Source organism: Bombina bombina, chromosome 12 (assembly GCF_027579735.1).
Source record: "Bombina bombina isolate aBomBom1 chromosome 12, aBomBom1.pri, whole genome shotgun sequence".
NCBI classification, from domain to species: domain Eukaryota; kingdom Metazoa; phylum Chordata; class Amphibia; order Anura; family Bombinatoridae; genus Bombina; species Bombina bombina.
Window position 1 is genome coordinate 89,454,385 of NC_069510.1, and position 72,089 is coordinate 89,526,473.

General features: G+C 40.9%; 1 protein-coding gene across 1 annotated transcript; it reads right to left on the minus strand.

The window, feature by feature from the left end:
- Positions 1 to 27,545: 27,545 nt before the first annotated feature.
- Positions 27,546 to 58,952, minus strand: LOC128643233 (red-sensitive opsin). The gene is made up of 6 exons (XM_053696216.1): positions 58,841 to 58,952; positions 52,788 to 53,084; positions 42,567 to 42,735; positions 32,566 to 32,731; positions 28,557 to 28,796; positions 27,546 to 27,662 (listed from the first exon to the last, which is right to left on the minus strand). The coding sequence occupies exons 1-6, from the start codon at positions 58,950 to 58,952 to the stop codon at positions 27,546 to 27,548; spliced, it is 1,101 nt and encodes a 366-aa protein (XP_053552191.1).
- Positions 58,953 to 72,089: the final 13,137 nt, after the last annotated feature.

A 72,089-nucleotide genomic window follows, 5' to 3' on the forward strand; every position in this document is an offset into this window, starting at 1 on the left:
CTCATTGCCCGATGCACGATTCTACCTGAACCTCGACCAGTGGTCCATCTTCCAGCAGCCCCTCCTCGTCTTCCAGTGGCCAGCCAGTACCCTTTATCCCCGCTGGCTCACCCTTGTCTGGCTGGCCCCAGTCCATCCCGAAGGACGGGAATCCAGTGCTTCAGGTGTGATCAGGGGGGCCATGTATGGTCCAACTGCCCACAGAATCCTCCCCTGGCCAACTGGACTTGAGCACCTGCTGGCATTTCCAGAGCAGCAGCCCATTGTTTGGTGTCAGGAAGCTCTGCTACTCCAGCCGCTTGGACCGAGGAGGAGTTTGGGGGTCATACATGAGGTAGACCTGATACAAGCGGCAGCTGGTGACAACCGGCTCCATCATCGCCAGCTAGTATGGATTGATAACTGTCAGGCCCAAGGGTTACGGGACAGTGGAGCCACCCTTACTCTTGTCCAGCCACACCTGGTCACCAATTAAGACTAGACAGGAAAGTCAGTTGTGGTTAGTGTGGCTGGGGGTAAGGTGCTCTGGATCCCCACAGCACAAGTCCACCTGGACTGGGGTGCCAGTTCCTGTGCTGTGGAGGTGGGTGTCATGGGTCATTTGCCGGCCGATGTGCTGCTAGGAAATTATTTGGGTCATCTTGCATTCTCCTTCCTTATGGATGCCCCCACAGATGCTTGCCCTGTCACTACCCGCCAACAATCCAGGCTCCATGCTAAAGCACTCAACAATGGGACCCAGGTAAGCCACCCCCACCCAACTACTACCCCAACAGATTACCCCATCTTCTGGGCTTCCCCCTCCGACTTTGCCCAATATGCATTAAGTGACCAGACTTTAGCCCCCTACCGGGCATGGGCTGGGAACAGACCAAGGTGGGTTAGGAGGGAACCGCTTTGTGTAGGACAGAGGACTGCTTTACTGGGTTACAGAGGGTGGTAGGAGAAGGCAGATGCTCAAGTGACAGTTGGTGGTACGGCAAAAGAATCAGTACGACCTGCTATGCATAGGGCATGACATCCCCCTGGCAGGACATCTAGGGATTACTAGGACCCGCCACCAACTATGATTATGGCTTCAGCTGAAATGCATAAGCCATTTCTGTTCACAGCACCTCCATCCAGCTTTGAGATGGACTCTCCTTGTGTTTCTTTTTAACTTTGTTTAATAAAGAATCTGCTTTTATACCAGGACGGATCAAAATGTTATTTTTTGCTGCTACCGTCTTTTGTCAGTGATCCGGTCCGGATGGTTCTTGTTTAGCCAGCAAGTACCCCATTGGCCGCAGCACAGACACGTGACTCCCCGTGTTATCAGATGACATCATCGGCTGAGTGCCAATTGCAACTCTGGTTCTTACTTGGAAGTGGACAAAAGAGTTCCAATTAGCTACACGGAGGTTCCCGCCTGAAAGGGAGCGTAGACTCCGGTCCGCCATCAGATGTTCCAGCGTGAGGGAAAGTTCAGCAGTGGTGAGTATGCTTTATACTAACATTTTGCTGCCTGCATTTATTTGACTACTGGCCAAGAGGGGGAAGCTGCTAATCCAGAGGTGGCGTCTTAATACGCCAGTATTTTTTACTCTATAATCTGATATCCTATTGACTTTTCTGTTTTTGGGACCGCCACTAACTTACCCAGACCTTTTTCTGGCCAGGGATTACAGGGGATGTTAGGCAGTACTGCCGCACTTGTGACATCTGTCAGAGAGTAGGGAAGAAAGGTGACCACTCTAAAGCTTCCCTGCTTCCCCTCCCTATCATCGATGAACCATTCAGCAGGATAGCTGTTGACATCATCGGCCCCTTGCCATGTCCTAGCCCCTCGGGGAAGAGATACATACTGACGGTAGTAGACTATTCTACCCGGTACCCAGAGGCAATCCCCCTGGCCAACATCCAGACAGAGACAGAAGTCGATGCCCTGCTCCGGATCTTTGCCAGAGTGGGTTTCCACCGGGAAATTATCTTGGACCAGGGGACACGGTTTACTGCTGAGCTCATCCAGCAGCTATGGAGGCTTTGCGGGATAAAACCCCTGCTGAGCTCCCCATACAACCCCCGACTAACGGGATATGCGAGAGGTTCAATGGGACACTGACGCAGCTGCTTCGGACATTCTCTGTCTCTCACAAAGACTGGGAGAGATACCTTAGGCACCTCCTGTTCACTTACCGGATTTTCTCCCTTTGAACTAGTATATGACTGGAGGGTGAGGGGGCTCTTAGACCTGCTTAGAGCCAACTGGGAAGGGTCATTTGGGGAGGAGGGACCCTCCATTGTAGGATATGTCCTAGAATTCAGGGACCGACTGAAGGACCTCGCCACAACGGTGCAGGAGAACCTTCAGATCGCCCAGGGTAGGCAGAAGCGGTGGTACGACCATACCGATCGCCACCGGACCCTGGAAGTAGGGCAGAAGTTTCTCGCCCTAAAACCCACCAAGACAGATAAGCTACAGGCCGTTTGGCAGGGACCCTATTGAGTAGTATAACAGCTTTGTGATACTACCTACCTTGTAGCCAAATGTTCAGATGGACGAGTCCGCCGGACCTTTCATGTGAACATGCTGAAGGCGTACCAGGAGAGGCCAGAAGAGGTAGCTGCCATATGTGCTCCGGTCATTGAGGACTCGGAGAGTCTCCCCATGCCGGAGCTGCCCAGGCGGAGAAGTGCGCCAGCAGGCATAGGGGACATAAGAGTAGATGAGCAGATAGGGACTGTGCAGCAGGAGCAAGTCAGGCAGGTACTGGAGAGCCGACAGGACATGTTTTATTTCCTAAGATATGGTGAGTCCACAACGTCCTCAATTACTATTGGAAATATCACTCCTGGCCAGCAGGAGGAGGCAAAGAGCACCACAGCAAATCTGTTAAGTATCCCTTCCCACAAACCCCAGTCATTCTCTTTGCCTTGGTGCATGGAGGAGGTGAAGTTTTGGTGTCTGAAGAAAATTGGATTTCTTTACTTCAAGCAAGATTTTAACTAGTTTAGAAAGCCAGAGTAGGTTTACTCTGATCTTTCCCTTTCAAGTCTGGGTCTAGCCGTACTCCACGTTAATCTCTTCAGTAGGGTAGTGGTGGCTTTTAAGCAGTTAGGAACTTGTGAGGTGGGCCTCGCTGTGTTTTCCTAACAGGTTGCTGCCCAAGTATAGAAAGCCAGAGTAGGTTTACTCTGTGCTTTCTTTTTCCCCCAATCCTCTCTGTGAGGATTGGTGTCCTTTCATACCGGGTGAGCTGTCCTCCTGCCAGAAAGCTAGATGTGCAGGTAATTGTTTTTTTGTCTTCTGGGGCTAGGAGGCTGGCACTGAAGGGGTTAAATCTCTATGCACCTAATGTGGGACAAGAAATCCTTCAGGGAAGGATGTTTATGGCAGTGGGCAGGCACCAATATTGTATGTGGTTTCGGAGACTTAGGGGTTAACCTCTTTCATGGCAAGGAAGGAGTTAACTCCATATTGCCGGCTCAGATTTTAATTTTATTCTCTTGAATAAATATTTACAGGAAAAAGGATGCATTTTTCTGTTTATGATGGATATGGTATTCCTGGTTATTTGGAAGTTCATTAGGGGTTAATTCTACCCTACTTCCTTAATCTGCCTTTGGTGTTTTCTACTATAATGCTAACTCAAAGGTCTATAACTGTTAGCTCACTTGAGTGTATTTGATCCCGTTTGCACCCGCTTAGGGTGTAATTTTAATCTCATTCTTCAGCCCCTGTAGGTCTGCATAATTTATTAATGGTGGAGTTTGTTAGAGAGCGCGCTATTTGACTTTACGCCGCTTCTCTTATGGGGCAGGATTTCAGTCTCTACACTTGTAGAAAGCGGAGCGGTGTTATTTCTTTCTAGCCCTGCAAGTTCGTGCAGCAGGACTCCGGATGGAACTACTTTGTTCGGCAGAATGAAGCGCGATGCTAATAGTTATTCGCTCTTCATTCTCTTGCTGATGGTATGTCCCGCCTCCTTCTTGCTTGAACAGCAGAGCAGCACCATGTTTAATTCCAGATAGACCCCGCCTCATTCTCCGGCTGAGAACAGAGCGGCGCCCTTGTTCTGCCGGTCTCTAAGTGCTTAGAGAAGCGGAGACTCAAATGGCAAAGTCTTTTCTCTAAGTATGGTACAGATTATAACGTCTTCCAGGTGGAAACATTTTATTTTATGTCTATGTTCCTTTTTAATCCCTCAAGTTGAGGTTGTATCAACTGGGTATTTACATCTGTACGGGGCATATGTTCATGTATTGGAATAGGGGAAAGGTAAGACTTGTGGACCAAATTGTTTTAGTATAAACATTTATGTCCCTTTTATTCAGTATATATCTTTCAAAAATAAAGATATTCCTTCCTGGTGTGCCAATCCAGGCTAGAAAGGACCAAATTGTTTTGTATAAACTTTTATGTCCTTCTTATTTAGAATACATCTTTCAAAAATAAAGATATTCCTTGTGTTTGAGCCTCATGTTTTTCAGGACCAATATTTAGTCAGTTTAACTACTGTCTGTGCATTTCTATAATATAGATAGGTTGTTGCACTCTGAGCCTCATGTCTCCCAGGATGATGCTGTTTAGGCAATGCCACAGCTTTCTCCTCAAACGTCCCAAGCCTCTATGGCGTCACATAAAGTGCCCTGTGGTTCCTCTCAATCTCCTGGAGGAGTGTATTTGCCTACAGATTTTGCAGCTCAGGTACCCTCTGCGGTATCTGCGGCTTTATCTGTTTTTTCCTTACATACAGGGAAAACTCAAGAGGACATTTTAAATTTCAGATAGTAAGGTTTCTGATCCACATTCTGCTACACAGGTTGCTCTCTCGCCTAAGTCTGGTGAGGAGGATTCGCCGGTAGTTTCTGAGGGTAAAATCTCAGATTTGGACAGTATAATTCCTTCATCTGATGCTGAAGTCACCTCCTTCAGATGTATGCTACAACACCTTGTGTATTGTTAAAGTAGGTTTTGGCTACTTGGACGACATCGATAACCCTGTCTTGTCAACCCTTGGAAGTTTAGTCAACTTATCATTACCATAATGTTCCTTCCTTTGAGGAAGTTTTTCTAGACGTGCTATGGAACTTTTCACAGGAATAGGAGAAGCTAGGGATACCTTTCTCCCTGTCTCCCGTTCTTTATAGGATTTGCCTGTCGCTGACTCCATTAAAATGCACAATGCCTTAAAGGGATATTCTAGCCAACATTGGAAACAACATGAGTGTATTTTGGTATTGAACAGTAGCAATTTTGTAATATACATGCATTAGCAAAAATGCTTCTTATAAAAGCTAAAGCTGTTTCAAAAGTGTATTTAAGTATGCATCGAGCACCAGCATTTTAAACAGAACACTTGCTCGGAGAGCCTAAGGTGCTTGTACCATCTGGTAATGACTCAATTTATTAATTGCTGAGATGATACAAGCCCCACTGATGATCTGAGCAGCTGCAGTATTTAATATGTGGGTGCAGTGACAATATCTAGCTATGCTTCACATGCACATGCTGCGAAAAATGTTAACTCTATAACAGTGATAACTTTTACTAGAAGCATTTTTGAAAATACATGTATATTGCAAATATGTTTCTATTCAAATATGTAATAAATCTATGTGCATTTACATTTTGACTGGAATGTCCCTTTAAGTAGAAGGGAGCATTTCTACTATGGCTCGGAGAACTTCGATCCCTATGGAGGATAGCTGCTCCTTTACGGTTCCATGGATAAGAAGCTGGAGGTTAATTGATCATCTAGAGCGATGCCTTGTCTAGTTAGACTTATTGTGCTAGCCTGTGGGGCATTGTGGCTGAAATCTTGTTCAGCTGAGTAGCCTACCTGTGGTTTAGTGGCACAGCCTAGGCCTTTTAACACTGCAGATGCAGGTTCTATATACAATTTGACCAAGACATGTAACAACCGGGGCCATATTTGGATTATATTTAATGCTTCCAAGTCCAAGCTTGTGGCGCTTCCTTACAAGGGTGAGACCTTGTTTGGACCCGGTCTGGCAGAATTAACCTCTGACTTTACGGGTGGAAAATGGTCTTTTCTACCACTCGTCAAGTGGAATAGACTAGAATATAAGATTTCCTCCCAGGGGCAGAATTCTCCTTTCTACAGTTTCTGCAGTCTAGGTATGTTGAGAGGCTTCTTGAACTGGGTTCAAGACATTCCTCTCTGAGAATGATAGTTCCAGTTCCAGTCAGGGAACGGGATCTAGGTATTTACTCAAGTTTCTCAGAGTACAGTCTTTCAAAGTAGTATCCATTCTCCTTTGGTTCAAGAGGGTCTGTTCATGACGAACATAGACCTGAAGGATGTGTATCTTCTTGTCACCAATTATCCGGGATCTTCTCAAGTTTCTGAGATTTTCATTCTAGAAAGACTCTTTTAGGTCATGAGGTATTGCAAGGATTTCCTCCTGGACAATATTTGGTTTAGGTGTCATCCTTCCTTTGAACAAAACTCTCTTTCAATAGATCTTGTCTATTCTACGTTTCCATGGATGGGAAGTGAATCTGGGAGCAGAGTTCCCTTGTTCCAACTACAAAGGTGATTTTTTTTAGGGTCCTTAATGAACTTCTATCTATGAGAATATTTCTAACAGAGGTCTTCCTCTTACCTCTCTCTACAGTCTACTGTTCGGCCCACAGCTAGCTCTAGTGGTCAGGTAGATAGCTTTGCCATGTTGTAACCAGAGGGTTGGGAGTTTGAATCCAGCTGCTGCTGATTTTCCCTTCTCTTTTCAATGGCTCAATCTATGGAGGTAATTAGTCTGATGGTTCAGTGGGCGTCATCCCTTTTCTCGAGTCCCTTCGAAAGCTCTGCAGTTATCGATGCTCAGTCAATGGAGAGGTGACCATTCTGATCTCTATCAGAGGATAGATCTAGTTCAACTTTAAGAGTCTCTTTTCCGTGGTGGTTTTCTCAGGAGTATCTGCCTCAGGGCACATGTTTCTGGAGACATTCCTTGGTGATTGTGTCCATGGAAGCCAGCCTGCTGGGCTGGGGAGCAGTCTGGAACTCTTTAAGGGCACAAGGACTTTGGACTCTAGAGGATTCTGTTCTCCCCATCAACATCTTGGAGTTGAGAGCAATTTTCAATGCTCTGAGGGCTTGTCCTCAGTTGTCTTTAGCCTGTTTTTCAGGTTACAGTTGGACAATATCTCCTCAGTGGGGAGGAACGCAGGGTTCCTTAGCCATGAAGGAGGTGGCTCAGTTTTGTTCAATGGGCGGTAGCTCATAATGGCTGTTTATCTGTCATCCACATTCTAGGAGTAGACGTCTGGGGAGAGGACTTCCTGAGCAGACAGAATTTTCATCCTGGGGAGTGGGTTCTCCATCCAGAAGTGTTCTCCAGGTTTACCCTCAAATGGGGGGGGGGAGCTGGAGTTGGATCTGATGGCGTCTCAGCAGAATGCAGAGCTTTCAAGGTTCGGTTCAAGGTCAAGAGATCCGCAGGCCACCCTGATAGTTGCTCTGGCAGTTCCTTGGGATTTTAGTCTAGCATTCCTGTTTCCACTGTTTGTTCTTCTTCCACGTGTCATTGCTTGTATCCAATAGGAGAGAGCATCAGTAATTCTAATAGCTCCTGCGTGACTTTGCAGGACCTGGTATACTGACCTAGTGAAGATGTCATCTCTTCCAAGTTGGAGGTTGTCTCTGAGGAAGAACCTTCTAACACAGGGTCCATTCCTTCTTTCGGATCTCGTTTCTCTGAAGTTGATTGCTTGGAGATTGAACGCTTAGTCCTAACTAAGCATGGTTTTTGTGAGTTAGTCATTGTGACCCTGATTCAGGTTCAGAAACCTGTTCTAGAAAGACTTTCCATAGGGTATAGCGTATATACCTTTATTGGTGTGAATCCAAGGGCCACCCTTGGAGTCAGGTCAGGATTCCTAGGATTTTGTCCTTCATCCAGGATGGTCTGGAGAAGGATTTGTTTCACAAACATCTGGCGGATGTGCCAGATGTTCTATCTTTTTGTCAGGCCCTAGTCAGAATCAGGTCTGTGTTTAAGCCTGTTGCTCCTCCTTGGAGTCTTAACCTTGTTCTTAAGGTTTTGCAGCAGGCACTGTTGAACCTTTGCATTCCATAGATATTAAGTTATTATCTTGGAAGGCTTTGTTTCTTTTTGTTATCTTTTCTGCTCTGAGAGTTTTGGAACTCTCGGCTTGTAGTGTGCCTTATCTTATTTTCCATGCTTTTAAGGTGGTCCTTCATTCGAAGTTGGGTTTTCTTCCTTAAATAGTTTCAGATAGGAACTTTCTGTTCCTTCTCTATGTCCTTATCATTCTTCATAAGGAACATTTGTTGCACAATCTAGATGTTGTGCATGCTCTGAAATTCTTTATACAGGCGACTAAGGATTTTCGCCAGTCCTCTGCTCTGTTTGTGTGTTTCTCAGGAAACGTAGGGTCAGAAAGCTTCTGATACTTTTCTTCTTTATGGTTGAGAGGTATAATTCATTTTGCTTATGAGACTGCTGGTTAGCAGCCTCCTGGGAGAATTACAGCTGTTTCCTCTTTTTGGGCCTTCAACAATGCAGCTTCTGTGGAACAGATTGCAAGACTGCAACTTAGTCTTCTCTGCATATTTTTTTACATTTGATTTCTTTTGCCTCGGCTGAGGTTTCTTTTGGGAGTAAGGTTCTTCAAGAGGTGGTGCCTTTGGTTTAGGTCTACCTGTCTTGTCCCTTCCTAGTCATCTGTGTCCTCTAGCTTGGGTATTGGTTCCCAACAGTAATTAATGACATCATGGATTTACCATATCTTAGGAAAGAAAACAAAATGTATGCTTACCTGATAGATTTATTTATTTCCAGATATGGTGAACGTAGACAGTTATTTTGACTAAACGTCAGGCACCTTTACACCTTTTGTATTATTCCTTTTTCCATTTCCCTTCGGGCGAATGACTGGGATTTGTGGGAAGGGAAGTGATACTTAACAGTTTTGCTGTGGTGCTCTTTGCCTCCTCCTACTGGCCAGGAGTGATATTCCCAACAGTAATTGATGATGTTGTGGACTCACCATATCCGGAAATAAATACATTTATCAGGTAAGCATACATTTTTTTTTCCACTGACCCTGGGTACACCATGGTAGCGGTGCACAGTATGGAGTCCCCAGGACAAATGCTCTTGCGGCAGCCGGCGTACCAGGTTTTCGAGTCAGTTAGTTAAGACATGCGCCGTGATTTAGGGATATGCTTGATACGGGAGTCCCTGGGCATCCCCGGTAGTGCTTGTGCCGAAGCGCGATGGCACAATCCGCTTCTGTGTAGACTACCATTGACTTTATGATCAGACCATGACCGATGCCTATCCTATGCCCCGGGTAGATGAGCTATTAGACTGCATCACCAGATGTAACTTTCTGACAACGTTAGATCTCTGCAAGGGGTACTGGCAGATCCCTCTGGACCCGGAATCCAATCCGAAGTCAGCATTCATCATCCCATTTGGCCTGTACCAGTTTAATGAAGAATGCTCCAGCGAAGTTCCAGAGGATGGTAGATCGCCTTCTCGATGGCCTCCAGGATTATGCCTGTACCTACCTGGATGACATTGCGATCTACAGTGATACCTGGGAACAACACTTGGTTCACCTAGGTACCGTCTTGGACCGCATCAGGGCTGCGGGTCTGACTCTGAAGCCAGACAAGTGCACAGTAAGGAGGTCGGAGGTCGAGTACCTTGGACACTGAGTGGGATGCGGGAGCCGGCCAATATTGAGGCATGCGCTTACTAACCGTCACCGACCCCCAAAACCAAGATCCAAGTCTTAGCCTTTCTTGGCACAGCGGGGTACTACCGTAAGTTTGTCCCCAACTATAACACCCTGGCCAAACCCCTGACTGACCTGACCAGAAAACACTTACCCTGGCAAGTCCTGTGGTCCCCCGAGTGCAAGGCTGCCTTCCAGCAACTGAAAACAGCATTAGTTTCTGCCCCTATCCTGGCCACTCCTAACCCATCCAAACGGTTTTGTGTCCATACAGATACCTTCATATTCGGGTTGGGAGCAGTGCTGAGCCAGGTGGATGAGGAGGGTTGTGAGCACCCTGTAGCCTACATCAGCCAAAAACTACTGCCTAGGGAAGTAGGCTACGCGGCAGTGGAGAAGGAGTGTTTGGCACTGGTGTGGGCTCTCAAGAAATTGCAACCATATTTGTATGGGAGGTCCTTCACAGTGCTCAGAGACCACAAACCCCTGGTCTGACTTAATAGGGTTTCTGGGGACAATGGACTCCTTTTGCGGTGAAGCTTAACCTTGCAGCCATTTAACTTCACCATTCAGTAACAGCCGGGAAAGAGTAGCAGCAATGCAGATGGCCTCTCCCGGCAAACTGAATTGGAGTAGCCTCACCGGACAGCCCCAAGCCGAACCATCAGGATCTAGCCAGGTCTACTGGACTATGAGTGGGGGAGCACTGTCACGGATACCAGGCTGTCAAGTCCACCCCCCTCTCCTATTTGGACTATTGTGTTTCCCACCAGTTCCCCTTTTGTGTGTTACAATGATTGAACTTTGCCCTGAAAGAGCTGATCACTACCCCGCTGGCCCCTTCTTGCCTTGCAGAGTCCCAGCCGGAATCTTATGGAACTACTTGCCAGCTGCGATTGCTAGAGATCCCTGCTGAACTTTAACATAGGTTGCTCCAGAAGCCCTGTCTTCTGTGGACTTGCCATACCTTTGATGGGCATGGGTTGGGGTGATTGCTAAGAGGGAGCTCCCTCGGGAACCTGGGGTTAGGCCACCTCTTTACCTCATGCTGGTCCAGAGTACCCTTTACCCGGCTGCCGCTTCGCCCCCCAGCAATGGATCATGTCGCTGGGACATATATATGGGCCCGGAGCTCTCCAATGGTACCCGGCAAGTCCTGTGGTCCCCCGAGTGCAAGGCTGCCTTCCAGCAACTGAAAACAGCATTAGTTTCTGCCCCTATCCTGGCCACTCCTAACCCATCCAAACGGTTTTGTGTCCATACAGATACCTTCATATTCGGGTTGGGAGCAGTGCTGAGCCAGGTGGATGAGGAGGGTTGTGAGCACCCTGTAGCCTACATCAGCCAAAAACTACTGCCTAGGGAAGTAGGCTACGCGGCAGTGGAGAAGGAGTGTTTGGCACTGGTGTGGGCTCTCAAGAAATTGCAACCATATTTGTATGGGAGGTCCTTCACAGTGCTCAGAGACCACAAACCCCTGGTCTGACTTAATAGGGTTTCTGGGGACAATGGACTCCTTTTGCGGTGAAGCTTAACCTTGCAGCCATTTAACTTCACCATTCAGTAACAGCCGGGAAAGAGTAGCAGCAATGCAGATGGCCTCTCCCGGCAAACTGAATTGGAGTAGCCTCACCGGACAGCCCCAAGCCGAACCATCAGGATCTAGCCAGGTCTACTGGACTATGAGTGGGGGAGCACTGTCACGGATACCAGGCTGTCAAGTCCACCCCCCTCTCCTATTTGGACTATTGTGTTTCCCACCAGTTCCCCTTTTGTGTGTTACAATGATTGAACTTTGCCCTGAAAGAGCTGATCACTACCCCGCTGGCCCCTTCTTGCCTTGCAGAGTCCCAGCCGGAATCTTATGGAACTACTTGCCAGCTGCGATTGCTAGAGATCCCTGCTGAACTTTAACATAGGTTGCTCCAGAAGCCCTGTCTTCTGTGGACTTGCCATACCTTTGATGGGCATGGGTTGGGGTGATTGCTAAGAGGGAGCTCCCTCGGGAACCTGGGGTTAGGCCACCTCTTTACCTCATGCTGGTCCAGAGTACCCTTTACCCGGCTGCCGCTTCGCCCCCCAGCAATGGATCATGTCGCTGGGACATATATATGGGCCCGGAGCTCTCCAATGGTACCCGGGAATAGCCACCGCTCCCTTGGGATCACCTCAAAACTGTGACCTAGCTATTGTGGGCTCTCTATGTGACTATGGCTCCTATGGAGATGCCAGCCTGTCTGGAGGATCTGTGATCTATTGATCAAATAAGGCTCTTATCAGATGGCAAATGTGTATATAAGCTGTGTGTTTTGTCCCAATAAAACTTGTTCGTGTTTCACCTTAATACTAGTCTTGTCTGGTTATTAGGGTGGGCTATTTTGGTATAATCACTTTCCCGCTATACAGCTACAGGTTCCAGGGTAAAGAAGGATCATTTGGCAGAGATACCAAGTCAGGGTATTTGGAGTCCATCACAATACATAACTTTGAAATTTGTCAGAAAAAAATCTACTACTCATTTGAAGTTCAGACTATGGGGACGCTTCAACAAGTGCCATATCTGCCCCAATGCCTGTGTTTCGAAACAGGAGTTAAGAAACAGCAGTCTTAAGATCGCTGCTTCTTAACTTGTCCGCCACCTGAGTCAGCGGACAGCAGTCCACCCAATCGCATACGATTCGGTTGATTGAGACCATCTGCTAGCTGACGATTGGCTGCAAATGTGCAGGGGGCGACATTGCACAAGCATTTAACAGGGAATGCTTGTGCAATGATAAATGTCAACAGCGTATGCTGTCAGCATTTATCGATATCTGGCGGACATGATTCTCTACAGCGTATCATGTCCGCCAGACACATGATAAATCAGCCCCTAAGTGCTATTGCATTGTCTTTTTAGTGTGCATTTGTTGAGTATACAAATCTACTGTATTTACTGGTCCTTTATGCATAATAGCTTGTTCTATGGCTAGTCATCACTAGAGTCTGGAGCAGACTCCTTTTAGCCCAGAATTCACCTATGACAGAAAGGATCTTTCACAAAGTATATCAGTCTGGTCCTGCCTAAACAGGACAGTCCAGCTCTGAAATATCAGACAGTCCATTTCAGAATGAGGAACATGGCAGCCCCAGTGTCAGGGTGCCAGGAATCAGACTGAGACGAAAAGTGCAAAAATAATCACACCTTTATTAATAGCAAAAAATAATAAAAAGTCCACAAGTCAAATAACAAGCCAGGAATCAAAACCAGAGCTGGTAGTCAGACGAGCCGAGTCAGGAGCCAAAGCGAGTAGTCAGACGAGACAGAATCAGGAACAAGGAGAACAGCAGAGTCATGAACAAGCCAGGGATCAGGAACCAGGAGGGACGTCAGACAGCCAGGTAATACACAGGAGCTCTCACAAACAGGTCTGAGACAACGCAAGGGCAAAGCATACTGAACAGAGGCCCTTTAAATAGTAAGTGATGACATCACAATTCTGACACTGCATCCTGTCTCACACTGATGATGTACACCAGTCTGGCCATAAAAGGAAGTGCAGGAATTGAGCAGCATCACATAGTATGCACCAGAGTCAGCAAGAGAGGTGAGTAAAATGGCTGCCAGCAGCACATGGCAAACAAAACAGGAAAAAACCCTGACAGTACCCTCCCCTCAATGATCCCTCCCCCGCAGGAGGACAAAAGGCTTATTGGAGAAACAGGCATGGAAGGCACGGAGGAGGGCGGGAGCATGAACATCAGAGGAGGGAACCCATGAACGCTCCTCCGGACCGTAGCCCCTCCAGTGAACCAAATACTGTACGCGGCCCCTGGACATACGAGAGTCAATAATGCTGCTGACCTCATACTCCTCATGGTTGTCAACAAAGATACAAACCAATGGTTTCAAGAGGGAGACATGAAAAACATTGGAGATGCGCATTGCAGGAGGAAGGTCAAGAGCATAGGCCACAGGATTGACCCGTCGGAGTATTCAAAAAGGACCAACATAACGGGGAGCCAGTTTATTGGAAGGCACATGAAGATTCAAGTTGCGGGAGGACAGCCAAACTCTCTCACCAACCTGGTAGGAAGCGCGGGCAGATGCCTATGATCAGTCTGGATCTTTTGGCGCTGCATAGAATGATGAAGGCAATCCTGAATCTGCTCCTACATGGAACGGAGTTGCCGGAGATGCTCCTCCAAAGCCGGAATACCCTGAGACATGAATGAATGGGGCAACAAGGATGGTTGAAACCCATATTTCGCCATGAATGGGGATAACTTGGAGGAAGCATTAATAGCACTATTATGAGCAAACTCTGCCCAAGGTAACAGTTCAGACCAATTATTGTGGTGATCTGAGACATAGCAATGGAGGAACTGTTCCAGAGCTTGATTAGACCGTTCCGCAGCTCCATTGGATTGAGGGTGATATGCCGTGGAAAAGGAAAGCTGGATCCCCATTTGAGCACAAAAGGAACGCCAAAATCTGGAGACAAACTGGCTACCCCGGTCCGACACTATCTCCTTGGGTAACCCATGTAAACGGAAGACCTCCCAGGCAAAAATTGAAGCAAGCTCCTGAGCAGTAGGCAACTTCTTCAAGGGAATACAATGTGACATTTTAGAAAAACTGTCAACCACCGTAAGGATAACAGTATTGCCATTGGAAACAGGGAGCTCAAAAATGAAGTCCATGGAAAGAAAAATGAAGTCCATGGAAAGATGTGTCCAAGGACGCTCACCATTAGCAATAGGTTGAAGAAGACCCACAGGAAGATGTCGAGGAGTCTTATTCTGTACAAAAACTGAGCAGGAGGCAACATACGCAGCGACATCAAAACGAAGACCTGGCCACCAGCATTGTCGAGTGACAGACCAAATCATTTGGTTCTTGCCTGGGTGACCTGCGGCTTTAGGATAGTGGTAAGTGTGCAAAAGTTTAGTTTGAAGATTCTCAGGAACAAAACACTTACCACTAGGTTTCTCAGGAGGTGCATTGGTTTGTGCAGCCAGGATCTCCTCCCCCAAGGGAGAAGTCAAATTAGTACGTATGGTAGCCAAAATATGGTCAGGTGGTATAACTGGAGTAGGTACAGACTCCTCCTTGGACAGAGGGGAAAATTGTCGAGAGAGGGCATCAGCCCTAACATTCTTACTACCAGGCAGGTAGGAGACCATATAATTAGACCGAGACAAAAATAGCGCCCATCTGGCCTGTCGGGGCGACAAACGTTTTGCTTCAGATAGATAAGTTAAATTCTTGTGGTCAGTAAGAATGAGCACTGGCACGCTAGTACCCTCGAGAAGATGCCTCCATTGCTTAAGTGCCAAAATTATGGCCAGTAATTCCCTGTCGCAAATTTCATAATTGCACTCCGCTGGAGACAATTTCTTAGATAAGAAACCACACGGATGCAAGGAACCGTCAGGCGTAGGACGTTGAGACAAGAGGGCACCTACTCCAGTCTCAGGTGCATTGACCTCAAGAACGAAAGGCAGGACAGGGTTAGGATGAGCCAGAATGGAGCGGCAGCAAAGGCAGTCTTAAGACTATCAAAGGCCTTAATGGCAGTAGGTGACCAATGGAGTGGATCATTCTCTTTATGGGTCATGTCTGTGATAGGTTTGACCAAGGAAGAAAAGTTTTTAATAAACATTCTATAGTAATTGGCAAACCCCAAAAAACTTTGAATAGACCGGGCAAGGCCACTGCAGAACTGCAGATAACTTGTCAGGATCCATGGAGAACCCTGCAACGGAGATAACATAATCTAGGAAGGTTACTTGAGTCTGGTGGAACTCACATTTCTCGAGTTTACAAAACAGGCCGTTCTCACGTAGTCTCTGAAGAACCCGTGTAACATCAGAACGATGAGCCTCAAGTGTGGGTGAGTGTATGAGGATGTCATCCAAGTACACCACAACACACTGTTGCAACATATCTCGTAGGACATCATTAATAAATTCCTGGAAAACAGCAGGAGCATTACATAGGCCAAAGGGCATTACAAGATACTCATAATGCCCGCTCCTGGTGTTAAATGCTGTTTTCCATTCGTGGACCTCCTTGATCCTAATGAGATTGTACGCTCCTCTCAAATCAAGTTTAGTAAAGATCGTAGCTCCCTTGAGGCGGTCAAAGAGTTCTGTAATGAGCGGAATAGGGTAGGCATTCTTAATGGTAAGGTGATTAAGACCCCTATAATCGATGCATGGTCTTAACTCACCACCCTTTTTCTTCACAAAGAAGAAGCCAGCCCCTGCAGGAGAGCAGGATTTGCGGATGATCCCCCGCGACAGAGCATCAGCAACATACTCCTCCATAGCACAATTCTCCACAACAGACAGAGGGTAAACCCGGCCCCGAGGAGGAATGGCTCCGGGTTGCAGGTCTATGGCACAATCGTAAGACCGGTGAAGAGGCAACGTACCGGCACGCACCTTGTCAAAAACGTCTAGGAACTCTCTGTACTCCTCTGGCAATTGAGATACCGAAGAAGTGCACAAGACTTTAACTGGTTTCCGAAGACAAGTGGAAATACATTGCGGAGACCATGACAACATTTTGGACCTGCGCCAGTCGAGACTGGGATTGTGCTTTTGGAGCCAGGGATAACCCAGAACAACCGGAAAATGTGGAGAGTTTATCACCTGGAACTGAAGGGTTTCAAAATGGAGAGCCCCAACAGCAATGGATAACGGAGCAGTTTCGTGAGTAACGAGTGCGGGCTGAAGGGGCCTGCCATCAATAGCAAGCGGAACGGTCCGAGGCAAAACAGGAATGGAGTGCTTTGATACAAAAGCACTGTAAATGAAATAGCCTGCAGCACCGGAGTCAACAAGAGCCTGGGTGACTATGGAGGAGTCTAGCCAGGAAAGGACAACCATAACCAAAGGTTTCTCCTTTAGCATTTTCGGCCACGAGGATAAACCACCCAAGGTCTGCCCCCGACAGGACCTTAGGTGTGAGCGTTTCCCGGCCATGTAGGACAAGACTTCAAAAGGTGGCCCTGTAACCCACAATAGAGGCAGAACCCCTCCCTCCTCCTAAAGGCCCTCTCCACCGCAGAGCGACGCATGAATCCCAACTGCATCGGCTCAGCAGTACCTGGTGACTCGGGACCGGGAGGCATGGGAGGAGAGGGAGGCATGGGTGGGAACGAACATGTAGGAGACAACGGAACAGGATGCTTCCGCAAGCACTCCTTGAAAGAGGGCCTCTCACTTAGTCTGTCAATTAGGATAAAAAAAGACACCAATGCCTCGAGATCTTCTGGTAAATCTCTGGCAGCAACTTCGTGTTTAATCGCATAAGAGAGCCCATGAAAGAAGGCGGCAACAAGGGCTTCATTGTTCCAACCTACCTCTGCGGCAAGCGTACGGAACTCAATGGCATACTGAGCAACAGATCTTGTACCTTGCTGAATGGACATGAGTCGTTTAGCAGCAGAGGAAGAGCGAGCCGGAACATCAAATACCCTTCGAAAGGAGGCCACAAATTCAGGGTAATTTGAAATCACAGGTTTATTAGTCTCCCACAAGGGATTAGCCCAGGCAAGAGCTGTGTCAGAGAGTAACGAGATGAGAAATCCCACCTTAGCTCTGTCAGAGGGAAACGCCTGAGGTAACATCTCAAAGTAAATGCCCACCTGGTTCAAAAACCCTCTGCACTAATTAGGATCGCCTCCATAACGCTGAGGTAGAGGTGCAGAACCGGACATGCTCCTGGTAGGACTAGGTGCAGCAGCGGAAACAGGAGCAGCCATAACTTGCGGGACACTTTGGTCCAAATGTGCAGTGCGAGTCAGCAGGGTTTGCAGGGCTAGTGCAAATTGATCCAAGCGGTGATCCTGTTCATCCATCCTGGAAATTATGACAGGTAAAGGTGGATTATTAGCACCATCAGGATTCATGGCCCTTGCGTAATGTTAGGGTGCCAGGACGTCAGACAGCCAGGTAATACACATGAGCTTTCACAAACAGGTCTGAGACAACGCAAGGGCAAAGCATACTGAACAGAGGCCCTTTAAATAGTAAGTGATGACATCACAATTCTGAGACTGTATCCTGTCTCACACTGATGATGTACACCAGTCTGGCCATAAAAGGAAGTGCAGGAATTGAGCAGCTTCACAAAGTATGCACCAGAGTCAGCAAGAGAGGTGAGTAAAATGGCTGCCAGCAGCACATGGCAAACAAAACAGGAAAAAACCCTGACACCCAGATATATGCTTCTGCCTTTTGTGGACCTTTTCAATCAATCAATCAATCATTCAGTCAAACTTCAGGAGTGTATTTTCTTAAACAAACAGCACTATCTGGCTGCCAATGTGGTATGGTGATGACATTCCTGTTTTATTACAGAGATCCAGACTGTGGCTTAGACCAACTAAATCTGTGCTTTGGGCCATATAATTTAAAGAAGGCCAGAAAATTGTTGAGAAGGTATTTTTTGCACAATGTCTTTCCACTCCTATACCGTTGCATAGTGGGGGTGCATCTCTGGCCTTGGGTTGTAAGAAAAGGGATAGGTGGCAGAAGATTTTCCAGTGTCTAGCATAGCACAAAACTACCCCACTTGACCAGACAAACACACAAACTGTCTCTTACATCTCTATCACATCAGTGCAGTAACTATTCTGAAAAATGTGAGTCATTTTGGATCTCTGCCCTGCTGCTTCTATTTTAAAAGGCAACCCTCGGCACATACATGACTCCGCACTGCCTATCCTGGCCCTGCCCATGCTCAGGGTGAACTAACCTATTAGGCAATAGGACACCAACTGAGAGCCCGCAGTCAGGGTGGAAGGGCCGCCACCAGTGCAAACTTTAGGTATCTCTGGAAGGGGGGTACTTGGTTTTATTTATTATTCCTTTCTGTAAACATAAATTAAAGTTCATGCAGTGGAGTAACAGGAAGGATCTGAAGTGAGTGTAGGCGCACAGTGCTGGAGGGCCTGCCCAGCCCAACATCACAGCAGTGGAGTTTTTATCCTGTGTGCTGGAACTTCCCCTACACTGCATTCATATTCAGTAGACACAGCCCATCCTGGATCAGAAGTGGGAAGATCGCTATGCAGACAGAAGTAATAGATCTGGGTTGCACAGGGTTAGTGGAATATACCTTTAATGTTCCCTTTAAGCAAAAAGGGAATAACTGATTGTCATTTGTGCTGCTCCCTGCACAGTTAGATGCTCTTTTACACTAATATATGTATGTATATATATATATATATATATATATATATATATATATATATATATATATATATATATATGTATAAGAATACTATGCACAGATACTCTACTTAAAATCCAGTATAAAGCCTTTTAAAAACTTACTTTGAGGCTCACAGTTTAGCACTGTTCATGAGGTTAGACTGAGACACCCAGTTGAAGGGGCTGTGAAAGCAGTAATATAAGACACTCCCCCTTCCCTACAAATTAAAAGACAAATTACAGACTCCTGCTTGCTCCTGTTTATGTAAACGCCTGTGTACATCTGATACTTAGGGGCTTGGCTAGGAGCACATTATTAAAAAGATAATCAAAACTGTACATTGTTACAAAAACACTCCTAGATGGGCTATATAAATGGATCATCTACAAAACATTTATGCCACAAAATTAGACTTTTTTGTCCATTTCTTTGGACCTTGCAAAGCTACAACAGTTCCTTTAGCTGCTTGAATTAAAGCATTAAAAGGACAGTAAAGTCAGAATTAAACTTTCATGATTCAGATAGGACATCCAATTATAAACAACTTTCCAATTTACTTTTATCATCAAACTTGCTTTGTTCTCTTGGTACTTTGTTGAAAGCTAAACCTAGATAGGCTTATATGCTAATTTCTAAGCCTTTGAAGGCTGCCTCTTATCTCAGTGCATTTTGAAAGTTTTTCACAGCTAGACAGTGCTAGTTCATGTATGCCATATAGATAATATTGTGCTCACTCCTGTGGAGTTACTTATGAGTCAGCACCGATTGGCTAAAATTCAAGCCTCTCAAAAGAACTGAAATAAGGGGGCAGTCTGCAAAGGTTTAGATACAAGGTATTCACAGAGGTAAAAATATTAATATAACAGTGTTGGTTATGCAACTGGGGAATGGGTAATAAATTATCTATCTCTTTGAACAATAAACTGTAGACTGTCCCTTTCATTTGTAGTTGTGAGGAAAACTCCCCCTGAGTGCATTACTGCTCATTCCACTAGAGTAGTTGGCCCTTCTTGGAGCTTCCGTAATGAGGCTTCCATAGACTAGATATGTAAGGCAGATACATTGAGTACGGAGCTTGAGGACCCGTGTTTCTGGGGAGTCTTCAGACTCACCAGAAACAGCAGTTATGAAGCAGCAGTCTAAAGACCTCTGCTCCATAACCCTGTCCGCCTGCTCTGAGCAGGCGGACAGGAATCGCCACAATTCAACCCGATCGAGTACGATCGGGTAGATTGACACCTCCCTGCTGGCGGCCCATTGGCCGCGAGTCTGCAGGGGGCGGCGTTGCACCAGCAGCTCTTGTGAGGTGCTGGCGCAATGCTGAATATGCAGAGCGTATTGCTCTCCGCATTCAGCGAGGTCTTGCGGACCTGATCCGCACTTTTGGATCAGGTCCGCAAGACCGTTGTTAAATAGGCCTTCTTCTTTGCATACTTTCACTAAATACTACCATTGTGATGTGTATGCCTTTTCATGGGCTGCTATTTCAGGAAAGTACCTGTATTGCCCCCCCCCCCCATACATACATACCTTTTTAATGCTGGTCATGTGGACTTCACAGCTTGCCTATAAAATCCCACATGTGGTGCCTGGTGGACTCTCACCATCTTATGAAAGATATTCAAATTTATGCTTACCTAACAAATTAATTTTTTTCCTTATGATGAGAGACAAGAAGCCCCATCTCTGTTATTCTATACAGTTGGCAGCAGGACATGTTTTGCATTCCATTTGCTCCGTTTTGTCCTTTCCATCCTTTCTAGTTTTTCCCACTCTACTAATCCTCATTGGCTGATATGGACAACTACCTCTCTGCTTTACTGGTGAAGAGGGATACCCCTCTGCAAGAATGACAATGACATACTGATTTATTCAGGAAGTGAACATGAGGCTTCCCCCGAAAAATAAATAAATACATTATGAAATGTCTGCCATGTTCTTTTAAATCATCATTTGTCCCCATTAATCTCTCTCTGTTCTCCAAGAACAAAGGGACTGACTTCCAGATCTGACAGCTTTAAGAATTGGTGGCTCTGTTTGGGTTGACTAGAATTCCCCATCACCTAGAACTGACACACTTTAGTTCTCTCTTTCAACCACTATGTGAGTTGGTTCCTGAAATGAAACACTTTGAGATGGTAATATAAAATGATAAATTATATATATATATATATATATATATATGTAAATATACTTTCAGTATTTATTTTGTCCCTTTTTCCTGTAATTCTTTTCTGAAATTGTGAGCTTTTCAGTTCCTGTTAGAAAAAATGGAAGTGCAAAACACATATTCCACACAGCCATTGGCTGCACACTCTAGTGACCTATTTATAACTGTCCCTGATTGGGACAGCAAAGAAGGTAACCTAAGTTACAACATGGAAGCTGTGATTGTTTTATAGACACTTTGGGGCAGAATTATCAAGCTCCGAATGTAGTTTAATGCCTCTGTTTCCGTGCGAGCCTTCAGGCTCGCCGGAAACTGTAGTAATGAAGCAGCGGCCTAAAGACCGCTGCACCATAACTTGTCCGCCTGCTCTGAGGCTGCGGACATCAATCCGCCCAATCCTATAGGATCGGGCTGATTGACACCCCCTGCTAATCTGCAGGGGGGCGGCATTGCACAAGCAGTTCACATTTATCGATGTGCGGTGAACATGATACACTACATTGTATCATGTCCATCTGCACTTTAATAAATCGGCCCCTAAAACTTTACACTTATTTTATCAATATTTAAACAAGTTATGAAACTTGAAAAAAATACATCAACATGTTATTCCCAGACTAATCTTTTCTTGGACTGCATCATTCTATCTAGCATTTGTTTAGTGTTAAATGTCCCTTTAACTGACCTTCTAGTGAGCAATTATTGTCTTTTGTAAAGCCCAATCCTGGATTTTAGTTAGATAAATGGATCTTTGTAACTTCCCAAGGTTTACTCACTGTAGGCCTGATATTCAAAACCTCGCCGCTCAGGTGAGATGATCTAAGAACTCTTGTTGGTGTGGCGAGGCCCTTAAAAACTTTTTTAGGACACACGTGTCTTGAGAAATGTTTATGCTCCTATGTAGTATTCTTTATGTAAAACAAAGATTCCTGTAAATTCAAAAAAGTTAGTAATCTCTGCTTTGAAAAGAACTAAAAAGCAGATGGTATAAAAAGGGGTCTCCTTCCCCTCGAAATGTACTAGAAATATATCAAGTGAACCCTCACATAGAGTGCGGGCAACTTAATACCACTGCACAGAATAAACTGCTTAAATTAGTTACTAAGTAGACAGATACGATACTTAAATGATAAAAAAATGATACTTGAATTATAAAAAAATATTTAATAACACATAAAGGTGAACATATAGCACATAATAGCACTACTTAGACAATATAAGTTGATCAGGCATATTTGAAACAAGGTAGGTGCAGTATCAAAACATAGCTTTAAAAACTATTTTAAAATGCAACAATTAAAAACCCAATTCAAATATAATGGAAATGATCCATGACTAGGGATAATCAAATAGACAAAGGATTCCACGCTGATGCCACTGGAAGTGGAGACCCAGGTAGCTGGAATACAAAAAGATTCCAATAAACAAAACAGAAAGAGAACCAAATGTAAGGTGTACACTTTTACTTACACCGTAAAGGTTCTCAGAAGCAGGTGTGGATCAACCCCTCTCGTCGGCAGCTCCTCCGTACTTTATCTGTTACAAGTTAGACATCTCCCAGGTATGTTAGCAGACAATTCGTACTGGCGTGTCAAATCTCCTTCAGAACTACGGAAGCCGTGCAGGGGAAAACTTAGAGCAACGCGTTTCAGCCCATCCAGGGCCTTTGTCAAGCCCCAGATGATAGTACACGGAAGGTTTAAATAACCGAACCTGTAATTTCATTGGTTCTCTACAACATGGGAGACATTACTGTGCATAATAGCTACCTGGGTGTCCGCTTCCAGTGGCATCAGCGTGGAATCTTTTGTCTAATTGATTATCCGTCGTCTTCGGGTCATTTTCATTATATTTGAATTGTGTTCTTAATTGTTGCATTTTTAAATTGTTTTAAAGCTATGTTTTGATGCTGCACCTACCTTGTTTCATATACGCCTGATCAACGTATATTGTCTAAGTAGAGCTATTATGTGCTATATGTTCACCTTTATGTGTTATTAAATATGTTTTATAATTAAAGTATCGTTTTTTATCATATAAGTATCGTATCTGTCTACTTAGTAACTAATTTAAACAGTTTATTCTGTGCAGTGGTATTAAGTTGCCCGCACTCTATGTGAGGGTTCACTTTATATTTTTCTAAAACAAAGATTCCTACATTACAATCCAAGGTCTAAAAAAACAAAACAAAGATTTTGGGGTCGATTTATCATCGGTCTATCCAGCATGATCCGCTCAGCGGATAATGTCCGACAGACATCGATGAATGCAGACAGCATACGCTGTCAGCATTTATCATTGCACAAGCAGTTCTTATGAACTGCTTGTGCAATGTCGTCCCCTGCAGATTAGCAGGGGGTGTCAATCAGCCCGATCGTATAGGATCGGGCAGATTGATGTTCGCAGCCTCATAGCAGACGGACCAGTTATAGAGCAGCGGTCTTAAGACCGCTATTTCCAAAAAGCCTGAAGGCTCGCGTGGAAACAGGGGCATCACCCTCTATTCAGAGCTTGATATTTCGGCCCCCTTGTGTGATTTCTCTCCATGTGAGTGAGGTTTTGAATATCGGGCCCTAACAGAGCTTTGGCTGGAAAAAACAGTCAAACGATTTTCATTGTTATATTAACCCATTTTATTTTATTTACCAAACACCAGATTTAAAATGTAATTATGTTTAATTATGTTTTTTGAATTAAAAGGAATATTGTAATGTTTTTGAACAATGTTACCCTGTATAAATAGTTAAAATAGTAAAATAGCAAAACATTATATATAAAATAAAGTGTTGAATATTGTCAAAAAAGACGTTAATGGGTTATATCAGGTATATATTTAAAGGGATGTGTAAGTTAAAATTAAACTTTCATGATTGATAGAATGTTCTGGTTTAAAACACTTTCTGATGCATTTCTGTTGTCGCACTTACATCTTTCTTGTTTTTTTTGTTTAAACGTAGCTTCTTTCCATGAGAGCATACTGAGGTAGGTTTAGGAGCATGCACGTGTCTTGAGCACTATATGGCAACTTTATATGGCAACTTTATGGGCAATATATGGCAACAGGGATTGTACCAATATATTTAGGGCTACATTACAAGTGTCACACTAATGTTAGCACGGGATGCAATGAGCAATATCATGACTATCATGGCTAACTAGCGTGCATATATACGAGTTGAAAGTAGACAGTTGCGCTTAAGCGCAAAAATAAATTGCGCTCAACGGATTAGTACTCCTGAAGGCCTCGAGTAAAGTGTAAGTATTAAAAAAAATGGTCATCAAAAACACATTCAAATAAACTATTACACTCATATATACACTTTCTGACAAAAAAATCATATAAATATTAATACAAATGTTTTATAAGGATTAAAGGGATTGGTATTTGACTGGAAAAGGCTATTATGTATATGTATGTTTGTAAATATGTGTATGTGTGTGTGTGTGTGTGTGTATATAATGTAATAGGCGGGATCAGACTGATATGCTACAGGAAAGTTCTACTCTGTGAAAAGAATTACTGGGCTAAAAATAAGTTGCACCCAGGTGGTAAATCGCCATAGAACAGGTTCCTGTTAGTGTGTTTCTCTCTGTGTGTATTTAGTCTCCCTATGGGAAAAAGGTGAAACCAGACGTGGACTCCTTGCTCAGTGTGCTTAGAGGAATATGGCTACACCTCACTGACGAGGCCCAATGAAGGCTGAAACCATTGTCTGGGGTTGCTGTGTTCCTTGTTCAGAGAGGAATTGCCTGGTATTTCGGCGCTGGACTGACCGTAATAGGCGGGATCAGACTGATATACTACAGGAAAGTTCTACTCTGTGAAAAGCGTTACTGGGCTAAAAGAAGCTGCACCCAGGTGGTAAATCGCCATAGAACAGGCTAACAATGGCATTGAGCCGGTTGTTCGTTCCTGTGAGTGTGCTTCTCTGTGTGTGTGTGTATGTGTGTATATATATATACACACATGTGTTTTTATATGTGTAACTATGTATATACATACATATGCGTATAGACATATAAACACAGATATACACATATTTACACACACACACACATATATATATATATATATATATATATATATACATACACACACTTTTTTAGCCCTTTCTAGTTAAATACCTTGAAACATCAAATATAATTTTTAATACATATTAATGTGTTTTTAATATGAATATTCTACATTCCAATGTCATTTACATTGAAGAAAATTTTCTTTTTATTTATTTATATATATATATATATATATATATATATATATATATTTAAATATATACACACCTGTATATATTCATATAGATATATAGTTAAAGACATATATTTTACAACAAATAATCATATATATGTGAAGAACATTGGAATATAAAGTATTCATAACTACGTTCGGCTTTAGCACATTTGGTCTAACGCGGTATTGGTTTAGCGTGCAATCGATAAGTGTAAGGTCTATGGTAAAATAAGTTATCACTGTCACAATATCCAAAGTCCTGATGTTAGAGCACATTGGATTTTCTGTCACACACTAACTAATACACGCTCTAAACCACCCGCGCTAAAAGTTTACTTTCAGTGCAGTTAACGTGAGAGCGAAAGTAAATGTTAGTGCACCACTTGTATTCTAGCCCATAGTGTTCAAGACACATGCACGCTCCTCAGACTAGTATGCTGTTATGGAAAATAACTAGTTTCACAAAAGTAGAACAAGTCAAAGAGATGTATTTGATAACAGATGTATATTGGAAAGTTTGTTTGTTTTTTAAATTATATGCTCAATTAGAATCCCATTCCCAACAGTTTAATTTTGACTTCCATGTCCCTTTAAATATGTTAAATATGTTTAAGTATTTGGGGAGGGTACAGGAAGGACATCTCTGCCTGTTTGTAGGTTGTGTGCATGGAAAGTGTGTGTAGTGAGTTTAGTGTGTATGGTATTGAAAATGTGTTGTCTGAGTTCCACTTATATACAAGCATACTACAGGAAACTGCTGCAGGTACTCACTGGCCTTTTGGCTATAGCACCAGGCAGACCAATATCTTGGACTACAAGTACCACAAACCTCTGCTGCCAAACCATTGCTTCTATTGAGCATGCTTTTTCAGATATAACCCCCCCCCCTCTTACATACTAGACAATACAATCTATCTACATGACAAATTCATTACATATTGTAGCATTTGTTCTTGCTGTCCGTTTGGCTACTTATTATGGGCTTTGCACCCAGGCTTGTCCCACTGAAAGCTGTGCTGCTGGCTTTGTGTGCTGGTGAGTTCCCAGGGCTGTGAGTTTTGCAGGCTCATGGGATGTGTACCCAGTTTGGTTTGAGAGTTTAGTCCATTTCCGTGTTTTAGAATGATATAAATATTTGTGTGTGTATATATATATATATATATATTTTTTTTTTATTATTATTATTTTTTAATTTTATTTAAAGCGATAGATGATAGACAAATATATTGAGAGACAGAGATAGAGCGACAGTAAAAGAGAGGATGCAGGAGAATGAGAGATTTTTATGTATATATACTTATATATAGTTTCTCTAGTTTATCATTTCCTTGCTATTCAAAGACTATTTAATTACATGATGAGAGATCAGCACTTATTGAAGGGGTTTATGTATTACATATTCTTTAAAAATGGACTAAAAGATCTAGTTAAATAAATAATTTTCTGTTTTTGTTTTATTGAGCCCTTTTCTGAGCATGTCTGCTTTTAATTATTTTGTACAAAATATTTGATAAACCTAAAACGAGGAACTATCTGTACATGTTACAGCTTTTATGCGCACTCAGATAATTGGCGTTGTACCTTGATAGATAGTAATAAAGTAGTGTCAGGGCATCAGATGATTTGAGTTTGTAGGATGTCATATAATTTTACAAACATTAATTGAAGAAAAACTGCATTGCTTAAATCCATAGACCAAACTATAATAACCTATAATAAAATTAATTTTGTATTTAAAATATAAAATTTTAATTATTAAAAGTAAAACACAAAAATCTTCTTTTACCAGATGTGCGTGTATGTATATAGATAGGTATATTCTGTATGTTTATGTATGTATATTTTTAGACTTTATAAATCAGTTTATATATCACATAAATATTTTTTTAATTTTGGCTGCCCTGCTGTCCGTCCAATATATATTTTTGTTGCTATTTTTATTAGCAATAATAATCATAATAGACAGTGTTGGTACCCACTCTCAGAAAAATTGTATTTCCTACAATGAACCTCTCCAAAACATACAAGAAATGTATTTACATCCTCATGTATTATTGTACCCAATGTTTAGAGAAATACAAAAAGATGACTCATATGTAATTGATAAGATGTTTTAGCCAGCCACGCAAATAAATATATACATAATTTAAAGATGTGCAGAAAAAAAGAAAACCAAAGGGATAACAAAAGGAAGAATATAGGCAGAATGGAAGAGGGATATTTATGCAGGTGACACCGAAGAGTTGGAAACTGAAGACACCTCCGTCCGAGAAGTAGAAGATAATTCGGACCCATCATCAACTTTTTTACCAAACAGTTGTAAAATACAATTCCGAAACTAGAAAATAAAATTAAAAAAAAAATATTAGGGTTGTTATTTTAGATTTATGTAATGTATGTTATAGTTTTGTGAAACTAAAGGGAACATTTTAAAATATATTACAGCTTTATGAAAAATGCACATTCCTATCTCAAATAAACTAGGCTTTTCTTGTTTGGCTTGCAGAGATATCACATTTCACCAATAGAGTTTGGTGAAATGTGATATTTTTATCTACCAATCAGCATTAACAGAAAGTGCTTCTCAGCCAATGAGCATTAGTTGGGAGTACAAAATTGATACTGATTTATTAGTTAATCAGTCAAAACTGTTTTTCCAAAATTCATAAATGTTGGTGTTTTATTTTTATAACTTTTATAAAGGAACACTGTATAGAAAAAAATCTGTCATCCATGTAAAAGATTACATTTAAATATGTTTACATTTTTTGGTCTAAAAAAAATACTATTGATATTCCTTTTAAAATGTAAACTTATAGCAGTATCAGTTGTGCACTTCCTACAAATTCTATTTAAAGGTACTCTCTAAGCATTAGCAGGAAGTGCCTATCAACCAATGACCATTAACAGGAAGTATCTATCAGCCAATGAAGATAAGAAGGAAGTACACAACAACTGATACAGCTTTGTTAGTTTTAATTTTAAAATATAAAAAGCATTTAATTAAAAAAAAATTCAATGCAAAAAAAATAAATGAAAATATTATACGGGTGACAGAAAATGTTGGTCTACAGAGTTCTTTTATGGTTTTAAATATGCCTTGCTAAACATACTTTGAACTTTCATTTTTCAAAACTAGCTTTATCAGTAAAAAAAAAAAGGACACTGTTTTCATCATATTTATCATAACACAACTGACATTTTAATAGAAACTATTATGCTTTGCACCCACCTGTCTATTCATAAAAACATAGATAACCGGGTTATATATAGTGGCACCCTTGGCAAAGAAGGCAGGCAATGATGCAGCCAGTGGGTGGAAGGAGTATCCGGGGTTAGCAGCAGCGAAGCAAGCAAAAAATGTATATGGTCCCCAACATAAGATATATGCCATGATCATCACCACCACCATTCTAGAAACTTCCTTTTCAGCCTTCTGGGTAGATTCTGACTCTTTCTGTTGCATGGCAACCTGATGAATTAGAGAATAAGTTAGTTAGGGGATGGTATATGTAATACAAAAAGCTCCTGGTTTTAGAGTCTTGTGTACAATCAAACTCTTATCTGCTAAGAAATAGATTAAAGGATCCATCTAGACCCAATAGATGATTTTGATTATTTATTGTTACATACCAGAGAAGCATCCTGCAACTGGTCCCACATCAATAAGTTTGTAAAAAGTACATCAAACATTTAAAAATTCATGTTTTTTTTAGTAGCTGAAATAGGCCACCAAGCTCCGCCCACCTATTGCGTGTATATTTTGGTATGTTAAGTTTCTCCGAACACGATTGACTTGTGAATACGTTTTCCTACCCACACACGCTGATTTGTGCATGCGCAATGTGAAATAGCTGACTGAAAAATATTAAATGTGCACTCCTTAACTGTCATACAAGAAAACAGCTAATTGGACAATAAAAAGCTGTGGGCGGAGCTTGGCAGACATTTTTGCCTGGTAACAAACAATGATTATTTAAAAGTTTCATGTACTTCTTTTATAGATGTATAGCCCATTGCAAGATGCTAGTCTGGTATGTAAGAGTAAGTAATAAAGCAGTATTGGGTCTAGATTGTCCCTTTAAATTTAAGTTCTATGAAAGATGATGCATTTTCATCTGGAATAGAATTTAGGCATAACTGTGTTGTGCCCTTGGTTCCAATCTTCCCCCGCATCACAAGCTCATAACAGAATTCCAATCTAGCCACTGCTCTAACACATTGGGGTCAATTTAGCTTGATGCCCCGTGTTTCTAAAGACCGCAACTCCATAACCTGTCCACCTGCTCTGAGGCGGCAGACAGAAATCAACCCGATCATATTGATACCCCCTGCTAGCGGCCGATTGGCCGTGAATCTGCAGGGGGTGGTATTGCATCAGCAGTTCACAAGAACTGCTGCTGCAATGATAAATGCAGACAGCGTATGCTGTCGGCATTTATTGATGTGCAGCGGACATTATACGCTACTTTGTATCATGTCCGTTTGCACTATAATAAATTGACCCCATTGAAGGTATCTAAAATAAAAATAATTAAATCATAGAGTATTTAATTTTGAGCTATTGATTTAACAGGCGTACGTGTTAGCCCTGCAATGGAATTGAATACACATTTAAAGGGACAGTCTAGTCAAAATTAAACTGTCATGATTCAGATAAGGCATGCAATTTTAAACAACTTTCCAATTGACTTTTATCAGTAAATTTGCTTTGTTCACTTGGTGGTATTTTTTGAAAAGCTAAACCTAGGTATTTTTAAGCCGTTGAAAACCGCCTCTTAGCTCACTCCTACGATCGGGCCTGCATAGTGATAGGCATCGCCGGGGGTTCACGTTATGCACGGTGATGTCACGCGCAATGACGTGATGACGTCATTGCGACAACTTTATTTAAAATTCACAATATAAAGTATAGGAGCAGGGGGCATCCTGCTTAGAAGCCTGTATCTCAAGCATGTAAGCAGCTATAGACCCCCAAGACCCACCGTTGGAAAGGTAATCACCTAACCTTTCCAACAGTGTAAGTCTTGGGGATCTGGAAAAAAAAAGTTAAAAAATATATATTTTATAAAAAAAATAAAAACACCCCTTAAAACAGCTTAGCACCCAGGTGGGAAAGTGCTTAGCACTCAAAGGGTTAAACAATAAAAATTCTAATGTAGACTGTCCCTTTAATGTGACAGTAAAGTCAAAATAAACAGTCATGATTCAAACAGAACATGCCATGTTAAACAACTTTCCAATTTATTTCTGTTTTCAAATGTCCTTTCTCTTGGTATCCTTTGTTGACGAATAAACCTAGGTAGTCTCAGGAGCATAAACATGTCTTTAGTACTATCTAGCAGCAGAGTTTGCAATAATATTTGTTGCAATGTTATATATTGTTACAAACACTACTGCCATATAGAGTACTATAGGTATATGCATATTTATGAGCCTACCTAGGTTTACTCTTCAACAAAGGATACCAAAAGTAAAAAGCTAATTTAATAATGTTCTGCCTGTTTCAATTGCAAAGCATTCACTTGGAAATTATAAGAAAAGCTCTATAGATAGGTCAACATTCAATAGAGCTTATGTAAAATGCCACAGGGAACTCAACCAGAACCAACCAGAAGTCAAAATTATTCTTTAGTGAATCAGTACATACAATTTCAAACAAAAAAATACAAGTTACTTCTATTATTAAATCAACCTCTTTTTCTTAGTATCCATTGTTGAAATGTTGCTCCTTTAAAAAAGGGCATACTGAGGTAGGGAAAGCAGTTTGCGTCTTGAGGACTGTATGCCAACAATAGTGTGTAGCAATGTTATTCAAGTAACATGTTGAGGGAGATTTAGCTGCAGCAGGCAGTGTTGAGTGAGATCAACGAACAGCCACAGCCCTGTCTTTATTTATTACTACTCATACAGACTGTTTGGATAACTGCTATCCAAAGACTGATGCTCTCCCAGTTTTTATTCAGCCTTCTTTATTAAACAGAGCTTCTAGCTATACAGCTTAGTTTAGAATATTATAATAGATTAGCTGAAGCTACTGCACTCTAAAGCTCCCTCTGCTGGTTACTTCTATGGGGTCAATTTATCAAGCTGCTCCATAACTTGTCTGCGGAGGAAGTGCTGGAGCGGCTTCCAGGATTAAAAGGTAAGTTTTTGAAGAAAACAGTGAAATGTCACTAATTCATCAAAATGGACCTTGACTTTAAGTCGTATGTTACATTCGAAAATTGTAAATAACATTCGATTATCACATTTTAATGAATTTTTATTCTTATCAACATTCGATAGTCCAAAATGAATATCCGCAAGTCTATTCGTTATACCAAGCAACTTGCTCTTTCACCACATTCGCCCATCCCTAGTCATAGCCGTTAAAGGACCACTAAATACAATAGAATTGCATAATCAACAAATAAAGAATAAAAAGACAATGCAATAGCAATTTCTGTGAATTTCAAATAACTAGTAGATTTTTTCTGACAAATTTCAAAGTCAGTTTAATTTTCCCTTCCTTATATCATGTGACGGCAACCAGCCAATCACAAAACACAAATAATTATATACTGTGCTCTCTTGCACATGCTCAGTAGGATCTGCTGTCTCAGATATTGTGCATATAAAAAGAAATGTGCATATTTTGATAATGAAAGTAAATTAAGTTTTTTAAATTGTATTGTTGAATCATAAAAGTTCAATTGTGACTTTAGTATCCCTTTAACATTCTCTTATTTCCTGACACTCTAGACCCAAGTCTTAGCTGCACTGTAATTCCCTGCTACTTTAGGCCTAGCCCTTGGTTTTCCCTTAGTTTCATGGCGGTCACTGACCAGGTCTTTACCCTTTCTCTTATTTCCTGGTATTGTAGGCCTTAGCAATGTCTATTCCTTGATTCTCTGATACTCTATGCCCATGGCTTACCTTTTTATTGATTTCCTTACACTCCAATTCTAGCTCTTAGCACTCCTTTACTTTCATGGGCTTCTTAGCTGACCCTTAATCTCACTGACCTCTTGAACAAGCCTTGACTTTCCTATCTCAATTTCCTGGCACTTTTAGCTCAGCCCTTTTCTGTGCCTTCCCTTACTGGTAATCTAGATCCCAAGTTTTAGATGTCCCTTCATTTCCTGCCACTCTAGGCCATAGTCTTGGCTTTCCCTTTAGTAAATGGCCTAGTTCTGTTTTATAGGGAATGAGAACGTAATTTTTCCCAGTGTTTGTGTCTTGAATCCACACTAACTTACCTTTCTAATTGCCCACCAGACTTGTATGTAGCACAGGATGATGACTGAAAGTGGAATAATACAGCAAGTAACCATGAGAACCATCATGTAGGACTGGACTCCTGGGTCAGAGTTCCCACTAAACACATCTGGCCCACAAGATGTCTTCAGTCCATGAGGCCAGTATCTGAAGAAATACATTTTATCAATGAGGTTATGCAGATCAACGTGTCTGATAGATAACATTCATTTCTAAAACTGGAACTTACAAAGGTTTTTTTGTAATGGAATGTGATAATTGATTAAATATTATCTGTACATGTCAGTATAATGTTTCTTTCCATATAGAGGCATTTTGAGGTATAATTCTTGATGTCCCCCCTTAGGTTGTGTTTACACTGATGCCAGTAATCATTTTGACAGGCTAATAGTAAATATATATAATTTTATGCGATAGATACATTGGGCTCGATTTATCAAGCCGTTCTCCTTCCTTCGACTGCAGGTTCTCACAAGAGAACCTGCAGTCACGATTTATCAAGCAGCGGTCATCAGACCGCTACTTCCCTACCGTCTTCTCCACCTCTTAGGTGGAGAATTTCAATCTCCTTGGTCTCGTTCAACTGGGGGGTTTACAGCTCCTGTCCGTTCATTATTGGTGCAAGTCTTTTATACTGTTGGGTTAAAGTAAACTCTGAGTTGCTGATTTTCTTTCTGTGTGATAAATATAAATGGGTGTGGGGTTACACCTTACACAATTTTACTGTGCTTGTAAAAAGGAATGAGGAACTATATAATCCAGTAGCAAAGAGGAAGTCGGGTTTAATAACACTAATGGCTCCATTTGAACATTTTCAATGCAAATTTTTCCTTAATCAGTACATGAGCCATTATACTTAGTCCACTACACCATGTTGCAGTTACAACTTTTAAAATACCAAGGGCAACCTCACATTTGACCCGATAGATTTGACCTGTTGTACTAGTAATTACCTACACCCTTGCTGATATCATTACTAACATATGAGCAAGGTGACTCCATCAGATATGTGACATTTGCTGTTAAATGACAACAACCAGTACTTGCTCCACCCAGACACCAATTTTAAAGGGACATGAAACTGGAATATACCCTTAAAGGAGAGTTATGCAAAGCTAAAAGCCCCACTTCTCTATTTCTCTTAGTGTACCTCACAAACATATTCCTCACAACATTTTTGGCAGCTTAGACTATCATTGAGACCCATGGCGAAAGTTGTGGAAGTCTTATGGGTGGAATCATGGTGTTTGGGGCTGGAGACGCTGGTTTTCTGCATGTGGGTTGGACATCCCAAGGCCATGGGTAGATGATCTCTGGTTTTCTCGCCTGTCAGTCAAACCCTGTCTTCTGTTGCCTACTATTTAGTGCTCCGGTCACCATATAGCTTTGTAGGTCAGGACTGTCTTCACTGCTCTTATATTCAGCAAGTTTTGCAGGTAGGAAGCTCCTTTCTCCAGCTACTTATGCAGACATATATAATCTGACATGTCTAACCAAAAAATACAGGCTCCTCAATTTTTTTCCTGTCTCCTAGATGTTGAACAAATTTGTCAAGCCCTGATTTAAAACTTATAATAACTGTAACAAGATACTTTGTAAAATATGCTAGAAAATGCCCCATTTAAATTGTTAGGAAAAAAAATGTCAGACAAAGCTGACTTAAGCGATAATTTCTCCGTCAAATTAAACCATGTCATCATGTAAATATATTATGCATTCATCAGAGGTTGCACTAAGCAGCTACCCGAATTTCAGAAATGAAAAAAGCTTTCCCGACTTCTGCTTACTGATGCTTTATGCAAATAAATCTTAAAATGTTTAATGCTGATTCTCTTTTTTTTACATGTACAATAGGGTATAGCAGTTAATTGCAAAGTATGGAAGTCATAATAAGTAGCTTGGTCTTATTTGTAAGAGAACTGTCAGATTTCCAATGAGTCACAGATGTGAACGTATTATTATCTGGTAATGCAAACAAGAGCAGATTCTGTTGCATTTGTAAAGCTTCTTTTTATGTGTCACCTCAAAAATCCCTTTTATTGTAACAGGATTTCATAGCCAGACTCAATAAGAAGCTTTCAAATGTCACAGAATTTTGGCATTTGTGTATCTCCTCCAGGAAGGTAAAAGTTCAAAATAAACCTTTTTTTTTTTTTTAGTTTTGAATCTACTTCATGATGCAAACTATGCAAGATGTCCTGCAAAAGCAGAAAAGTGCTGAACATTTTGCCAAGGTATACAGTAGTAACAAATTCACACGAGTGCATGATGTTACAATTTTAACCCTTTAATGACAGCCAACGTGCCCTGTATGTTGGCTGTTGTTTTAACTCTAACGGGCCGAATTACCATTGTGCGAGCAGACATGATCCAATATTGCGGATCATGTCCGCTGCACATCGATAAATGCCGACAGCATACGCTCTCGGCATTTATCATTGCACCAGCAGTTCTTGTGAACTGCTGGTGCAATACCGCCCCTGCAGATCGGCCGTTAGCAGGGAGTGTCAATCAACCCGATGGTATTTGATCGGGTTGATTTCTGGCGATGTCTGTCCGCCGCCTCAGAGCAGACGGACAGGTTATGGACCCTGAGGGATCAATTTAACAAGTGCCGGACGGACATCGCTAAATGCCGACAGCATACGCTATCTGCATTTATCATTGCACAAGCATTTTTAGTGAAATGCTTGTGCAAGGCCGCCCCCTGCTCACCGGCAGCAAATCAGCCGCTAGCAGGGGGTGTCAATCATCCTGAACGGATCGGGATGATTTCAGTCTACCACCTAAAAGGTGGCGGAGAAGTTAAGGACCGGCGGTCTTACGACTGCTGCTTCTTAACTTACGTTTCAGGCAAGCATTAAATGATGGTAGTAGGAAGCAGCATTCGCTGCTTAATAAATCTACCCCCAGATCTCTGGTTCATTTTCTAAAAGTGCCCCAAATGCCCCTAAAATAAAGGGTCTTTTTTTCATAAAAAACTACTGCACTAGGCAGTTTGTAGGGGTGAAATGTGGTGGGTGTGGGGTGTTAGAAACAAAAAAAGGGCACTGAAAAGTGCCTTTACATTGTGGTCTAAGGAAACTGTGTGCTTATATAGGGTACATATATATTTATGTATGTACACATATTAACACATAAATATATATATATATTCATATACAGGCATACCTCACTTTACAGCGCTTCACTTTACAGCGCTTCGCTAATACAGCGCTTTGTGGAGCTGAAGTTCAACCTCCAAGGATTTTGAAACAGTGCTGTAGCCATCATGAGATTGCAAGAAAAGTGACTGGCACTATTGTGTTATGCTTAGTTCACTCTGTTTACATCATTACAGTGCAATTTGTGTCTCAGTGTTATAGTCTGGCAAATTTTACTACAGTGATTGTCACTATTTTACAGGTACAGTATTTATTGAGTACTGTACTGTGCTAGTGTTAAACTAAACATAGCCCTATTGCACCACTAATATATATTAGTTCAAACATGTTTTCAAGTTTTTAAGCACACTGGCAAGTGAAAAGAAAGCTAAAACTGCCTTGTTTTACTTTAAGGAGGTTTTCACTTTACAGCGGGGCTCAGGTCTCTAACCCTCTGTATGAGCGGGGTATACCTGTATATTGTTAACAAAATGGAACCGCAAAATAAGTTTATCATTCACAACCAGGGAGACTGTATCAGAAGTGATGGTAAATTTTCCAATAGTATAAGTTTCCAATTCGTATAATCAGATCCAGAATGGAAACATTATATTAGATGGACTTTAATTAATCCATTCTAATGAAGATACGCTATAACTTACTTTTTAATATAGCAATGAAATTCTAATACCCCACGCTCCGGCCGCCCACTTCAAAAGTAATTTTTTGTGGGCTAACGGTTTGAACTGTTCTCCCATCTACACTCTAGTCACACACAATAAATTATGTGGGTGTCATATGGCTAAAGCACTGATTGGAGTACAGATCAAGCCATTATCTCATAAAAAATTACTTTTTAAGTGGGGGGCCAGAGCGCTGGCTGGGTATTAGAATTTCATCACTATATTAAAAAGTAAATTATAGCGTATCTTCATTAGAATGGATTAATTAAAGTCCATCTAAAATAACGTTTCCATTCTGTATCTGATTACACGAATTGGAAACTTTACCATCACTTTAAGAAACCTAAGAAATGGAAAGATGTAAAAATGGAATTAACTTATCTAAATGGTAGTAAAAAATAAAGTGGCAATGTTTGCATTAGTGTGGTGGATTTAAGAGACCCAAATAAAGCTATTGTGATTGACAGCCGTCCCTTACCACACACAGAAGAAGTAATTGCACAACCTTTTGGAGCAAATTTGCTTTCTATCCTTGATATGCTGAGTACATATCACCAGGTTATGTTGCATGAAGAAAGCAGAGATCTTACAACATTTATTACATACAATTATTTTTTTTCTATGGCCTTGCTTCAGCTCCTAGTGCTTTCCAAAATATGAGGCCCATATCAATTGGTTATTGTGGCTGTTTTAGTACAATGATTTTGACCTATTGGCCCCTATTTAACAAAGGTCTGTTGGACCTGATCCGACAGTGCAGATCAGGTTCGACAGACCTTGTTGAATGAGGAGATCAATACGCTCTCCGTATTCAGCATTCCACCAGCAGCTCTTGTGAACTGCTGGTGCAACACCGCCCCCCTGCAGATTCGCAGCCAATTGGCCGCCAGCAGGGGGGTGCCAATCAACCCGATCGTACTCGATCAGGTTGAATTGTGGCGCCAGGCAGACAAGTTATGGAGCAGCAGTCTTTAGACCGCTGCTTCATAACTGGTGTTTCTGGCGAGTCTGAAGGCTCGCCAGAAACACGGGGCCTCAAGTTCCACCCGAAGCTTGATAAATGGGCTCCATTGTCTTTCTGGTGTCATTTTCCATTTCCTTCTTGGGGTATTGAGAATCAATTAATTGGTTATCTTGAGTGACAAAAAGATTGGTGGTTTATGATGTGAAGGAGACCATGGGCTCCATTTATCAAGCAGCGAATGCTGCTTCGGAAACCCATCGTTTCAGGCGAGAGTTATAAAGCTAACGGTCGTAAGATTAAATTCATCCCGATACGATCGGGATGATTGACAGCTCCTGCTAGCAGACGATTGGCTGCCAGTGAGCAGGGGCCGCATTGCACAAGCATTTCTGGTGATAGCGAATCATGTTCGCTCGACACTTGATAAATCAAGCTCCATGTCTTTTTTTTGTCAAGCACACCAAGAATGACCAATTTAGTAGAGGGGTGTTAATTTCATTGTTTTCCATCAATTCCATTGTCTGCCTTTGACAGTTAATTAGGTGATTCACTGTGGTTCTTCTGATTTTGGGATCTTTTTAAATGTCTATGGATTATTTTTAAGTGATATGAAGTGGTAAAATGTATTGAGATTTGCGAATCGTGCTAATTTAAGTTGCATGTTCATCTGCAATTGGATCTTTAGGAGTGTTTTTTTTTTTCTTCAAATGTTTTCTAATTTTGCTGTCTTACTAGGGAGACTGTAGGTGGTTGACCTTGTATGTGATAGTGGGTTACACTTGATTGTTTGGGCCTCATAATATCCTTTTGATACACAGTGGGTTATAATAATTTTGTTGTGTTGATATACAGTGGAGGGAAATGATTTAGGTGTGTTAATTTAGTGAGTCAATGAAGAATATGGAAATGGATGTTAAAGTGATGTTGCCTATTTTCCCTTGTCTATTTGTTGTGTGGTCTGAAATTGTGCCTTGTTTGGCATGGAAAGCAGCTAAAGATCACAGTGAGATTAAACATAACTGATAATAATATAATGACTACAGACATTTTCAGTGTGAGGAGCAGCATCCTGCATTTCTTTCCTATTTTTATTTTTACAGTTAGTAGATCGGTTTCTCAGTTCTTTATTTATTTTTTTGAATTGTGTCTCTTTATATATATATAATTTTTTTTATTTTTTTTTAAAGTCCAGAAAAGAGCACTGTCACCTTGTAGTCAGCTGCCAGGGTGCCAACGGTTAAATATAAAGGATAGAAGGAGGCATTCTCTTGTCTTTTTAACTGTAGTTTAATAGAACAAGCGTGACATTTCTGAGGAAGGGGAGTGTCCCCCCGAAACATCACACTTGTTCTATTAAAGTACACTTAAAAAGACTAGAGAGTGCCTCCTTCTATCTTTTATTTATATATATATGTGTATACAGGTGAAACTCGAAAAATTAGAATATCGTGCAAAAGTTCATTAATTTCACTAATGCAACTTAAAAGGTGAAACTAATATATGAGATAGACTCATTACATGCAAAGCAAGATAGTTCAAGCCGTGATTTGTCATAATTGTGATGATTATGGCTTACAGCTCATGAAAACCCCAAATCCACAATCTCAGAAAATTAGAATATTGTGAAAAGGTGCAATATTCTAGGCTCAAAGTGTCCCAATCTAATCAGCTAATTAAGCCATAACACCTGCAAAGGCTTCCTGAGCCTTTAAATGGTCTCTCAGTCTGGTTCAGTAGGAATCACAATCATGGGAAAGACTGCTGACCTGACAGTTGTGCAGAAAACCATCATTTACACCCTCCATAAAAAGGGAAAGCCTCAAAAGGTAATTGCAAAAGAAGTTGGATGTTCCCAAAGTGCTGTATCAAAGCACATTAATAGAAAATTATGTGGAAGGGAAAAGTGTGGAAGAAAAAGGTTCACAAGCAGCAGGGATGACCGCAGCCTTGAGAGGATTGTCAGGAAAAGGCCATTCAAAAGTGTTAGGGACTTTCACAAGAGCCACCACACACAGACGGATCCTGGACATGGGCTTTAAATGTCGTATTTCTCTTGTCAAGCCACTCCTGAACAACAAACAACGTCAGAAGCGTCTTACCTGGGCTAAAGAAAAACAGACCTGGTCTGTTGCTCAGTGGTCCAAAGTCCTCTTTTCTGATGAGAGCAAATTTTGCATCTCATTTGGAAACCAAGGACCCAGAGTATGGAGGAAGAATGGAGAGGCAATATGATTGAAGTCCAGTGTGAAGTTTCCACAGTCTGTGTTGATTTGGGGAGCCATGTCATCTGCTGGTGTTGGTCCACTGTGCTTCATTAAGTCCAGGGTCAACACAGCCGTCTACCAGGAGATTTTGGAGCACTTCATGCTTCCTTCCGCAGACGAGCTCTATGGGGATGCTGACTTCATTTTCCAGCAGGACGTGGCACCTGCCCACACTGCCAAAAGCACCAAAACCTGGTTCAATGACCGTGGGATTACTGTGCTTGATTGGCCAGCAAACTCACCTGACCTGAACCCCATAGAGAGTCTATGGGGCATTGCCAAGAGAAAGATGAGACACATTAGACCGAACAATGAGTAGAGCTGAAGGCCGCTATTGAAGCATCCTGGTCTTCCATAACACCTCAGTGGTGCCACAGGCTGATAGCTTCCATGCCACACCGCATTGAGGCACCAATTGCCCAAAACCAAGTACTGAGTACATACAGTATGCATGCTTATACTTTTCAGAGGTCCGATATTGTTCTACAGGTATGTACAATCCTTGTTTTATTGATTGCATGTAATATTCTAATTTTCTGAGATTGTGGATTTGGGGTTTTCATGCGCTGTAAGCCATAATCATCACAATTATGACAAATCACGGCTTGAACTATCTTGCTTTGCATGTTATGAGTCTATTTCATATATTAGTTTCACATTTTAAGTTGCATTAGTGAAATAAATGAACTTTTGCACGATATTCTAATTTTTCGAGTTTCACCTGTATATATATTTATCTATATATGTGTGTGTTTGTATGTTTGTGTGTATATATATATATATATATATATATATACTGTGTATGTGTGTGTGTATATATATATATATATATATATATGTGTGTGTTTGTGTGTGTATGTATATATATATATATATATGTGTGTGTGTGTGTGTGTGTACAGGGAGTGCAGAATTATTAGGCAAATGAGTATTTTGACCACATCATCCTCTTCATGCATGTTGTCTTACTCCAAGCTGTATAGGTTCGAAAGCCTACTACCAATTAAGCATATTAGGTGATGTGCATCTCTGTAATGAGAAGGGGTATGGTCTAATGACATCAACACCCTATATCAGGTGTGCATAATTATTAGGCAACTTCCTTTCCTTTGGCAAAATGGGTCAAAAGAAGGACTTGACAGGCTCAGAAAAGTCAAAAATAGTGAGATATCTTGCAGAGGGATGCAGCACTCTTAAAATTGCAAAGCTTCTGAAGCGTGATCATCGAACAATCAAGCGTTTCATTCAAAATAGTCAACAGGGTTGCAAGAAGCGTGTGGAAAAACCAAGGCGCAAAATAACTGCCCATGAACTGAGAAAAGTCAAGCGTGCAGCTGCCAAGATGCCACTTGCCACCAGTTTGGCCATATTTCAGAGCTGCAACATCACTGGAGTGCCCAAAAGCACAAGGTGTGCAATACTCAGAGACATGGCCAAGGTAAGAAAGGCTGAAAGACGACCACCACTGAACAAGACACACAAGCTGAAACGTCAAGACTGGGCCAAGAAATATCTCAAGACTGATTTTTCTAAGGTTTTATGGACTGATGAAATGAGAGTGAGTCTTGATGGGCCAGATGGATGGGCCCGTGGCTGGATTGGTAAAGGGCAGAGAGCTCCAGTCCGACTCAGACGCCAGCAAGGTGGAGGTGGAGTACTGGTTTGGGCTGGTATCATCAAAGATGAGCTTGTGGGGCCTTTTCGGGTTGAGGATGGAGTCAAGCTCAACTCCCAGTCCTACTGCCAGTTTCTGGAAGATACCTTCTTCAAGCAGTGGTACAGGAAGAAGTCTGCATCCTTCAAGAAAAACATGATTTTCATGCAGGACAATGCTCAATCACACGCGTCCAAGTACTCCACAGCGTGGCTGGCAAGAAAGGGTATAAAAGAAGAAAATCTAATGACATGGCCTCCTTGTTCACCTGATCTGAACCCCATTGAGAACCTGTGGTCCATCATCAAATGTGAGATTTACAAGGAGGGAAAACAGTACACCTCTCTGAACAGTGTCTGGGAGGCTGTGGTTGCTGCTGCACGCAATGTTGATGGTGAACAGATCAAAACACTGACAAAATCCATGGATGGCAGGCTTTTGAGTGTCCTTGCAAAGAAAGGTGGCTATATTGGTCACTGATTTGTTTTTGTTTTATTTTTGAATGTCAGAAATGTATATTTGTGAATGTTAAGATGTTATATTGGTTTCACTGGTAAAAATAAATAATTGAAATGGGTATATATTTGTTTTTTGTTAAGTTGCCTAATAATTATGCACAGTAATAGTCACCTGCACACACAGATATCCCCCTAAAATAGCTAAAACTAAAAACAAACTAAAAACTACTTCCAAAACTATTCAGCTTTGATATTAATGAGTTTTTTGGGTTCATTGAGAACATGGTTGTTGTTCAATAATAAAATTAATCCTCAAAAATACAACTTGCCTAATAATTCTGCACTCCCTGTATATACTTGATTAAATAGAATGCTACTGTCTCTTATTTGGGTATCTAATCTGCCTGGGTCATGGGATTATCCTCAGGGTTTAATGTATGAAGTTTGAGCACCAACAGCATATACACTATTATTTTATGTAAGAGCCCTAGTAGGGTTGAGACCAGCATTTAGGAAAATCTTGTTGTAGAGCTACTGTCAAACGTTGCTATTGTTCATGTGACAACAATTGTGGGTGCAAATCCGTTTTCAGATCATGTGACACACAGCAGTCATTTTACTTTAATTTCATCATGATAACTACAAACAATAAAGTGTCTTTTATTTCTAACCTTACGTCCACCTTACAGATAATTTTAGGATGTTACTATTAACTTAATTGATAGTTATTTTGCCTGTATTGCATTACTAGGTGTCTGATAAAGCTGTCTATGACTTGCCAATTGAAATAAAACTTACATGTACCCATGAATTTACCTGCTCCATCCAAATATAGGTGGGGCGCACCATGCCGCTGACCATAACCATGAAAACAAGATGCCGCCAAATGCCAGTTTGCCATCAAACTTAATATTACCGAAAGGCTTGCAGACAACAAACCATCTTTCCCAGGCAATAATGGTTAAAGACCAGAGGGCAGTGATACCTAAAACAAAAAGAGTATAAGAGTGGAGTCAATATATAGTTCGTTCTAATAAGCTAAATAAAGACAAGGTTTACTTTCGTAGGCATTCTCCATTAGGATATGAAGAATATTCATACAAAGGAAATACACCTCCAGTTTAAACTGGATATAAAACCTACTTTCATAACATTAGTTCTAAGTAAATCAATTACTAGACAGACTTGCACAATTAATATGTGCATAATAAAAAGACAATATACTCAGAATTTCAAATAAGCACCATTTGCCGGCCCCCTGTATCATATGACAGCCATCAGCCAATCACTGACTAGTATAAGTATACACTGCAAGCAAGGAAAATGTGGTGCTTACCGCCTTTGTGTTGGAAAGGCCTCTTCTGCGTGTCTTCAGTGTATCTTTGGCGCGTGTACTATGACTGACACTGCTGGGGCCTCGGAAAGTGTGCATATTAATATATTATCCAAAATTTCTTAAAACTGCGTATCTGAATCATGAAAGTTTATTTTTGACTTTCATGTCCCTTTAAAGTTACATCAAACTAATATATTTATAATACATGAGGGCCCAAACATTGGAATACATATTTGCAGATTGAATATGCATTGTCTTGATGATTTATTATACATTTAATGGAAGACAACGTCTTTAAATATGAGTGTGCTTATCTATTATATATATATATATATATATATATATATACACACACGGGTGGGGGCAGTGTGATATTTTCCACAGAGAGCAGTCTCCGGGAAATATAGGGCTAGATTACAAATAGTGCGCTATATAACACTCCCGCACAAGCGTTAATTGCGCTTGAAGTAAGCTTTTTGAGTTTGTTGGGTTGCGCTCGTATTACGAGCTGAACATGAACTGTTTTCATTTTGAGCGCTAACCCGTCAAGCGCAAAAAGCCGAAGTTACAATATTGTGTTCCTATTCATGTTTTCCCCTTTAGAAGTCTATTGAGAAAAAAAGTGGGGAAAAAACACCCACTCTCACGCAAACCCGATCGCATATTCTCATGTGTGCTAACTCAACATGAAGATATGAATATTTTGTATTCCAGATAGAATATTTTCCCATAAAAAAACATTTTTTCTGATTCAATATCTGACCCATCAGTCCCGGAGTCATAAGACCCCCTTGCTGACTGGTAGCTATATACTCTATTATTTTTAAAATCATCACTGTCTCTTGAAAACTTCCGACCCTTCCTGAGTTTAATGTCCGTTTGAAGTCTGGCAATCTGTTCTTTTATTTCTTCATTAAGTTTCACAAAGTTGGGGTTGCTTTCAAAATTATTAACCACTTTTAGGCAGTGGTGTCACTAGGATTGGTGTCATCCGTTGCGGTAAGTTATAGTGTCACCCACCCCCCAGAAAGCAGACACACACAAACACAAAAACACAGGCACACACACATACAAACACTCAGACACACACACACTCAGACACGTTAAAACACACTCAGATGCACACACAAACTCTCAGAAACACACTCAGACACACACACACACAAAAACACTCAGAAACACACACAAACACTCAGGCACACGCACAAAGCACTCAGGCACAAACACTTAGAGACACACACAAAAACACTCAGACACACACACAAACACTTAGACACACACACAAAAACACTCAGGCACACACACATAAACACTCGGACACACACAAAAACACTCGGACACACACAAAAACACTCAGACACACACACAAAAACACTCAGGCACACACACAAAAACACTCAGGCACACACAGAGAAACACTCAGACACACACACAAAAACTCTGACATACACACATACAAAATATGTAAAATGCACTGAATTAATTATAAAGCTCATGCCTAGAGCTGCTCCCTGGCTCAGTAGAGCATCAAATGAAAGATAAACAGTGCACTCTAAAAATAAATCACTAAAGAAAAGGTTTAGATGCGCAAACAATGAAAATTCTGCTCTCTGACACTGTTCCAAGTCTGTCAGTGCACAGCCCCGGGCCGCGTGCCTACCGCTTCTTATGGCAAATCACCTCTTTACTCTGCCCACCCCAGACCCCCGCCCGTCCTCCCCTCCTACCTCTTCAGTGTGCACTTAGTGTACCGTAACTGTACCGGTCTGGTGGGTGGCTCCTTCACTTTAGAGACAGTGTCAGACAGTCATGCGGTCAGGTGCCAGGCATCCCCCTCACGTTCAGAGAGACAGCACAGTAGTGAGTGACTCCACTGCTCCACACCTCACTGAGCAGTGAGCACAGATAGGCAGGCAGGTTTAGGCTAGCAGCGCAACTTTGCAAGCCCCACGGCATGCCCACAACATTCATAGTGAAATTGGGCAGGGGAGGAGCAAAGTACAAACAAGCAAAAGCAGCCGGGAAAACTATTTGTGGAAATTGCAGCGCTGGCTGAAGGGGCAAAAAAATTAAGTGTGTCTACAACTTCCCCAGTCCCACTAATGTTCACAAATGCTGGCCCCTCTAATAAAAAAATCTATGCATTTCTACCTTGTATTTCTGTAAATTCTGTTTGTGTCACCCCCTGGAGGGTGTCACCCGCCCGGGTGCGGCCCGCACCCCCCTAGTGACGCCACTGCTTTTAGGGATTCTTCAGCCTGTACTATGCTTTTGTCTAGTCTCTCTTTGTTTCGTTTCACCATCTTGTTCATAAGAATGATGGAGCAGTCAGAGAGACTGGAATTCCAGTTTTCCATAAACTCCTCTCCACCTTCATCTTCCCTAAGGTTGGTTCCTGGATCAAGTCTAAGTCTAAGACCTCTAGGGATTATTTTGGTTTGTATATAGTTTTGTAGGCTTGATGTTTCTGCTCTAAATTTAACTTGTTTTACAAGTAATTTCTTATAGTCTTTAAATGCTCCATATATATTAGTGGGAGTATTGCCTTTATCCTGGCCCGCTACCAGGTTAGACATAGACAGAGTGGCAGTCAGTTCTGCTTCCCAATTGTGTCTCTGGACATCACATGATTAGTGCTGATGAACAGCACAATACATGTTCCTCCCTACAAACCCTACAGCATGTGTAACTCATAAGTGTCCAGGAAAACATGGCCGAGGTGGCAACCCTACTCTATGGGCAACTAGGCCTAAGTATACAAGGTAGTAAATTATTTTATCAAGCAAGATACAGAGTGGGAAGCAGTTGCTAGACCGTGAGCTGCAATGAAGAAGGTTAGTAAATAGTACACTAGCCTCTAAGAAATGCCAAGTAAGGCTATGGTGCAGACCCTTTTAAGTAATATATCAGGGAAATACCTCCATCCCAGTTTTGTGGGGGTCCTGTGAGCAGCTGGCTGTAGTTTTTTTGTGTACATCTCTATACATTTTATCACTCTGCTGTAAGTGTTTGCACTATTAGGTACCTTAGCTTTCCTGACCGGTCAGGTTTTGTACATAATATTTCTATTGTCCTGTAAGACACTTAGGCCTAGATTTGGAGTTCGGCGGTAGCCGTCAAAACCAGCGTTAGAGGCTCCTAACGCTGGTTTTGGCCGCCCGCTGGTATTTGGAGTCAGTGATTAAAGGGTCTAACGCTCACTTTACAGCCGCGACTTTTCCATACCGCAGATCCCCCTACGCCATTTGCGTAGCCTATATTTTCAATGGGATCTTTCTAACGCTGGTATTTAGAGTCGTTTCTGAAGTGAGCGTTAGAGCTCTAACGACAAGATTCCAGCCGCCTGAAAATAGCAGGAGTTAAGAGCTTTCTGGCTAACGCCGGTTCATAAAGCTCTTAACTACTGTACCCTAAAGTACACTAACACCCATAAACTACCTATGTACCCCTAAACCGAGGTCCCCCCACACCGCCGCCACTCGATTAAAATTTTTAACCCCTAATCTGCCGACCGCCACCTACGTTATATTTATGTACCCCTAATCTGCTGCCCCTAACCCCGCCGACCCCTGTATTACATTTATTAAACCCTAACTTGCCCCCCACAACGTCGCCGCCAGCTACTTAAAATAATTAACCCCTAATCTTCCGACCGCAAATCGCCGCCACCTACGTTATCCCTATGTACCCCTAATCTGCTGCCCCTAACATCGCCGACCCCTATATTATATTTATTAACCCCTAATCTGCCCCCCTCAACGTCGCCGACACCTGCCTACACTTATTAACCCCTAATCTGCCGAGCGGACCTGAGCGCTACTATAATAAATGTATTAACCCCTAATCCGCCTCACTAACCCTATCATAAATAGTATTAACCCCTAATCTGCCCTCCCTAACATCGCTGACACCTAACTTCAATTATTAACCCCTAATCTGCCGACCGGAGCTCACCGCTATTCTAATAAATGTATTAACCCCTAAAGCTAAGTCTAACCCTAACACTAACACCCCCCTAAGTTAAATATAATTTTTATCTAACGAAATAAATTAACTCTTATTAAATAACTTATTCCTATTTAAAGCTAAATACTTACCTGTAAAATAAATCCTAATATAGCTACAATATAAATTATAATTATATTATAGCTATTTTAGGATTAATATTTATTTTACAGGCAACTTTGTAATTATTTTAACCAGGTACAATAGCTATTAAATAGTTAAGAACTATTTAATAGTTACCTAGTTAAAATAATAACAAATTTACCTGTAAAATAAATCCTAACCTAAGTTATAATTAAACCTAACACTACCCTATCAATAAAATAATTAAATAAACTACCTACAATTACCTACAATTAACCTAACACTACACTATCAATAAATTAATTAAACACAATTCCTACAAATAAATACAATTAAATAAACTAGCTAAAGTACAAAAAATAAAAAAGAACTAAGTTACAGAAAATAAAAAAATATTTACAAACATAAGAAAAATATTACAACAATTTTAAACTAATTACACCTACTCTAAGCCCCCTAATAAAATAACAAAGCCCCCCAAAATAAAAAATTCCCTACCCTATTCTAAATTAAAAAAGTTACAAGCTCTTTTACCTTACCAGCCCTGAACAGGGCCCTTTGCGGGGCATGCCCCAAGAATTTCAGCTCTTTTGCCTGTAAAAAAAAACATACAATACCCCCCCCCCAACATTACAACCCACCACCCACATACCCCTAATCTAACCCAAACCCCCCTTAAATAAACCTAACACTAAGCCCCTGAAGATCTTCCTACCTTGTCTTCACCATCCAGGTATCACCGATCCGTCCTGGCTCCAAGATCTTCATCCAACCCAAGCGGGGGTTGGCGATCCATAATCCGGTCCAGAAGAGGCTCCAAAGTCTTCCTCCTATCCGGCAAGAAGAGGACATCCGGACCGGCAAACATCTTCTCCAAGCGGCATCTTCGATCTTCTTCCATCCGGAGCGAAGCGGCAGGATCCTGAAGACATCCAGCGCGGAACATCCATCCGGACCGACGACTGAACGACAAATGACTGTTCCTTTAAGGGACGTCATCCAAGATGGCGTCCCTCGAATTCCGATTGGCTGATAGGATTCTATCAGCCAATCGGAATTAAGGTAGGAATTTTCTGATTGGCTGATGGAATCAGCCAATCATAATCAAGTTCAATCCGATTGGCTGATCCAATCAGCCAATCAGATTGAGCTCGCATTCTATTGGCTGTTCCGATCAGCCAATAGAATGCGAGCTCAATCTGATTGGCTGATTGGATCGGCCAATCGGATTGAACTAGATTCTGATTGGCTGATTCCATCAGCCAATCAGAAAATTCCTACCTTAATTCCGATTGGCTGATAGAATCCTATCAGCCAATCGGAATTCGAGGGACGCCATCTTGGATGACGTCCCTTAAAGGAACAGTCATTCGTCGTTCAGTCGTCGGTCCGGATGGATGTTCCGCGCTGGATGTCTTCAGGATCCTGCCGCTTCGCTCCGGATGGAAGAAGATCGAAGATGCCGCTTGGAGAAGATGTTTGCCGGTCCGGATGTCCTCTTCTTGCCGGATAGGAGGAAGACTTTGGAGCCTCTTCTGGACCGGATTATGGATCGCCAACCCCCGCTTGGGTTGGATGAAGATCTTGGAGCCAGGACGGATCGGTGATACCTGGATGGTGAAGACAAGGTAGGAAGATCTTCAGGGGCTTAGTGTTAGGTTTATTTAAGGGGGGTTTGGGTTAGATTAGGGGTATGTGGGTGGTGGGTTGTAATGTTGGGGGGGGGGGGTATTGTATGTTTTTTTTTACAGGCAAAAGAGCTGAAATCCTTGGGGCATGCCCCGCAAAGGGCCCTGTTCAGGGCTGGTAAGGTAAAAGAGCTTGTAACTTTTTTAATTTAGAATAGGGTAGGGAATTTTTTATTTTGGGGGGCTTTGTTATTTTATTAGGGGGCTTAGAGTAGGTGTAATTAGTTTAAAATTGTTGTAATATTTTTTTTATGTTTGTAAATATTTTTTTATTTTCTGTAACTTAGTTCTTTTTTATTTTTTGTACTTTAGCTAGTTTATTTAATTGTATTTATTTGTAGGAATTGTGTTTAATTAATTTATTGATAGTGTAGTGTTAGGTTAATTGTAGGTAATTGTAGGTAGTTTATTTAATTAATTTATTGATAGGGTAGTGTTAGGTTTAATTATAACTTAGGTTAGGATTTATTTTACAGGTAAATTTGTTATTATTTTAACTAGGTAACTATTAAATAGTTCTTAACTATTTAATAGCTATTGTACCTGGTTAAAATAATTACAAAGTTGCCTGTAAAATAAATATTAATCCTAAAATAGCTATAATATAATTATAATTTATATTGTAGCTATATTAGGATTTATTTTACAGGTAAGTATTTAGCTTTAAATAGAAATAAGTTATTTAATAAGAGTTAATTTATTTAGTTAGATTTAAATTATATTTAACTTAGGGGGGTGTTAGTGTTAGGGTTAGACTTAGCTTTAGGGGTTAATCCATTTATTAGAATAGCGGTGAGCTCCGATCGGAAGATTAGGGGTTAATAATTGAAGTTAGGTGTCGGCGATGTTAGGGAGGGCAGATTAGGGGTTAATACTATTTATGATAGGGTTAGTGAGGCGGATTAGGGGTTAATAACTTTATTATAGTAGCGCTCAGGTCCGCTCGGCAGATTAGGGGTTAATAAGTGTAGGCAGGTGTCGGCGACGTTGTGGGGGGCAGGTTAGGGGTTAATAAATATAATATAGGGGTCGGCGGTGTTAGGGGTAGCAGATTAGGGGTACATAGGGATAACGTAGGTGGCGGCGGTTTACGGAGTGGCAGATTAGGGGTTTGAAAAAATATGCAGGGGTCAGCGATAGCGGGGGCGGCAGATTAGGGGTTAATAAGTGTAAGGCTAGGGGTGTTTAGACTCGGGGTACATGTTAGAGTGTTAGGTGCAGACGTAGGAAGTGTTTCCCCATAGGAAACAATGGGGCTGCGTTAGGAGCTGAACGCTGCTTTTTTGCAGGTGTTAGGTTTTTTTTCAGCTCAAACAGCCCCATTGTTTCCTATGGGGGAATCGTGCACGAGCACGTTTTTGAGGCCGGCCGCGTCCGTAAGCAACTCTGGTATCGAGAGTTGTATTTGCGGTAAAAATGCTCTACGCTCCTTTTTTGGAGCCTAACGCAGCATTTGTTTGAACTCTCGATACCAGAGTTAATTTTATGGTGCGGCCAGAAAAAAGCCCGCGGAGCGTTAACAGCCCTTTTACCGCCGAACTCCAAATCTAGGCCTTAGATATTCAAGTATGTTTGGCCTACGCATCTAGATAACAATTTTTATTTTGCACATCCTCTAGGGTGGATGCGGTGTGTTTATAAATTAAATTGCTGTACCAATAAATTGTTACTATGCTTAGTAAAGGAGCTGTGTATTTTTGTGTTTAAAAAGAGTGCTTAATTCCCTGTCTTTTTCAAAACAAAATATTTTTTGTTTCTTGCTCTATCATATATTTTCTTGATATATATATATGTATACATTATGTGTATATATATATGTCTGTAAATACATTTATACACATGTAGATACATAAATACATCTATATATATATATGTGTGTATATATTATATATACATCTTTAGACATGTATATGTATGTATCTCTCAATGTTAAAGTCCTTTGCCTGCCTTTTTTTTCTAACACCTGAGATCTCATATCTTTGACCCCATATATCTTTTTTGAGCAATATTTTTTTAAATAATTTTTATTAGACAGTGTTATTGTTAGTGTAACTGTACTTTGTAATATATTTGCGAGAGCGCAAAAGAGAGGGGGGAGAGCGCAAAAGAGAGGGGGAGAGAGTGCAAAAGAAAGGGGGGAGAGAGGGGTAGAGAGAGAGAGGGGGAGAGAGAGAGAGCAAAAGAGAGGGGTAGAGAGAAAGTGTAAAAGAGGGGGAGAGAGAGCAAAAGAGAGGGGGGAGAGAGGGGGGAGAGAGAGACCAAAAGAAAGGGGGGAGAGAGAGCAAAAGAGATGGGGAGAGAGAGAGCAAAAGAGAGGGGGGAGAGAGAGAGCAAAAGAGAGGAAGGAGAGAGAGAGCAAAAGAGAGGAGGGAGAGAGAGAGCAAAAGAGAGGAAGGAGAGAGAGAGCAAAAGAGAGGAGGGAGAGAGAGAGCAAAAGAGAGGAGAGAGGGAAAGAGCAAAAGAGAGGAGAGAGAGAGCAAAAAAAGAGGAGAGAGAGAGCAAAAGAGAGGGGGAGAGAGAGCACAAAAGAGAGGGGGGAGAGAGAGACCAAAAGAAAGGGGGGAGAGAGAGCAAAAGAGAGGGGGAGAGAGAGAGCAAAAGAGAGGGGGGAGAGAAAGAGCAAAAGAGAGGAAGGAGAGAGAGAGCAAAAGAGAGGAGGGAGAGAGAGAGCAAAAGAGAGGAGAGAGAGAGCAAAAGAGAGGGGAGAGAGAGCACAAAAGAGAGGGGGAGAGAGAGCACAAAAGAGAGGGAGAGAGAGAGCGCAAAAGAAAGGGGGAGATAGAGTGCAAAAGAGAGGGGAGAGAGAGCTCGCAAAAGAGAGGGGGGAGAGAGCGCAAAAGAGAGGGGGGTAGAGAGAGAGCAAAAGAGAGGGGGAGAGAGAGAAAGAAAGAGAAGAGAGGGGGGAGAGAGATAAAGAGAAGAGAGGGGGGGAGAGAGAGAGCAATAGAGAGGGGCTGAGAGAGCAAAAGAGAGGGGGGGAGAGAGCAAAAGAGAGGTGGAGCAAGAGAGAGCGCAAAAGAGAGGGGGAGAGAGTGCAAAAGAGAGGGGGGAGAGAGAGCAAAAGAGAGGGGGGAGAGAGAGCAAAAGAGAGGGGGAGAGAGAAAACAAAAGAGGGGGGGAGAGAGCAAGGGGTGGGACCGTTGTACTGCAGAAAATGGCCCGTGTGAATGGGCTTTAGGACTAGTAATATAATAATTTGCAATCTGGTCCATAATCTTCAATTTCCTTCTTTATTTAGATAATGTTTTCAGGGTCTCACCCTGGTCATCAGACATTTAGACAAAACATATCATTTTAGAGTAAAAGTGTAGGAAAGGGTATGGGGTAAAGGGTATAGTACATTGCTATGCATAATGAAACCTTTTACTGGAAATAACAATTTGAATGTTATGTCGCTTTAAAGTGCCCCCCATGACTTACCTGTATTCATCAGAAATAAAGTGTTTAACAAATGGTTTTCCTAAAACATCTGGATGTATAAGAAAGAGAAACTTTGTATAATGCACATTTTAGAACACGGGGTGACTTAGAACAAACAAGTGCTTGTAATCTTATTTATCCTCATTCATTTGATTGTCTTAAATGAACATTACATTTCATTTACATGTATTACTACTATTATCAAATTTGCCTGGGTAAGCTCAGGAGCAGCACTGCATAACTGGTAGCTAGCAGCTGATTGGTGGCTGAACATATATGTCTCTTGTCATTGGGTCACCCGATCTGTTCAAGTAGCTCTCAGTAGCACATTGCTGCTCTTTCAACAAAGGATACCCAGTGAATGAAGCAGATTTGATAATAGACGTAAATTGGAAAGTTGTTCAAAGTTGTATGTTCTATCTGAATCATGAAAAATACAATTTTGAGCTTCATGTCCCTTTAATTGTCACCCTACAAGGTATGGAGACCGGGCTTATGCCTTACCGCAGACAGAGACAGTGTAACCTTCTATAACACACAGTGGGTGACCGAGGATGAAGTAGCCAAATATCTGGTTAATGACACTGATGGTGCTGGCAATGACTGTCTCCCCAAGATCGGCAATAGCCAGATTGACCAAGATCCAGTTCAGAGGATGTCTCAGCTTCTTGAATTTAAACGTGGCCACCAATACTAATCCATTAGTGAACACAGAGGCCACAACAACGAACAACATCCACAGTGTGGTAAAGTTGTAGACCCATCTTGGTGCAATATGGTAATTAGGACCTTCAAATGGCCCTAGAATTCCAAAGAAACAGGGAAGGTTATTATTCAGTTATAATAAACACAAAGTTTAGAGGACACTATAGTCTTGTTTCAATGAGTATACATTATATTAGACATCCTCAAACTTGACCCGCCAGAGGTTTTGGAACTACATTTCCCATGATGCTCAGCCAGCATATAAGCTGGCTGAGCATCATGGGAAATGTAGTTCCAAAACCTCTGGAGGGCCAAGTTTGAGGATGTCTGCTTTATATGCTTATACTGTATATGTCCCAAGATTTCTTGTAGAAGCACAGAGTTTGAAGGTAGATTAGAACCAAAAGGTCCATCAAATCTGCCCATATTGCAAGCTCAAAGGGGCAATGTACTCAAACAACCAGCTGATAAGATTTATTTGTGTTCAAAACTGCTGCACAAGTATAGATTCAAATGGAGTCTGCTGTTGTCTCTTGTTTGCATACATTTTTATTGTGAATACTGCAGTACTAAACTTATCAGTACAGGTAGTGGTTTCAACAGAAAAAAAATGCTATTTCAAAATAAAGATAAAGTAGGTATTTGTCAATAATGGATTACACTCCAGCAGATAAAACAGATCATTGAGAACACGTTACATGGGAGACAAATTTACAGTACATTATCTCCTTAATTAATTCTTAGGACAGCCTTATGTATATCCCAGGTATTCTAGAATTCCCTTACTGTATTTGTCCCTACCACCTCCACTGGAAGTCTATTCCATGGGTCTGATTTGTTAAAAATGCGAGCAGACATGATACTATGTAGCGTATTATGTCTGCCGCACATCGATAAATGCCGACAGCATACGCATACGCATTTATCATTACACAAGCAGTTCTTGTAAACTGCTTGTTCAATGCCCACCCCTGCAGATTCACGGCCAATCTAGCAGGGGGTGTCAATCAGCCCGATCGTATAGGATCGGGCGGTTTGATGTCTGCAGCTTCAGGGCAGGCGCACAAGTTATGGAGCAGCGGTCTTTAGACATTCGGAGCTTGAAAATTCGGCCCCTATGAATCTACCACCATTTCTCTAAAAACTACTTCTGCTCATTACATCTGATCCTGCTATCCTTAAAGGGACACTAAACCCGTTTTTTTTCTTTCATGATTTAGATAGAGCAGGCAATTTTAAGCAACGTTCTAATTTTCTCGTATTATTATTATTTTTTCATACTCTTTGTTTCTTTATTTGAAAAAGCAGGAAAGCAAACATTCCTGCTTTTTCAAATAAAGATACCAAGAGAACAAAGAAAAATTGATAATAGGAAAGAATTAGGAAGTTGCTTAAAATTGCTCTATCTGAATCATGAACGAAAAATTTTTGGTTTCATATCCCTTTAAATATGAGATCATGACCCTATTCTGGTGTTACTTTTTTTGTAAAAATTACTCTCTTCTACTTTATTAAACTCACATTATGCTTGAAGAGTTCTTTCATATCTCCTCTCTCCCTTCTTCCCACCTTTTTAATGTTAGTCAATACAGGTGGCCCTCGGTTTACAATGGTTCAATTTGCACCGTTTCAGAAGAACAACCATTTTTTTCCAGTCATGTGACTGCTATTGAAAAGCATTGAGAAGCAGTGCATTGATTAAAATAGCCAGTAGGTGGAGCTGTCCGCTTGTGTTGCAGCAAAGATATGCAAGCCAAGCAAGCTGAAATGAATCAGTTTAACCAGACCTGAGCTATCGATCAGCTTGTAAAGGAACAAGATCTTACTGTCTATAAATCAGTCCAGATTGGAATGCATAGAAAGAACTGTTTGCAGAAAAATGCAAGTAAAGTCTGTGTTGTGTGATTATTTTATTAGGTTTATAATGCTGTTTAGCATTTAAAGTCTTAATTTCAAAGCTTTAAAAATAATGTATTAGGTGTTACTTATGCCAATTTTGAGAGGGGCCTGGAACCTAACTCCCTCACTTCCCATTGACTTACATTATAAACTGGGTTTCAATTTACAACGGTTTCGATTTACAACCATTCCTTCTGGAACCTAACCCCGGCATAAACTGAGGGCTACTTGTATTACTTCTGCTAGATGGTTATTCCAAACACCTACTACTTGTTTAAAGGAGCAGTACATACAGTAGATTTGCATAATCAGCAAATGCATGATAAAAAGACAATGCAATAGCACTTAGTTTGAATTTCAAATGAGAAGTAGAATTTTTTTTCTGACAAATTTCAGTTATGTATATTTCCACTCCCCCTTGTATCATGTGACAGCTATCAGCCAATCACAAATGCATATACCTATATTCTGTGAATTCTTGCACATGCTCAGTAGGAGCTGTTGACTCAAAGGGGCCTATTTAAGAAGGTGCAAGCGGACATGATCCGATATTGCGTATCATGTCCGCTGCACATCGATAAATGCCGACAGCATACACTTTCGGCATTTATCATTGCACCAACAGCTCTGGTGAACTGCTGGTGCAATACCGCCCCCTGCAGAGCAGGGGGTGTCAATCAACCCGATCGTATTGGATCGGGTTGATTTCCGGCGATGTCTGTCCGCCGCCTCAGAGCAGGCGGACAGGTACCTAACTTGTGTTTCTGGCGAGCTTGATAAATATGCCACAAAAAGTGTAAATATAAAAAGACTGTGCACATATTTTTTAATGGAAGTAAATTGGAAAGTTGTTTAAAATTGCCTGTTCTATCTGAATCATGAAAGATTAACTAGCGCTGCGGAATCTGTTGGCGCACTACAAATAACCGATAATAATAATAATAATTAATTGGGTCCCTTTAAGCTACTACTGAATCTACAATGTTTTTAACTTTGTCTTGGTCTGTGATTTCTTTACATTCAACAAAGGAAATAAAAACGCATGATAAAAAAAATTGTGATCAAATCAATATATTGCCAGTATTAATGATGACCAAATGCATAAACATCCAAGTACAAAATAGATGAATCAACATTTGGACTTAATTTAATCTGAGAGCAGTTTTTATCTCACATTTTTATTTTTAAATTATCCAATATTTTGTTGTTGTTGTTGTGATTTAGTATTCTCATTAGTGTGCACATAGATTTGTAGTTTCATAAGATGATAAGCTACAACAATGGGGATTTTATATGAAAGCGGATTTAAGAAATATAAAATGATCCCTCACCCATGATTTAAAAAATGTAAATGTTTTGTAGAGACTCAATATTAAAGGTTCATAACCTCCCCTGGTGTCTATAGTCATCTGTTTTTTCACTACATCGCAACGATCAAACACAAAAAATCCACTCATTTATCAAAACAGAATATTGCAAAAACAGCTACGGATTAAAGGAAACTGAACCCAATTTTCTTTCTTTTATGATTCAAATAGAGCAATTTTAAGCAACTTTCTAATTTACTCCTATTATATTTTTTTCTTCGTTCTCTTGCTATCCTTATTTAAAAAAGCAGGAATGTAAACTTAGGAGCCAGCCTATTTTTGGTTCAGAACCTGGGTTACGCTTTCTTATTGGTGGCTAAATGTAGCCACCAATAAGTAAGCAATATCCAGGGTGCTGAACCTAAAATGGGGTCGGCTCCTAAGCTTTACATTCCTGCCTTTTAAATAAAGATAGCAAGAGAACGAAGAAAAATTGATAATAGGAGTAAATTAGAAAGTTGCTTAAAATTACATGCTCTATCTGAATCATGTAACAAAAAAAAAATGGGTTTAGTATCCCTTTAAAAGGACATGAAACCCAAATTTTTTCTTTCATGATTTAGAAAGAGCATGCAATTTTAAATAACTTTCTAATTTACTTCTATTATTTAATTTGGTTCATGCTCTTTATATCCTTTGCTGAAAAGCATATCTAGATATGCTCAGTAGTTGCTGAATTGGTGGCTGCACATAGATGCCTCATGTGATTGGCTCAACCATGTGCATCACTATTTCTTCAACAAAGGATATCTAAAGTATGAAGCAAATTAGATAATAGACGTAAATTGGAATGTTGTTTAAAATTGTATTCTCTACCTGAATTATGAAAGAAAATATTTGGATTTAGTGTCCCTTAAAGGATAAATCCTAGCACTTTCAGATGCTAAAGAATATCAGATTGCTACAGGCACAGCCCTAGACCGTACAATGTTTGAGATAATAGGTAATTAGCAAGTGCGGGGACCCACATCTTCAACTAATTCCTACTATTATTTATTTTTTAGATCCCTTTACCCTGCTCTACCGTAGAGTGTATAGCTACTCACTATAATACTCATATAGATCTATTCATTACATTAAGGCTGCTTTATGATCCTATTAAAAACCCAAAGAAATAATGTTTGGCTTGGTTATTAGTATTTCTATTGTTAAAGGAACATTAAGCTCTTAAAGTGTTAGAGCATTTAAAGGGATAGTTTACTTAACAATATTCTCCCCTTTAACTTGTTCACAATAATCCATTTTACCTGCCGGAGTTTATTAAATTGTTTACAAGTAGCTCCTTTAGCATTTTTTTGGCATTTGAAATAGCTGATTTTCCCTGTGGTATCCCTATCTATGCTGATTAAATGTATATTGTGTTATTTTATCCATTGTGTTTGTATGGAACAAATAGCACATTTATGATAGGAATGTCATGTATTTGTATACACATTTATATGTTTTATTGGTGCTGCAGAAGTTCAAAGGGATCTGGAAGCCACCATTAACTATTTATGATTCATACAGTGTTTAAAATCCCAATATAGTTTTGTTATCAAATTTACCGCATTCTTGGGGGTACATTTCTTGTGAAATGCTTGTGCATTGATAAATGCCAACAGCGTATCATGTCCGCCCAACATTTTATAAATTGGCCCCTTGGTATCCTTTAAAATGTAACTCTTTTCTGTGAGAGCATACTGAGGTAGGCTCCGAAGCATGCGCGTATCCTAAGCACTATGTAGCAGCTGTGTTTGCAACAATGTTTTTAATAAAGTTATACACATAGTCAAGACTTTATTATGTTACAAGGAAAAGAGCTACGTTTCATCAGAGAAGATTAAAGGGACATTCCAGACAAAGATGAAATGCACACAGGTGCAATTCAGTTTGGAATAGAATCATTTTTGTAATGCACATGTATTAGCAAAAATAATTCTAGTATAAGCTTATTGCTGTTATAAGAGTGTACTTAAGTATGCTCCATACACCAGTATCTTAAACACAACACTTGCTCAGAGAACTTATATCATCAGCTAGTGACTCCATTTACATAATTGCTGACATTATACAAACCCCACTGGCGCTCTGAGCAGCTGCAGTATTTCAAATGCTGGTGCACTGAGAATGTCAATAAAACAGTGATAACTTTATAGTAAAAAAAATTTCTATTCAAAGATGTAATTCATTCATGTGCATTTCAATTTTGACCAGTATGTCCCTTTAAGGGAAATACCTCAATTTGATAACAGAAATAAATTAGATTTTTTTTTATTTATTTATTGTCCATTCTGTCTGAATTTTTAAAGTTTACTTTTGCCTTCCATGCCCCTTTATACTTGAAAATATTACATTGAACCTGTTTTTTTTCCCCATGAGTCATTGTAATAACGGAACCAAGACTTTGCTATCATTTTATAACCAATCGCCGTCTTTAGCTGCGTTTCTACAATCCCTTTCTTATTAAACATTTTCCAGACCATAACTATTTCAAGTTTAGTTACACCTATTGCATTTTCTTTTTGTTTTATTAAAATGTAATAATCCTCTTTCGCATCTGTAGGTTTCATCTCCACTTTCAGGGTTTTCGAAAAAACTACTCACCGCGTGTGTTGTTGCTGTTTGTATACGTAAAAATGCTACTCCTGGTTGTCTCTTCTTCATCGTCCTGTTTCCTCCGGGCAGAGAATACGGCTTCATTCCATACTGCAGCCATTACCTATATGTCCGTCCGCAGCCAGACTCAAGTTTGGGCTATACCTTTTTCCCTTTCCCTTTACTTTTTTGCCCCCCGTACTTTCTATTCCCTGCGTGCTCTATTCACCCTCTTTCTATCCTTGACAGTCACTAAGATGGGTAATAGAGTGACCTATCTCGCGTTATATACCGAGCTCAACAGGATTAGCTCAGACACTTACAATACCAGTTCTAACCCCCTTAAAGTATTTATCTCTTAATTGGCATACGAGTTTTAATTCCCCCCCCCCTCTCCTCCTTTCTACTGCTGTGCTCTTCTCATTTTTGTCTCCTTGCAGAGGGCTTACGTCAGTAGATCAGGTTAAGAGTGACTTTTCTGGACACTGCAGGTGACAGGATAAAAGCCCTATCTAAGATGAATAGAGACAAGGAGGGGTTGGCTTGAGTCTTTTTTTAGCAAACAAAATCCCATCTCATCTTCTCCATGTCTTTCCATTCCATAATACCCTTCACTTTGTGAAATTGGGGTCACTATGTTAATTAGAGGAAATGAAAAGTCTAAATATATTAACCTTTTATTTTGAAAGAAAGAACTACAAATGGCACTACACATGTATCCTTCTGAATTATTAGAGATTTCAGTTAAATTACCACTCAGTGCAGTAGAATTGCATAATTAACAAGTTTTATAATAAAAAGATAATGCAATAACATCTACTCCGAATTTCACATAGGCAGTAAAAAAAAAAAATCTCAAATTTATTTTTTCTTTATTTTTTTGGCCCACTGTATCATGTGTCAGACATCAGCCAATCACAGACTAGTATACAGACACCCAGTGAGCTTGTGCACATGCTCAGTAGGATATTGTTCCTCAGAAAGTGAGAATATAAAAAGACTGTGCAAAATTTGAGAATGGAAGTAATTTGGAAAGTGTCTTAAAACTGCATGTTCTTTCTGAACCATAAAAGTTTATGTTTTTGACTTGTGTCCCTTTAAAGGGACACTGAACCCAAATTTTTTCTTTTGTGATTCAAATAGAGCATGCAATTTTAAGCAACTTTCTAATGTACTCCTATTATCATTTTTTCTTAATTCCCCTGCTATCTTTATTTGAAAAAGAAGGCATCTAAGCTTTTTTCTTGGTTTAGGACTCTGGACAGCACTTTTTAATTGGTGGATGAATTTATCCACCAATCAGCCAGGACAACCCAGTTTGTTCACCAAAAATGGGCCGGCATCTAAACTTACATTCTTGCATTTCAAATAAAGATACAAAGCGAATAAACAAAATTTGATAATAGGAGCAAATTAGAAAGTTGCTTAAAATTTCATGCTCTATCTGAATCACAAAAGAAAAAATTTGGGTTCAGTGTCCCTTTAAGGGGACATGAAACCCAATTCTCTTTTACATGATTCAGACAGAGCGTTACGATTTTAAACAACTTTCTGATTTACTTGTATTATCACATGTGCTTCATTCTCTTATCCCTTGTTGAAGTGAGCAGTAATGTACTACCGTGAGCTAGTTGATCACTTTGGGTGAGCCAATGACAAAAGACATATATGTGCAGTCATTAATCAGCATCTAGCTCCCAGTAGTGCATTGCTGCTTCTGAGCCTAACTAGTTATGTTTCCCAGCAAAGGCTACCAAAAGAACAAAGCAAATTAGATAATAGAATTGAACAGTTGTTTAAAATGATATGCTCTATCTCAATCATAAAAAAATTTAGATGCAAAAAGGAAAACACTTTAACCCCTTAGTGACCAGACCATTTTTCAATTTTCTTACCGTTAAGGACCAGGGCTGTTTTTTTTCTGCGGTGTTTGTGTTTAGCTGTAATTTTCCTCTTACTCATTTACTGTACCCACACATATTATATACAATTTTTCTCCTTATTAAATGGACTTTCTAAATATACCATTATTTTCATCATATCTTATAATTTACTATAAAAAATGATAAAATATGATGAAAAATGGAAAAAACACACTTTTTCTAACTTTGACCCCCAAATCTGTTACACATCTACAACCACCAAAAACACTCATTCTAAATAGTTTCTAAATTTTGTCCTGAGTTTAGAAATACCCAATGTTTACATGTTCCTTGCTTTTTTTGCAAGTTATAGGGCAATAAATATAAGTAGCACTTTGCTATTTCCAAACCATTTTTTTTTTGTTTCAAAATTAGTGATAGTTACATTGTAACACTGATATCTGTCTGGAATCCCTGAATAACCCTTCACATGTATGTATTTTTTTTTAGTAGACAACCCATTTTGGTATATTTCATGCCACCAAATGCGAACAAATAAAAAAAAAAATGTTAACTTTTCCACAAACTTTAGGTTTCTCACTGAAACTATTTACAAACACCTTGGCACAAATGATTGTAAATGCTTCTCTGGGATCTCCTTTGTTCAGAAATAGCAGACATATATGGTTTTGGCATTGCTTTTTGGTAATTAGAAGGCTGCTAAATGCCGCTGCGTACCACACTTGGGATTCTGCCCAGCAGTGAAGGGGTTAATTGGGTAGCTTGTAGGATTAACTTTAATGTAGAGATTTCCCTCCCAACTGACACATCCCACCCCCTGATCCCTCCCTGACCCCTCTCAAACCGCTCTCTTCCCTCCCCAACCCCACAATTATCACCCCCAAGAAAGTCTGCCAGTACTGAAATAAAAGGCTTTTTCTTAATGTATATATATTTTTTTTATATATATTCTGCAGTGTAGGACCCCCCTTATCCCCCATCCTCCCTGATCCACCCTCTACCTATTTGCCGCCAACTTGGGTACTGGCAGCTGTCTGCCAGTACCCAGTTGGATAAAAATTAGGCTTTTTTTAAAAAAAAACATTTTTTTCTGTAGTGTAGCTGCCCCCCCTCAATACCCTCCCCCTCCCCATCCCAGATCCCTTTCCCAACACTTATCCGCTCCTCTCCCTCCTTCCCTTTCACTAAACATTTTCTGTAGTGTAGCGGTCCCACCCGCTCCCGCCCCCACATGCTCGCTTCTGCCCCCTCACGCTCGCTCCGGCCCACTCACGCACGCTTCCGGACTTCTCATAAGGGGTTACCGTACCTCCTCCAGCGATGGACCGCCCACTCGCCTCCCTCCTATCCCTCCCACGCCACCAACGATCTGCACCAATGTGGGGAAATACACATTTCTGGAGTCGCCAGTGACTTACGGCAGTTTAAGATCTGCCAGTGTATACGTTTAAAACCAAAATTTTTTACATTGTCCGTAAAAGTCTAACCCACCCCAAACATAAACCAGACACGTCAAAACCACTATATCCGCCATCCCCCCCACATTGCAAATAAAAATAAAATGTATTAACCCCTAATCCGCCAACCCCCACAATGCAATTTACCTAATAAATGTATTAACCCCTAAATCGCCATCCCCACAATGCAATATACCTATTAAAACCTAATCCGCCATCCTCCCACAAGGCAATCTACCTAATTAAACTATTAACCCCTAATCCACCATCCCCACAACGCAATCTACCTAATTAAACTATTAACCCATAATCCGCCATCCCCCCACAACGCAATCTACCTAATTAAACTATTAACCCCTAAACCGCCATCCCCCTACAATGCAATATACCTAATTAACCCCTAAACTGCCATCCCCACAACGCAAATAATTAATCTAAGTACTAAGTCCCCTAACCTAACACCCCCTAAATTAACCCCAATTATATAAAATAAAAAAGACTAGCTTACTAATAAATTAATTAAAAATTACAAAAATAAAAAAATCACAACATACAATTAAAATAAAAAATCCTAACATTACCTAAAAAAAAGATTAAATAAAAAAAATCTAAAATTAAAGAACAAAATAAACGAAATTATCCAAAATTAAAAAAATGTACACCTAAGTCTAACCCCAAAATACGTACTCACCATTCCGGAGGTGAAGGTCTTCTTCCAGGCGGCGACATCTTCATCCTGCGCGGAGACATCTTCTATGTTCATCCGGAGTGAGGTGGCCGCGGAGCAGGGACGGCGGCTGCACAGACATCCAGCGTGGAGGATCCTCTTCATGAGATCATCGACACAAACTGAAGATTGAATGCTAGGTACCCGTTTTATATTTGGGGTACCTTGCATTCCTATTGGCTGTCATTTTCAAATCAGCCAATAGGATGAGAGCTACTGAAATCCTATTGGCTGTCCAAATCAAAAGCCGGCGACACCGCATATGTAATCTCGCCCCCCCCCCCAAAACATTTTCATTTGTGTTTAGGGAAGAGCAGACCATTTAAAAAAGTTTCCTATTTACTTCTATTATCTAATTTTCTTTGTTCCTATGATATTCTGTATTGAAGAGATACCTAGGTAGGCATCTGGAGCTATATATGGCAGGAAATAGTGCTGCCCTCTAGTGCTCTTACAAATGGATAATATTCTCACAAAACTGCTGCCATATAGTGCACCGAAATTGGGTCGGCTCCTAAGAGTACATCTTTGTCTTTCAACAAAAGATACCAGGAGAATGAAGAAAAAATTATAATAGAAGTAAATTAAAAAGTTGTTTAAAATCCCATGCTCTACCTTAATCATGAAATAATTTTTTGGGGTTTCATATCCCTTTAATGTAATGTGTTGTGGGAGTTTCAAGCAAATGATAGAATTCATTAAAGATCCATTATAGTAAAAAACAAAAATGCTCTAATGGATTAAAGCATGTAATTTTAAGACTATCGACCCTAGACTACTGTGTGTTTAACCTCTGCAAATACCGCTTGGGACTCGCAGAGCACTGTTGGTCCCAAGCAGAAAACGCCACTGATCCAATCTAGTTCCATATCAACACCAGCGCTGCTGATTGGATCAGCTGTGTTTTCCACTCAGAACAGCAGTGCTCTGTGTGTCCCAATCAGTATTTCTACTGTGTGTTTAACCTCTTTGCGGGGGTTAAGCACACAGTAGTGCAGGGTCGATAGTTTTAAAATTTCATGTCCTAACAGATTAGAGCATGTAATTGTTTTGACTAAAATGGCCCTTTAAAGGGACACTGAACCCAATTTTTTTTCTTTAATGATTCAGATAAAGCATGCAATTTTAAGCAACTTTCTAATTTACTCCTATTATCAATTTTTATTCATTCTCTTGCTATCTTTATTTAAAAAGCAGAAATGTAAAGCTTAGGAGCCGGCCCATTTTTGGTTGAGAACCTGGGTTATGCTTGCTTATTGGTTTGCTAACTGTAGCCACCAATAAGTAAGTGCTGTCCAGGGTACTGAACCTAAAATGGGCCGGCTCCTATGCTTTAAATTCCTGCTTTTTAAATAAAGATAGCAAGAGAACAAAGAAAATTGGAGTAAATTAGAAAGTTGCTTAAAATTGTAAGCACTATCTGAATCATGAAAGAAAAAAAAATGGTTTTAGTGTCCCTTTAAGCTTTTGAAAAGTTAATTTTTTGAAGGTATTTTCCCCTATTAGCTGGTGCTTTGTAGTCCAGAATAAATATCTCTGTCTGGAAATATGAGATTTCGTGGGAATTCTATGAGGCTACCTCTACCTTATTTACACTTTATAAAAATCATTATTTTATGCCAATCCAAAATTTAAGAAAATGGTCTAAATTTATAGAAATTACAGCTTTATTTGCAATAAATGGAATTGGTAGTTGCTAACATTTTAAAAAAATAATCCCAAAAAACACTTTTGCCGCACATTAATCAAATATTTATGGGAGTATTGGTCACGTTCATAGTTCCAGTCAGTCAACTTGGCTCCAAAACATCTAGGGCCAGATTGTCTGCAACCTTGGGCCCCCAGATGTTTTGGAAAAAAAATTCCCATGATGCTGAGACACTCTTTAGGCTGTCTGAGCATCATGGGAAATGTAGTTCCAAAATATCTGGGGGCCCAAGGTCACTAACCACTGGTCTAAAGATCTCTGGTCTGGTGAGGTTATCCAAGAAATCTTATCAGTACTGTGAGGTCTCTTTAAGGGACATTCAACACTAAATAAATGCTAGATAGAATGATGCAGTCATAGAAAAGATTAGTCTAAGAAAAACATGTATTTGTATTTTTTTAAAGTTTCATTAGTTGTTTAAAATTGAGTGCTAAGCACTTTCCTACCTGGATGCTAAGCTGTTTTAAGTTTTTTTTTTGTTTTTTTTTGAAATATTTTTTTTTTTACTTTTTCCAGATCCCTAAGACTTATACTGTTGGAAAGGTTAGGCGATTACCTTTCCAACGGTGGGCCTTGGGGGTCTGTAGCTGCTTAGATACCTGAGATACAGTCTTCTAAGCAACTTGCCTTATGCTCCTATACTTAACATTGTGAATTTTAAATAAAGTTGTGCGGTGACGTCACGGTGCATAACGTAAAGCTCCTCCGATGCCTGTCACTATTCAGGCCCGATCTTGGCAGCAGTTTTGCAAGAATATTATCCATTTGCAAGAGCACTAGATGGCAGCAATATTTCCTGCATGACAATAAAAGTAAACTGGAAACTTTTTTAAATTGTATCCTCTGAATCACGAAAAAATATTTTTTGGGTTTCATATCTCTTTCATCTTGAGAGCTGTTTATCTCACTATGCATGGTTCTGGATGTAAGGGGGAGAGCAGGGCCGGTGCTAAACTATTTTGCGCCCTAGGCAAGACCAGTTACTTGCGCCCCCCCAAAAAAAATAATAATAATTATTACATACATTTGCTACTGGTTACTACAGGGAGTGCAGAATTATTAGAAAAATGAGTATTTTGACCACATCATCCTCTTTATGCATGTTGTCTTACTCCAAGCTGTATAGGCTCGAAAGCCTACTACCAATTAAGCATATTAGGTGATGTGCATCTCTGTAATGAGAAGGGGTGTGGTCTAATGACATCAACACCCTATATCAGGTGTGCATAATTATTAGGCAACTTCCTTTCCTTTGGCAAAATGGGTCAAAAGAAGGACTTGACAGGCTCAGAAAAGTCAAAAATAGTGAGATATCTTGCAGAGGGATGCAGCACTCTTAAAATTGCAAAGCTTATAAAGCGTGATCATCGAACAATCAAGCGTTTCATTCAAAATAGTCAACAGGGTCGCAAGAAGCGTGTGGAAAAACCAAGGCGCAAAATAACTGCCCATGAACTGAGAAAAGTCAAGCGTGCAGCTGCCAAGATGCCACTTGCCACCAGTTTGGCCATATTTCAGAGCTGCAACATCACTGGAGTGCCCAAAAGCACAAGGTGTGCAATACTCAGAGACATGGCCAAGGTAAGAAAGGCTGAAAGATGACCACCACTGAACAAGACACACAAGCTGAAACGTCAAGACTGGGCCAAGAAATATCTCAAGCCTGATTTTTCTAAGGTTTTATGGACTGATGAAATGAGAGTGAGTCTTGATGGGCCAGATGGATGGGCCCGTGGCTGGATTGGTAAAGGGCAGAGAGCTCCAGTCCAACTCAGATGCCAGCAAGGTGGAGGTGGAGTACTGGTTTGGGCTGGTATCATCAAAGATGAGCTTGTGGGGCCTTTTCGGGTTGAGGATGGAGTCAAGCTCAACTCCCAGTCCTACTGCCAGTTTCTGGAAGACACCTTCTTCAAGCAGTGGTACAGGAAGAAGTCTGCATCCTTCAAGAAAAACATGATTTTCATGCAGGACAATGCTCCATCACACGCGTCCAAGTACTCCACAGCGTGGCTGGCAAGAAAGGGTATAAAAGAAGAAAATCTAATGACATGGTCTCCTTGTTCACCTGATCTGAACCCCATTGAGAACCTGTGGTCCATCATCAAATGTGAGATTTACAAGGAGGGAAAACAGTAAACCTCTCTGAACAGTGTCTGGGAGGCTGTGGTTGCTGCTGCACGCAATGTTGATGGTGAACAGATCAAAACACTGACAGAATCCATGGATGGCAGGCTTTTGAGTGTCCTTGCAAAGAAAGGTGGCTATATTGGTCACTGATTTGTTTTTGTTTTGTTTTTGAATGTCAGAAATGTATATTTGTGAATGTTGAGATGTTATATTGGTTTCACTGGTAAAAATAAATAATTGAAATGGGTATATATTTGTTTTTTGTTAAGTTGCCTAATAATTATGCACAGTAATAGTCACCTGCACACACAGATATCCCCCTAAAATAGCTATAACTAAAAACAAACTAAAAACTACTTCCAAAACTATTCAGCTTTGATATTAATGAGTTTTTTGGGTTCATTGAGAACATGGTTGTTGTTCAATAATAAAATGAATCCTCAAAAATACAACTTGCCTAATAATTCTGCACTCCCTGTATAATACACCTAAGTGTAATTACATGATCTGCTGGCCACCCTAATGCAAGTAAGTAAATGACGGTAATTTACAAAATACAGTCCTTAACTTAGCTTTTAGTGACATACAAAATATGGATTAAAGGGACACTCTAGTGCATATTATTATTATTATTATTAATTATATTAATAACAATGACTACAAACTCAAAAAAATAGCCCTAGGTGAGATGGCATGCTTCCTGTCACTGTCCTTACTGTTTGTGTGAGAGGAGCAGATAGGATGATCTGGGGTGTGCTGTGTGTGTCGGGCAGGTAGGGTGAGCAGAAGTCTGTGTGTGTGAGAGGGAAAGACAGGTACAGTGAACAGGGGGCTGTTTGTGTAAGAGGGGCAGCTAGGGTGAGCTGGGGGATGTGTGTGTAGGTGTGTGAGAGACAGGCAGATAGGGTGAGCTGGGGTCTGTGTGTGTGTGTGTAGGGCAGGTAGGGTGAGCAGGGGGCTTTGTGTGTGTGTGTAGGGCAGGTAGGGTGAGCAGGGGGCTGTGTGTGTGTTTAGGATTGGTACGGTGAGCAGGGGGCTTTGTGTGTGAGAGGGAAAGGCAGGTAGTGTGGACAGGGGGCTCTTTGCTCTGGTGTGAAAATATAAATTGAGTATGGGAGGGCATAATAAAACATTTGTGAAGTAAGGCAGATTCTCCTAAGTGATTTCCAAAGTACACAGTCCTGAACCCCCCCCAACCCCCCACTGTGTTCACTTTAGGGAATGCAGCATTAAAATGAGTGTGCCTGCAGTAAAACTTATGGTAGTACGTTTTGCAGGGGAATTTGCTGTACTCACTATGGCCAGAAATTTCAGTCCTAGAGTGCCACTTCTATAAGTGGTCTGAGGTTGGATGGTGTATTACCACGCTGCTTTTTACCACTCCATGTGAAGGATCCAGTGCCGGAGTAATGATCTTACAGTTGCTGCTGCCTGCCGGTACTCTGAGAGATCAATATGGTGCTTGTGTTTTTGCGCACTGTTCAGTACAGGAGACATGGTGACTAGGGGTTTGCTAGTCTGAGGCGTTCGCTCTTCTGATAGAACACCAGCGGATTCTGGGGAACCTGGGTCAGGTACGGCTGCGCTCTAGGTGGCTGCCTAGCTTGCCTAGTGGGAGCGCCGGCCCTGGGGGAGAGACATATATATTACATTATAATGCTCAAAAACCTCTCTCCTTGCAGTTGAGTTTTTTATCATTGGGTCCTAGTAAAACAAAAAAGTAAAAACTAAAATTTCAGGATTCAGATAGAGCATACAGTTTCAAACAAATTTCCAATGTGCTTCTGTAATCAAATTTACAAATATTCTCTAAGTATGTTTTATTGTAGAGACAACCTCAGGAGCAGCAATGCACTGCCGGGAGCTGGGTGAATAAATCTGTTGAGACAAAGACAAGAGATATATGTACAGAGACTAATTAGCATCTAGCTCTGAGTAGTACATTGCTTCCCCATGAGCCTACATATATGCACTCTTGAATAAAGGACACTAAGGCCTAGATTTAGAGTTCTGCGTTAGCCGTCAAAAGCAGCGTTAAGGGGTCTTAACGCTGCTTTTGGCCGCCCGCTGGTATTTAGAGTCAGGCAGGAAAGGGTCTACCGCTCACTTTCAAGCCGCAACTTTTCCATACCGTAGATCCCCTTACGCCAATTGCGTATCCTATGTTTTCAATGGGATCTTCCTAACGCCGGTATTTAGAGTCTTGGCTGAAGTGAGCGGCAGAGCCTCTACCGACAAGACTCCAGCCGCAGAAAAAAGTCAGTAGTTAAGAGCTTTATGGGCTAACGCCGGTTTATAAAGCTCTTAACTACTGTGCTCTAAAGTACACTAACACCCATAAACTACCTATGTACCCCTAAACCGAGGTCCCCCCACATCGCTGCCACAATTTTTTTAACCCCTAATCTTCAGACCGCACACCGCCGCCACCTACATTATCCCTATGAACCCCTAATCTGCTGCCCCTAACATCGCCGACACCTACATAATATTTATTAACCCCTAATCTGCCCCCCCCCCAACGTCGCTGCCACCTAACTACACTTATTAACCTCTAATCTGCCGACCGGACCTCGCCGCTACTCTAATAAAGTTATTAACCCCTAAACCGCTGCACTCCCGCCTCGCAAACCCTATAATAAATAGTATTAACCCCTAATCTGCCCTCCCTAACATCGCCGCCACCTAACTTCAAGTATTAACCCCTAATCTGCCAACTGGACCTCGCCGCTACTCTAATAAATGTATTAACCCCTAAAGCTAACCCTAACACCCCCCTAAATTTAATATAATTTTAATCTAACAAACAACTTTGTATTTATTTTAACTATGTACAATAGCTATTAAATAGTTATTAACTATTTAATAGCTACCTAGTTAAAATAATTACAAAATTACCTGTAAAATAAATCCTAACCTAAGTTACAATTAAACCTAACACTACACTATCAATAAATTAATTAAATAAATTACCTACAATTACATACAATTAAATAAACTAAACTAAATTACAAAAACAAACATCCTTCTTCACCGACGACTAGACGACGAATGACGGTTCCTTTAAATGACATCATCCAAGATGGCGTCACTCGAATTCCGATTGGCTGATAGGATTCTATTAGCCAATCGGAATTAAGGTAGGAAAAATCTGATTGGCTGATTAAATCAGCCAATCAGATTCAAGTTCAATCCAATTGGCTGATCCAATCAGCCAATCAGATTGAGCTTGCATTCTATTGGAATTTAGAATGCAAGCTCAATCTGATTGGCTGATTGGATCAGCCAATCAGATTTTTCCTAACTTAATTCCGATTGGCTGATCGAATCCGATCAGCCAATCGGAATTCGAGGGACGCCATCATTTAAAGGAACCGTCATTCGTCGTCTAGTCGTCGGTAATGAAGGATGTTCCACGCCGGAGGTCTTGAAGATGGAGCCACTCCTCGTCGGATGGATGAAGATAGAAGATGCCGCTTGGATGAAGATGTCTGCCGGTCCGGATGTCCTCTTCTGCCCGGATAGGATGAAGACTTCTGCCGCTCCGGATGTCCTCTTTTGCTCCATCGGTGCCCGGCTGGGTGAACACGACTCAAGGTAGGGAGATCTTCAGGCGGTAGTGTTAGGTTTATTTAAGGGGGGTTTGGGTTAGAGTAGGGGTATGTGGGTGGTGGGTTTTAATGTGGGGGGGGGTTGTATTTTTTTTACAGGCAAAAGAGCTGATTACTTAGGGGCATGCCCCGCAAAAAGCCCTTTTAAGGGCTGGTAAAAGAGCTGGTTACTTTTTAATTTAGAATAGGGTAGGTACCTTTATTATTTTGGGGGGCTTTTTTATTTTATTGGGGGCTTAGAGTAGGTGTAATTAGCCTAATATTCTTGTAATCTTTTTATTTTTTGTAATTTAGTGGGGGGGGGGGGGTTGTAATTTAGTTTAGTTTATATAATTGTATGTAATTGTAGGTAATTTATTTAATTAATTTATTGATAGTGTAGTGTTAGGTTTAATTGTAATTTAGGTTAGGATTTATTTTACAGGTAATTTTGTAATTATTTTAACTAGGTAGCTATTAAATAGTCAATAACTATTTAATAGCTATTGTACATAGTTAAAATAAATACAAAGTTGCCTGTAAAATAAATATAAATCCTAAAATAGCTACAATATAATTATTCGTTATATTGTAGCTATATTAGGGTTTATTTTACAGGTAAGTATTTAGTTTTAAATAGGAATACTTTAGTTAATAAGATTTAATTTATTTCGTTAGATTAAAATTATATTTAATTTAGGGGGGTGTTAGGGTTAGGGTTAGACTTAGCTTTAGGGGTTAATACATTTATTAGAGTAGCGGCGAGGTCCGGTTCGGCAGATTAGGGGTTAATACTTGAAGTTAGGTGGCGGCGATATTAGCGAGGGCAGATTAGGGGTTAATACTATTTATTATAGGGTTTGCGAGACGGGAGTGCGGCGGTTTAGGGGTTAATAAATTTATTAGAGTAGCCGCGAGGTCCGGTCGGCAGATTAGGGGTTAATAAGTGTAGTTAGGTGGCGGCGACGTTGGGGGGGCAGATTAGGGGTTAATAAATATTATGTAGGTGTCGGCGATGTTAGGGGCAGCAGATTAGGGGTTCATAGGGATAATGTAGTTGGCGGCGGTGTGCGGTCGGAAGATTAGGGGTTAATTGTATAATGCAGGTGTCAGCGATACCGGGGGCGGCAGATTAGGGGTTAATGAGTGAAAGGTTAAGGGTGTTTAGACTCGGGGTTCATGTTAGGGTGTTAGGTGCAGACTTAGAAAGTGTTTCCCCATAGGAAACAATGGGGCTGCGTTGGGAGCTTAACGCTGCTTTTTTGCAGGTGTTAGGTTTTTTTTCATCCCAAACTGCCCCATTGTTTCCTATGGGGGAATCGTGCACAAGCACGTTTTGCCAGCTTACCGCTACCGTAAGCAACGCTGGTATTGAGAGTTGAAGTGGCGGTACATTCGGCTCAACGCACCCTTTTTGGAGCCTAACGCAGCTCCTCAGACAACTCTAAATACCAGCGTTGTCTTAAGGGTGCTTTGCGAAAAAAAGCTGCGTTAGCTACGCGGTCTTTACCGACAAAACTCTAAATCTAGGCGTAAGAAAACAAAGCTAGTTTGATACTAAAAATAAATTTGAAAGTTGTCCAAAATTGCATATTCTATCTAAACGATGAAAGTTTATTTTTGAGTTCACTGTCCCTTTAAGTGCACACAATATACAATAATGTAAAATGTTGCGTTTTTCAAAAAAATCTGTAAACTGCAGCAGATTCATAGGGGTAGATTTATTATGCAGCACATGCTGCTTTCTACGCCCATCATTTCCGGCT

What these genes read in the sequence shown, in the direction of transcription:
- LOC128643233 (XM_053696216.1), bottom strand. Translation starts at nt 58,952, where the DNA reads ATGGCTGCAGTATGGAATGAAGCCGTATTCTCTGCCCGGAGGAAACAG. An exon ending in AAACAGCAACAACACACGCG is followed by an intron (nt 53,085 to 58,840) that starts GTGAGTAGTTTT and finishes TTGGAATTCTAG; the next exon opens with GGCCATTTGAAGGTCCTAAT. An exon ending in TTACACTGTCTCTGTCTGCG is followed by an intron (nt 42,736 to 52,787) that starts GTAAGGCATAAG and finishes TTTTTGTTTTAG; the next exon opens with GTATCACTGCCCTCTGGTCT.